General features: G+C 31.6%; 2 protein-coding genes across 2 annotated transcripts; one reads left to right on the top strand and one right to left on the bottom strand.

Moving 5' to 3' along the window:
• The first annotated feature begins 5,106 nt into the window (after nt 1-5,106).
• On the top strand, nt 5,107-16,981 carry LOC125077762. The gene is made up of 7 exons (XM_047689805.1): nt 5,107-5,268; nt 11,767-11,960; nt 12,514-12,670; nt 13,117-13,282; nt 13,424-13,611; nt 14,964-15,152; nt 15,865-16,981. Exons 1-7 carry the CDS (start codon nt 5,107-5,109, stop codon nt 16,039-16,041), a joined length of 1,233 nt encoding a protein of 410 aa, XP_047545761.1. The 3' UTR covers nt 16,042-16,981.
• A 2,803-nt stretch (nt 16,982-19,784) lies between these two features.
• Nucleotides 19,785-65,559, bottom strand: LOC125077593 (nose resistant to fluoxetine protein 6). Its single transcript, XM_047689551.1, has 12 exons — nt 65,211-65,559; nt 53,726-53,934; nt 42,224-42,417; nt 38,766-39,030; nt 36,163-36,323; nt 32,627-32,795; nt 26,261-26,454; nt 23,288-23,417; nt 22,050-22,239; nt 21,630-21,772; nt 21,334-21,430; nt 19,785-19,893 (listed from the first exon to the last, which is right to left on the bottom strand). The coding sequence occupies exons 1-12, from the start codon at nt 65,503-65,505 to the stop codon at nt 19,862-19,864; spliced, it is 2,079 nt and encodes a 692-aa protein (XP_047545507.1). The 5' UTR covers nt 65,506-65,559; the 3' UTR covers nt 19,785-19,861.
• Nucleotides 65,560-65,761: the final 202 nt, after the last annotated feature.

Below are 65,761 nucleotides of genomic sequence, written 5' to 3'. Positions count from 1 at the left end.
TGGCAATATTTGTGTTTGTATGTATATGAGTTATTACATAATTATTTCATATTTTTATTTAATTATCTTATAAATGATACCAGAGTTTTTTATTTAAAAATAATTAAATAATTTTTTTATCTATTAGGATTAACCATCATTAGGTAGTTAAAATATATTAATGCAATATGTTTATTTAGTCCGAGAAAGAGCACGTAGTAGTACGTGTTTCACGTATTTATTGTCTTGGTTTCTTAAAAAGACTGGACGAGTCGATAAGGTTAATTTGATGATGGAGGCGATGAGGTTACACCGGCTAACTTCCGACCCTCTTAGAATCAAAATTTAGTAAAATGATTCCTTTAACCGATTCTATATTAGACTGCCTCTTTGGTTGGCCTCAGGTCGCAAAAAATATATTGAGTTTTTCTGGTATAATTTTCGCGGAGCATAGAAGTTGGAAGTGAGTCCTGTGCCTTAGAATTGACGTTAAGCGTTTGGTCTTTCTGGTTGTACCGTGTTTGCCATCTAATTGGATTATGAGAGTGAAGGAATTATGTATTATAATATATCCTGTCTAGTTGGCTAGGCACCTCATCATCATTTACATTAAAAAACGAAGATTTCCAAATTTAAAGTCTCTATAACTTAAAGTTTAAGCTTGCATTTAAATGAATCAATTATAAAAGTGTCATAAAACAGAAAGGCCCTATAAAACTATATTAGTTTAGTTATAGTAGTTTGTTAGTATTGCTAATAATGATATAAAAATGAATATTATATCATTAATATATATATTGATTTATTATTCGCTTATTTAAAAGTCGTTTCTTTTATGCATTAGAAATGTTGCCATATAAATTGGAAAATATGCTAATAAATACATTAGGCTACTAACCTACATCCGGATGTGAGCGCTTTGCTTGAAAAATATATTCATTGAATTTATTAGGTAATGCTTACATTATGCAATAAATATAAAGACTTTTTTCTATTGTTCATTGACTAGTAAATTAAGAATTTAAAAAAAAAAACGAATTAATTCCGAATTCTATTTTATATATTACAAAGGTGTCCTTGCAAAATCAGTATAGCAAGGCTTGAAGCCGATTTCAAAGAAATAATATTATCGTTCTATTGGTCTATTGGTCAATATGTGAGTCAAAACCAAAGTATTCTCTATTTAAGTCAAGGTTGTATAGACTTGTGAATCGTCATGTTACAAGATGTTTATGAATACATACTAAAAAGAGTTTCAAAGGTTTCAGGTATATTTACAACTCAAAAGTATTATAAACTTAACTCGTAATTGGTTGTATTTAAAACAAATACTATGACGAAATTTTGTTAACAATTAACAAATTACATTACACATTATTACTTAACAATCACATTGCAAGTAAGTTTTATAATGAAAAACTAAAACTTATGTTTCGTGATAAATGTATTTAGATTAATATATCACTATGATTACTAATGAAATTATTTATTGCAACTTAATTGAATAAAAAATGTGTTTAAAAATAATTAGTTACTTGTACGACGAGTTTTTTGTTCGATTAAGAAGTAGAGCAATAACAATTAAAAGTAATTATTGTATTTGCGAGCATATGACCCATATGATTACTACATTTACTTTTACCTAAGTACGACACAAAGGAAGGAAGTATATAAGGGTACGAGTATTTAAATCTATACTAATATTATAACGATGAAGAGTCTGTTTGTTTGGTGGAAAGCGCTTATCTCAGGAACTACGTGGTCCGATTTGAAAAATATTTCAGTGTTACAGGGACAGCCCATTTATCGAGGAAGGTTTAAGGTTTTTTCTAGCCTTTCTGGGCTTTATTATAGGCTATATTATGGAACAATGTTGATGGGGGAAATTTGTTTATTTTAAGAGTGTCCGTTGCCTGCCCTGTGAAAGTGGTTACTGTTTCGCAAAAATCATGTACCTACGATAGAATCTGTAATATGTATTATTCGCTATATTACTTGAATCTAAATTAGAATAAATCAGATAGTGTATCTAAAATCATTTATCTAAATTATATTTAAACAAAAGAATATGAATACACATATTATAAAACGAAATTTCTACATATGACTTACAATAGTTTTATTATCTGTGTTAATTTTTTATCTGTGGCAATATACGTGTGAATTATTCGTGTGTCATTTCCCACCTTTTATAATAAATGCAAACATAAATGTAGGACAATGTTTGATGTTTTCTTAATAATATAAAGATATATTATTAAGAAATACGGCATACGGCAACGGATATTAGCCAACTGCATAGGAGATATTATTATGCTTAATCATTTGCACTCAGTTACATAATCACAGAAACGTAGAACAGAAAAGTTAAAAGCTAGCAGGTTCAAACCCTGAACCTCGATATCAATTGACACAGACCTTTAAATATATATTATAGGGCGTATGCATCAAAAGAACGCATATACTTAATTAAAGTAACCAAGAAAGACCTTACAATGATTGATAATTTATTACTTTTTACATTCATTATTTTTCGAATAAATGAGTACAGGAAAAGAATCGATGTGGTAAAAAAACTAAATATATAAGCTAAGTTTGTTAAATATGAAAAATTATAATACTCGGATTACTTTTTCGAGTTTATTTTTTGTGATCAAATCTATTTTTTGTATTCAGAAGGTCAGAAGGTCATTATGGAGTACAGTTTTCAATGTTTTTTTTATTTTAATGCGGTTCTTTTAAACTGGGCACGAGAATCCGAAGGAGTGCATACTTTACGGTTAGTTAAAACCTTTGATTAAATTTAATAATCGATTTGACACGATGAAAAAATTATTTAAAATTGTGCTTATAATATTTATATGTACAACGCAGTCAAATATAACTAAAATATAAAAAAATGCCTTTCCGTTTCACGTAAGATGCCAGAAATCAGTGAGAAACGCGCTTTTTTCTCAAATGCGAGCAATGAGTATCAAATAATGGCGTGATGTAACCGTGTGGCTTATTGTTATAATTTAATATTTTCACATGAGGCCTACTTTTTAGTTACCTAATTTATGTATAACTGGTGAAAACTAGTATTAACTGGCGAAAAGTGGTTGAGACTCGTAGGATAAAAGGTCATAAACAAAAATTTTATCATTCATGTTTGAGTAGCAATAAATAAGGTTTACGATTAGATACTTTAATTATTTTAAAACGTCAAGAAAGTCAAAAATTAAGTCCAAAATATTGTATGTAAAAGTATTTATTACTAATAATGACATTAATAATAAATACTTTTGTTTCGTTTACGAATTCGAATTAATTGAGTGCGTAAGCTGTAATTATTGAATCTGATGTTTCGGTTTGGAAGTAGATTCTATCAAGTGGAACTGGAACAAAATCGTAGTAGTTTTTTTTCTATTATGAAACAACTATGTATAAGTTAAATATATCAATGTACGAATACGAGCTCAGCTACTTTTTATCATCTATATATTGTCGTATTGTGTGATAAGCGAATAAGCCTTACGAAGGACATAAACAAATGTTCTTTTAGTGTATAGGCAAAGTTAAAAATATCTGGGGAATTTTATTTTGAAAATACATATTAAAAAATTTCAACAAACAATAAGTGACTTTAATTTTTTTTTCGTAAATGACGGAGTTCTTTTCTAACAAACAAAAAATAAATGTTATAGCGTTTAATGCGATATAGAATCATTAAATAGGTATATAAATTTAAGTTTAATCGCAAAATATGAAAGGATTTAGGCTATTTTAATCTAAAACATACATTTGTATATTAATAAAATTGAAAATTATTTTTTTTATTAAAGAAACAGTTGTCTATTTTTTACCGTCATTGTAAATTATAGCAGACCAAGCGGCTCTCGTACGTAATCTTAATAAAAAGTATGATCTGGCTGAACAGTTGAAATCCATTTCGACACAGATCGTGGTAACAGTGGAACGGTAATTACAGCGTAACATTATTGAGGCAATTTGCTTTTGGTCTTTGACTTTGACATTATAAGTAACAAAATATGTATATGTCTGTACGCATAATAAAACAAAATTGTGTCACTTTTTAAAATGTATTCTATTATTTTTCCACGGGCTTAAGTTACTTTCATATTCACTTCCATATTGATATGGCGGATTTTTATTCATATGTATTAAGACCTAGTTTTATTTCACACGTGTAATATGTTTTGGTAGGTTTTGTGCAGGCCGGTCGGGTTGGCGGCTTACTGACGGTGAAGAGATTGTTCAATACTTTTTCCAGAGTCGGTCACTAGTGTATTGGTTATGACCACTTAATACCAGACACATAATTTAGTGTCATTCAAAAAATTATATACTTAAATTCGTATGAGTGTATATGACACTACTTATATATACACATGCGACTTTTTATCTATTAGTATGTGTATTATAAAATGTTTTCAAACATCTTCTGACAGGCAAGCGTTATGAGGAAAACGCTTTATGAATATTAATAGTACATTTTGATATAGTGAGACTATCTGGGTCAACTTTTTATGTTGGAAAATGAAAGGGTTAGCACTTCCCAGGGGATAGTTAACACAATATGTTACATAATCCGTCATCAAAGTAAAAAGTTGTGAACTCTTTGATATTAACAAATATTGTGTTTATTTTAAGTCGGCTTTGGGACTGTTGTTGACAGACAGATGTTAGAATGTTTATTTTTTTTTTGGAAATTGGATTTGTACAATATTCCTTACCATTTTTGAATTTGGGTCTTTGTCAATATTCAATTAACTTATTTGTGAAAATAAAAAAAAGAACCATAGAGAATGGCAAATAAATAATTTCATAAAAACAATGCGATGCGTTAAGTAATCTCAACCTTTCTTTCTTAGCTGATCTGCTGATGTCGATGAAATTATTAGAGTAGATCGAGGAAGCATCTGAGCCGGAACAATTTGTGATCTAAGAGTTATTTGAAAGTGAATCACGGAAATGACGATGTGTAAAATGAAATAAAACCGTTACTTAAAAATTTTAATACTATAAAACTGTGCTTATTTGTCTAGTGAACGGTAACACTTAATAATAACTGGAATTATACAGAAATGTGATTGTGCTTAAAAAAATAAAGTTATATTTACTGAAATGGCTACCTGGGTGTGGTTGGCTGCTTTATTCTGCGGATGTCAGGCCGCAGTGTTGCCACCACCTTGGGCTGATGTGAGGAGGAATCCTTGCGCTGCTCATCCGAGAGGATGGCTGATGCTGTATTGGCCATCGGATGGAAAATGTTATACTATATACAAGGTAATTTTTTAAATTGATTCACTTTATTCTTTAATAAGGTTGTATGAACATTTTTTTGCATATTTTATAATCTGTAGCAGTGGACTGTAAAGGTATTCTGCAAGAACAAAATAGCTATTCAACGAAGAACACGATCGTTAAATGTCAGAAAGCTGTATACGACATTGACGTAAACAATTGTAATATTAAAGGATACACATTTTCAACCCTGACACTGGCAGAATTGTCAACCTATTGACAGAAGCCATAAACATAATAAACAATAATAAAAAGATACACACATTAAAATTGCGTATAACCTCAGGTCAGTTTCGATATTTGAATAGCACTGCAGTATTAATGTTAACCACAGCAAAATATTCTTCGAATAATTTATAACTAGCGACCCGCCCGGCTTCGTATGTGTGCAATAATATTTATTGGCTTACAGTTGCTATTAGAAAGCCCATGTGAACTGCAAATACGGCAAAACGCTGTTAAGTTATCTGATAATTTTCAATTTACCGCGCGTTTTTTAAATTATTCTTTCCGGAAGAACCTTCTACAGAGAATTAGAATACTTAAAAAAAGAAAAGGAATAAAGGAAAAGTCGTTCCAAGTTATGATCAAGGGAAATAAGAACTCCTTGATATTAATATATTAGTTTATTTTAAAAAGCGTTGTAATATTTCAAATAAAGAGTTCTATATTAGAGAATATCTTGGTTTATACTTATGATCGTTGGTAAATATATTAATGTTTAATTGATAAAACATTGCCGATTATGGGATTTAAATTGCTACATCGCATGTGCCTGTAATCATCGTATAACCTTTCACGACGGAATACAATAACAATATATATGTATGAGTGTGTGAGTATGTGTATGGTATGGTAGTGTTGAGAATTTATGACTATTATACACGTTTGAATTTGTGATTTTGTACAATTGGATTTTCTCTCGCCCTATAAGGTTGTTTGCTCACTCGATTTCATATAACTTATAAATATATATAAAGTGTGTCGGTTTCTTTGGTACGCTCTTTAGCTTAAACGGATTTATGTATTTCTAGATAAGAAGTCTAGTAGATTTGGTCATGTAGTGACAGGTATGTGATATTTCAAGAACACTAACATGGAGGCTGTACAGTGTGGATATTATATTTTCAAGGGAACAAAATCAATTTTTTTGTACACAACAAAAAAAATTGATATTGTAAAACTTCTTAAAGTACTTAAATAACTTTTTACGTATATTTTTATATACGTAATAAGTTATTTATTTTATTAATAAGTATCTATACTAATATTATAAATGTGAGAGTAACGTTACGTTTAACGAGCGCCTGCCTGTCAGTCTGTCTGTCTGTTTGTATGTCTATCTTTAACGTTTTCCAGGCCAAACGACTGAACTGAACTTGTTGAAATTTAATATGAAGTGAACTTGAACTCTAAGGAAGGATATAGACTACTTTAGCGCGAGCGAAACCGAGGATGACAACTAGTCGTGTTTAATTTTAGAATATAAAAATCATTTATTATTATAATGCCAATATCATCAACGATTGGGAAAAAACATGTATAAAATGTATGAAGAGACAAACAGGATATAGACAACTTAAACAGGATATAGAGAACCCTTGACAAAATATTAGGTCGAATTTTGTTAAGCGTTTGACATATAATGTCGCAAAAGCGGCTTAAAATAAGTATATTAAAATTTGATAACGGTCCAGTCGGCTTTTTCATGAGTTAAGGACCGTGACCGATCGATTGCTTATACACCGTCTCTCACTGACCCACTGAACTTATTTTGCTCATTTCATAATGTGTCCGATATGCAAACATTTTGGTAAGTGATAAGAGATTCGATGATAGTGTTTGATTACCAAAGCAAAATAATGTTGATAACATATTTTAATAATATCCTTACCTCCATAGAGCTGAAATGGCTTAGTGGTTAGAAGGCGTGTATCTTAACCGATGATTGCGGGTTCAAACTTTGGCAAGCAACACTGAATTTCTATGTGCTATAATTCATGTCATGTTCAGAGGTGAAGAAAAACATCAGGAGAAAACCTGCCTGTGTATTATTTCAATGTAAGTCTTCCATATGCCACCAAACTGCCGCAGCGTGGTATATTAAGCTTTAAACCTTCTCCTCTAACGGAGAGGAGTCCTTAGCCAAGCAGTGGAACACTTAAAGGTTACTTTATAATATCCGATTAATATCGGAATCCGAATAAATATCCAATTGTGAAATTATCTTTTATAATATTCTGGAATTAAAAATAGGTACCGTAAAAATCGTGTATGAATCGTGTTAGAATGTTGACAAGAATTCTAGCAGCATTTACTTTTGATTTACAATTTAGATTCTCTAGGTGAAAAAAATTGTGTTTATAATTCACCTTGTGCTTGGCGGTTAAGGAAAACATCGTGAGGAAACCTGCATGTGTCTAATTTCAACGAAATTCTGCCACATGTGGAAGTCTTTAGAAAAGTTACGTGGGGTTCCTAGCAACTCAAATGGCCGTCTTTGGCGTGGATCGGAGAGGCCGTGGGATCTTGTTGATATAACGCATCCATGGTCCCTTCCGTGCTGTGCTCCGCTTGTGGCTCGGCGAAGCTCTCCTCACGGCCGTCTAAAACAGGACACGCCAGGTCCTTACGCATCCATGGCCCCAGGGTCACGTCCTATCTCGTAAGCGTATTGTGTAGCGTGTACTTTTAGGTATAGATCTGAAAAATATAACTGCATAGATTAAGTTCTAAAGGAAGGTGGAACAAAATAACTTCACCAACCTTCAAAACGTAGTTTATTTGCGAATCCATAGTTAATATCATAGATTATTTAAGATTTCGTCAAATGATATCGCGTTAAATCAATTTTAAAGTTGTTTATTTTGTTGTTTATGTTGTTTATTTTCTTGTGGTTGAAATAGACTATAGTTTAATACTTTACTGACTTTGAGTAGATAAACGCTCGTAACAGACATTTCCATGGAAATATTCAGTAAGTATTTCTGTACACGTATTATGCTTGTTTATAATATAATTAAGAAGAAATATGTAAATATGGTTTACAGTTACGGAGATAGTTCACGTTTACGTAATTTTCGCTTCAACATTACATTTCCGAGGTAATAGGGTTGTTTTTATCTTCCGTTTGATCTTATGCCCTTCGTAATAAGATTTAAAATGTCTTAACGTTTGTTCTTTACACAAGATATTATTTTTACACGCACACGAGACGTTAACGCAAAAAAATACAAGTTTATGTTTTATGTAAATGTGTTTACTATCTAAAACGATGTCTAAAATAAGTTTTAATTTATTTTTATTCGTGGACTTTAGTGTAATAACGAAATAACTTGGATGATATATTATACATTTTTCTATTATAATGTGCAAAAGTTATTTAAGTATTATTTCATACATATATGTATGTATACGGGTTCGTTTTTTTACTTATTCTAAGCGTTCGTACTCTACTCGTTCGTTCGTTCGTACTCTTTGATTTGAAGTTTCTTGGTGATTTTTTAGTAGTTTCGTGAAGATCTCTAGCATGTTATTAGTAAAGTAATATATATAAATGCCCCACTTCTGGGCAAAGACGTTGGAACTTATTACACTTGACTTCTTCAATGCTGATAAGCATACCTGGTCGAAATGATTTATTTATCGTTCATTCATCTAATAGTTTCAAGTTGCCCTTAATTAACGCGAATTATGCACATACAAAGAAAATGTGCTTAATATCTTCTTAACCTCATATTCAATGAGCTATCCTAACCTACACCGTTGGTTGCCTGGAAGAGATCGCTAAGTAGCGATAAGGTAGCCAAAATTGTACGCGTCTTTTATTAAGGCTATATCTATGTTGTATTTATTTATTTTCTCTGTGTGGTGCACTAAAGTATAAACTAACCCACATGTGTTGTAGATTCATTCATTCACCACCATTTGGCATATGATTATAAAAAATAAGTGACGTATTAATCGAGTATGACACTGCAACGTATGCTGAACATTAGCTAGAATATAATTAAATTTACTTTAAATTTAGAATTTTGTTTTTCAAATAAGATTAAAATCATTTTCAATCAAAATAAATACATTTTCATTTCTTTAGAGATATTGTTATGAACGGCCTTCATATATTAAAAGGGTTCGCCTTCGCCTAAAGGTTTAATGGCAAAGAATGCCTTCTGGCATTAAGTCCACCTTTTGTATCAACTACAATGAGGTGGTTAATATATTTTTAAAATAAATAAATGTAAAAAAATATATTTTCTTGTGATGAGGACTTAATTAATTACATAGTTATTTTCCAAACAATAACGACCAAGAATGATAGCAAGACTGCTTGCACCACGCCGCTCTGGCTACTGGGTCACCTGATGGTAAATGGCCACCACCACCAAAAGACTGTACTGTGAGAAATATTAATGATACCTTACATCGCCAATGGGTCACCATCTTTGGAAATTAAGATGTTATGCCTCTTGTGCTTGTATTACTACAATTATTTAGTCTACTATTGGTTTAGTCACCCTTCAAACCGGAAAACAGCAATACTGATTACTGCTGTTTGGCTAAAGAATATCTGATGAGTGGGTGATACCTACCCAACAGGCTTAAAAGCCCTACTACCAAGAAAATAATACAGAACTACTTCGCTTAACTACTTATCGAATCAAATCAAAATATATTTTGTTCTATCTAGACGGACTTTCATAAAGCCCTACCACAAAGTAAAAATTTTATAAAGTACTTTGTTATTGAGGAATTTTATATCGTAATCGTTGCCGTTATCGTGTCGCCGTGTTTGTAAAAGACTTGATTATTCAGGTTCAAGGGTCGCATTATGCAAGTCATACCCGATCGTAGGCAGAGATAAAACTAGACACCCATTTTATATGTTGCTGAGCCTTAGGAACGTTTATTACGAATATTATTTCTCGTAAGTTTAAGATAACATGTAACATTGACGGTGTTTTTGAATATTTTTATTATTCGTTTTCGTACTAGTTTAATTTATTCACTCACTAAGTCGACTCCCTACAAGTTAAATTATTTCTGTCAATTAGTAACACGCGTTTTACAAAATGTTAACAGCGACAATAGAAATTAGATTATATTATTAATATGATTATTTAAAGTGGAGGGGCGCGTCTCCGTGAGTGAATACTATATGGAAAAGTGGAAATAAAATCTACCAATGGGAATATGTGAGTAAGGAGATATGAAACAGATAACGATTACACTGTAAAAGTTTAAAACGTATTGATATTGATGTTCACTTCGATTTCAGCCACAGCAGCAATTCTCAACGAAAACCTCTCCTTGAATGATAGCCATAAAAAAGAACTGGCGGAGTTAATATAGTTCGCAAACATTGGTACGTTTTCATTTCTCTTCATTTCATAATCAGCTTGGACGATAAATCCGACGCGATTGGGAAGAGTTCATGCTCAGGACCAAGGGCTTTAGGTGCTTTCTGAGGCGGAGTATAAACAGAAACTTCCAGAATCAGAACTGCTACAAAGAATTTCGTGATGGAAAGACCGATAAACTTTTTTAAATGGCCCACTGTTTGACTATCCTTATAAGCTACCCATGTTATATTAATGAGATGTTTGTCCAAACTAAAATAAGAGAAGGTGATGCTAAGCCTATTCAGTCTTTTCGAACCAGTCCTACAATACGTATAAACCTACATCGTTCAGTAAATAACATTATTCATAACACTCTTTAGTCTGCATTTTATAGTGGCCGTCTCTGTGTATAAATCTTCCACATTTTTCGGAATCAGTCTAAATATAATTTCAACGACGTTAGGGTTTCGGGTCACGTAGAAACGGTAACCGTATAAAAATTTTTATTCACCACGTGCATCGCTTAATAGCAGATTAAATCAGTTGTCAAAATAATTATTCATACAAATCTTATCTTTATTCAAATGCAGTAGTGGCTACAATTTGTTGAATTTCGTTAGAGCTCTCTCCGTCTTGACTTATATATGATTTCCGCAATATTATACTTGAACGTAGACGTTTGTGTAATTACACAAATATGTAACGAAATAAATTAGTTGCTTATGTTGAAGTTTGGGCAAGCAACACCGAGTTTCCTTGGGTTTAAATTGTGTCTATAACTCATTGTGGGTGGCGTTGAGGGAAAGAATAGTGAGGAAGTCTACATGTGGTGGAAATGGCGCATTTTCAGGCATTGGAACATTGACTGGCTGTTACTTTATTTTATAGATGTATACATCTAAAAATTAATTTCTTAAATGGCATAATATACATGTGTATTATACTGTTATTGTACATCTTATATCTTATTGTACACCTACAATTTGCAGTGCAATTATCTGGGCGTTTAGGAGTCATATTTTAATTTCAAAGTGTACAAAAAAGTTAATTGTATATTGTTTATTGGGTTTAAGAATTAAAAAAAATTCAAAACCTTTTTTTTTTAGAATTAAATAGTGAGTGCAATATTTGATTTCAGAAAGGACATCCGTGTCCAGACACTCAAGAGCTGAGTCCAGGGCGCCTGGGTGGTCGGACGGTGGCAGAGTGCAAATGCCCGCCAGGTACCGCACAGCTCCCACACACCAAAACTTGCCACAAGCTGTTCCAACGTGGTCCTTGCCGGCACGGAGAATACTTCGCTCCTGTAGAAGAGTCTTTTAACATGCGAGGGTAGGTAAGCATCTGGACTCCAAGAATTATCAATAAATATACATTTAATTGGTAATTAGTAGCATCGTATCAGACTATTTTTAATTTTTTTAAATAATGTCTTCATCATAGGAAGTTTATCACAATATCTAAACCTTTTTTACTCTTTTCTTTTATTAATCTCTAAAACAATGTTTTTAAGTCATATAGGTCTAAAGAACTCTTGAAATAATGTAAAGGACTTGAGAGTTTATTTCATCGGTTCTTCTCAGGTCCGAGGTGTTTATTTCCGAATCGGTGGTAGAATTTTGACTACAAATACCCAAGTGTAATGCTTTTATATTGAATATATTATTTTTTAGTTTTGACTTCTGAAATATGCAATAGAATTTTCTTTAACGCTTTTTGTAATCACATTTCAATTAATGAATCTATCTATAGATCTGATAATAAACTGAAGATGTCCATGTAATATCGTTGAGATTTTTCGTGACATCATCAATCGTTTTACCAGAAAAAATAAGGCCAAGAATTACCTGAGGTTATGACTAATCCACTTCGCTTTATATTCCAGTGAACGTCAAGGTATGTGCGTGAGGCCACAGCAGTGCGCTGACAAGACCTTGCTCTATTGGCCGCCCGATGGCCGTTGCTACTATAGACTAACCCAGGGTCCATGTTATCCTGGAACTATATTGGATTTGGGAGATGATGGTCTTGCAAATTGCACCGTAAGTCATTTTGCCTTATATATGTTGTAATCTATTTATAGCTAAGCTTATTACACTTCAGTTTTATTTCTAATAGGAAGTTATTGTCAGGGTCCGATTTAAAACAAGTGATATGCAAATTTTATCTTTAGGCTAAAGGTGTAAAGCCTAAATATAAAATAATATACTATAAGTATATTGGTATAGTTATATAAGTTTGCTGTTCATTTTTAGCATATTTTGAGAAGAAATAAAATATATTAATATGGGACTGCATTTATTCGACTTATAAATCTTACTAGAATATGATTAAGTTCTGATGGACATCGATCGAAGAGTCGAAGCGGCAAAATAGCTAAATTATATATATTGTTTGTGGAAAATAAATCATTATTGTATTTAGCTTAAAATTGCGTCTAAGTTAATAGAGTCTCCTTTAAATATTTAAAAATATACATATTTTCCAGTGCGCACCAGATAGTTCACACTACTGGCGAGCAGATGGCGGATGCTATGCGCACTATTCTAAAGGGCCTTGTGAGCGAGGCCAGCTGTTCCTACCTGGTGCCAGGTGTGGCTGTGAAGCTCACCTACCGCATTATCATAATGCCACTCAAGGATGTTATGAACTTGGTGAGCCAGCTTCCAAATACTTATTGTATGTATTTTTTTGGTTGACAGCGAAAGTATTTTAAGTTCAATGCTGATATTACGAGTATATTATACTTTTGTGTGAATAAAAATGAAAATACATCTTTTATTATTAAATTTCAGATTCGCTTGGTCCTTGTCCTAAAGGCCATGTCTTTGCCATATTCGAAATTACCGGGAATGGGTCACGTGCCGAATGCAAATGTAAAAACTTCCACGCTCGCGCGGATGACGGAGCTTGCTATCGACTTTACACAAGGGGCCCGTGCGGTCAAGACGAAATGATCTCTAGAGGAGGACGTTGTGTTAAGGTAAATATGATGAGTTAAGTTTAAAATTTATTATAAAAAAGTCTATTATCGGGAATACTTAATGCATCTCGACAAGCAGATAATTTAGATCGTTTTGATTAATATATCAAAAGTATGTAAAAGTGAGTTATATTTCGAAAAAAGGGACGTAACTGGAATGTACCTTCTTGTAAAAGAATCTTAATGTACTACGTTCGACTAGAAGTACTACATTCAAATCATATTTGGATTTTTTTGCTACGTAGATTCGTTTGCGTGTTTTGTCTCTCGTTGATGAACATAATATCTCCATACCGACCTTTTTCGCATCAGCGAGGGGAAATTAAATTTTATTTATTTGGTTATTATGAATTATTGAAAATAAGATATTTTGACCAGTTACGATTGTTGCAGCCGTAGATGCCAGTAAAAGGCAATTGACTTAACACATAACATTAACAGCCTGTAAACTTCCCACTGCTGAACTAAGGCCTCCTCTCCCTTTGAGGAGATGGTTTGAAGCATATTCCACCACGTCCAATCCACCTCCAATGCGGGTTGGTGGAATACGCATGTGGCAGAATTTCGTTGAAATTAGACACATGCAGGTATCCTCATGATATTTTCCTTCACCGCCAAGCACGAGATGAATTATAAACACAAATTAAGCACATTAAAATTCAGTGGTGCTTGCTTGGGTTTGAAATCATTGGTTAAGATGCACGCGTTCTAACCACTTGGCCATCTCGCTCCTGGTAACTTACTTATAACATTTTTATTAACTAAAATTACAATTAAAATTACATAACTAAAGATAGGTGATTCCCTACCGAAGTGAAGTAAGAGAATGGTTACCACAATCGGGGCGGGCGCTGCGGTGGTTGCATTCCGTTGACTCCAATATTTCACCCGAAATAATGTTGAAATCTTGCACCTTGTGCGGTACAGAGAAATAAAGCTGGGCACACTTGGGTTTCTAATATTAAAATATACTGAGTTTTTATCTTCGTATAAAGTAAAGTTGGAGGCACACCGATACCATGATGTTAGTTTAGTGTAACAGGCCCTGTCGCACTAACAAATACAAGAAGACATCAGCATTGATACAATAAGTGTATTATACTTTTTTGGGTGAGTGAAGGGACGGAGTGTGCAAGTGAAAAACATATTAGATCTAATGTTTGATATTGTATTGACGGTTTACACTTTTTGAAAAGGATAAGTGCATCCATCTAACCACTTCTTAAATATGTCGCTGTACACTTCTTAATGATTTAAGAAGTGTAAACTGTGCTAAAGACCACTGGATAGAACTGTAATTACTTATTGGCCTAGTTGCTGTAAATAATAAAAAAATTGCATTATATTTCCAGGTGCCATGTGGGCGCGGTCGGCTGTACGTGCCGGAGCGGCGGCGCTGCTACCGAGCGGGCGCCGCGGAGCCTTGTCGCGCGGGCGAACATCTCGCCTTCGACTTCGACGCTCGCCCTGCACTGGACGGTCTGAGCCACAATGGCGTTTGTGTCTGTGGAGCTACTGGCCAGCCTTGTAATCGACGGGAGGTGAGTGAATGCGGCTGAATTTGTAAGACTAATTATGTTATCCAAAAAACAGGTGCCTAAGTGAAGTGAATGTGAAATGTGGGAAATAAACTTTTTTTTGTTGCTATCACTGAGCATTTGTCAAAGAGCCAAGATATCCAAGTGGCTGAAACAAGTGACCTTACGTGACATGAATTTTAACCGAGAATTATGGGTTCAAACCCGGTCAAGCGGCAGTCAGTTTTCGTGTGCTTCATTTGTATGTTATTCACTTCGTACTCACCAGTGCAAGAAAATATCGTGAGGAAACCTGTACGTGAAAGATGAAATTTTCCAGATGTATATTTAACTAGTTTAATTCTAATATATTTTTAAAGATATAACGAAAGTAATAAATACACCGGTACACGGTTTTTTATTTTATTAGTTGCTTAATTTTATAAACCTTATAATGCTGAGGTTCAAATTTAAATCAAAATCAAAATTGACATAAAATTCCCATTTACATCAGTCAGTGACAGTTAGTGACAGACATTTTATTTTTAATTTTACGCGGGAAACAATCATGTATTAATTTCTAAGACATACGAATAACGTTCTGAAATCGATGATACTTATTTTTATTAAATCAGATACAATAAAAAATATGTATTGCTAATAAAAGTTAACAGGGTTATCATTTCTCTTTTGATTTAAATTAAATAAGTATTTAACGATGTTTCTATTTTCTTAGGTTGCAGCTTGTTCTGCTCGCAAAGGCGCAGTCGTGTTCAATGGAGCATGCCATATACAGCACACACAAGGGCCTTGTTCTAAAAACTCGTGGCTCGTTAAAGACAGTAAAGAGCAAGTCACTTGTCAATGTAGACCTGATGTCAGTGACTGTTCCACTAAATTAACAAACAGTTGACAAAAACATGTAAGAAATGGACATTATTGGTTTTAACTTGAGCTTTGTAAGCCATATTTTATGATTAGTGGATAAAATAAATGCTATTATATAATGTGCCTTAAATTGTTCAGAAATAATGTTGGATTTCGGCTTTGATGATAAATTTCGTTTGAAGACTTCTTTGTTCGCATGACAATGGACCTGGCATGAAGCATGTTATTTACAAGCCGAATAAAATACGAAGAAAAAATTGGTACATACGAAACGTTTTAATTATAATATTTAAGGAATGGGTGGAAGGGGGATATATTTATTTATGGTGTTATGTGTTACAACAAATATTTTTGTAGTGCATATATTATATGTAGCATAATATCTGTATACTTCTAGCTGACGTGAAACATAAACATTGTGAAACTTTGGTTTACATTGAGATCTTGAATAAACATACACTACTGTAAAAATCGAAGCTGGAGATCACTAAAATCAAACCAACTACACAACTACAAAGATCACAAAGCAAATTTAAAATTGATAACATTTTTTAGTGTTTTGTGAACTTTAGAATTTCTCGCTTTAATATTCTTTTTTGCTATGAGAAAGAGCCAATGAGACAACGCATGTAGCGTCATATTTATGGCCCGTCCCCTGGAGAGCAGTGTCAGTCCATCAGGTCTTTTTCTATCATCGCGACTATTGAAATTCAATAATAGCAGAAACGTCAAAGTCGGCAAGATCCCTATTTTTTATATAAAACGTATTTTATATAAGTTTTATTATATAAGCCGTGGATTTAAAAAAGTATATAATAACAAACTTCTTTCTTGCAATTTTGTTACAATTGTCAGTTTTATATTATATTTAGTATACTAAAATTGTGGACAAAATTTCAACGAATCCGTTGAATAGTTAAAAAAATATTTTTAAGACTTGTCCTACACATACTAAATAGATAGAATTATCACGAAAAAAGGATTATATAATTAACTTTAGGAACTTTGTACGAATATTACTCGTACGAAGTTAAGACAGGCAGTTCTATCAAATGTCTTTGGAACAGTTAATGTATTTGAATAATGTAAATAACGCTTATTTATAGATTTCAGAGAAATTCAATGTTTGTATAAAGTAATCATCTATTTTGGTACGATCCAATGTTTGAATACCACATTACCGACGTTATTTAAGAAAGTTATTTGTAACTGGAGGTTTTGATCTCGAATAGTTTATTAAGAATACAAATGTATTTATTATATTTTATTTACAAATATAAGTAAAGCTCTATTTCGAATTAATATTTGTTTTTATTTTTTCCATATATTTTACCTAATAGGTATTATTCGGATATTCGGAAGTTACAGAGATTTAAAATAAATAAATAAAATCGAAAGTAAACAATCTATATTATCTATATTATTAATATTATAAATACGAAAGTAACTCTGCCTGTCTGTCTGTCTCGCTTTCACGCCAAAACTACTGGACCGATTTAGATGAAATTTGGTACACAAATAGTCTAGAACCTGAGAAAGGAAATAGGCTACTTTTTTTCTTTGGAAAAAGTGCTGTAAAGGGTTGAAAAGGGGGATGAAAGTTTGTTAGTTGTTGAAAGTATTGTCTTTTTTAGAACTAGAAGCACAAAATTTATATTTTAGGCTGTACATTATTAAACTAACATATCATGACACCCACTAAGGAGGGAAGTTTGGAATTTCTACCCCTAAAGTGGTAAAATAGGGGTTGAACGTTTGTATGGAAGTCTGTAATTTTTTAAATTAAAAACATGAAACTTTTTTTTTGGGATACTGGGAACCGGATTTAAGCTTTTCTGGATATTTTACGCCTAAGGGTAGAAAAAGGGATTGACATTTTATATACAGGTTAGTCTGAAAGTCCGTCATTTTTAAAGTTAGAAGCGTAGTTTTATTTTTGGGCGATCGATTAAAAATGAGTAGATACGAATTTATACGTTTCTGTATATTTTAGGATTAAGGAGGGAAATTGGTTTAACATTCCGTATACAGATTAGTCTGGAATCTGACATTTTTGAAGTTAAAAGCTAGAATTTGTATTTTTGGGATACCGATTAAAAATTAGTAGATAAGTATTTAAGCGTTTCTTGATATTCTACCTATAAGGGATGAAAGTATTTAAGGAAGTACATCATTTTTTAAATTGAAAACATGAAACTTTTTTTTTGGATATTTTACACTTAAGGAGGGAAATAGGGGTGACATTTCGTATATATGATATTCTGGAAGATCGTCATTTTTGAAGTTAGAAGCAGGAAACTTTATTTTTGGGCTACTGACTTAAAATGAGTAGATATTTATTTAAGCGTATCTCTTGATATTCTATCTCGGAGGGGGTGAAATACACACCAATGTGGTATACAAAGAGGTCTTACATAAATGTAATATTTTAAGTTCATTTGTAAATATATTTATATTCTACGATGACGACCTCCGTGGTCGGGTAATGTGTACACCGGTTTTCATGGGTACGCCACTCTGAGGTCTCGGGTTCGATTCCCGGCAGATTCAATGTAGAAAAAGTGCATTAGTTTTCTATGTTGTCTTGGGTCTGCGTGTATGTGGTACCGTAGTTACTTCTGATTTTCCATAACACAAGTGCCTTAGCTACTTACATTGGGATCAGAGTAATGTATGTGATGTTGTCCAATATTTGTTATTTATTTATTCTACGCGAGCGAAGCCGCGGGTAACAGCTAGTTGATTGAATATTTTATAATTAATATAAAATATTCAATCAACAGTGTTTGATGTAAATTGGTATTATATGATATTAAATATTTTTACTACAATTTTGTTTCATTTAATAGTTCTTATTTTAATCGAACTTGTTGATTTATTTCATTCCTCATCTTGTTATCGATGGTATTAAATTTTAATACTGCTTAAAGGCATAAAGCAATCGAAAATAAGCTTATGCAAGGTAAGATGTGTTTAATTTATCATTTTATTTATATCAAATAATGATTTTTTATTAATAATTGCATATGTGCTAAGGGTACTCATTTACCCTACGTAATGGACAAGTGGCCCTGATGGTAAGTGGTCACCACCTCCTATAAACAATGGCGCTTTAAGAAATATTACCCATTCCTCGTCAATGCGCCATCTAACTTGAGAAACAAGATGTTATGTACCTTGTGCCTGCAATACTGAGTACTGCTGTTTGGTGGTAGAATATCTGATGAGTGGTTGGTACCTACCCAGACAGGCTTAAAAGCCCTACCACCAAGAAAATAATACAGAACTACTTCGCTTAACTACTTATCGAATCAAATCAAAATATATTTTACTCAATTAGGCTTTTAGTAGCAATTTTGAATCATCTTTTACCGAAATTTAAAGGTTATTCGGAATGTAGATACTTCTGTGAATGATCAGGAATAATTCAGTATTACTCTTAACTAAGAAATAGAGTTATGTCAAACAAATACAAATATATTGATAAAATATATCGTGACTTAAAGTGAACAATTACTAGCCCCATGATTTTTATTTCCTATATAATCTTGTGTTGAATAGTAAGAATTATTTATTAATAATGTATTTTTAACAAACGACATGACTCCCAAAGTTATATATTTATATAATAATTTAAAACTAAGATATAGCACCAGCAGTCGTAAACATTTTTGAAGGATTTTAGGATAAGGAAACAATATATTTATTTATCCTTTAATTATCTTATAAGTATTCTTATCTTATAACAATTATATTACAGTACAAAAATAGACAAAAAATACAAACTAATTACGTGATGTTTGGCTTAATGTAGCTTTTATAATACAGTCATGGTTTTCTCGTCCTTATTTGTCCTTTAATTTTGTCTGTGATTTTCCTGGAAAAGAAGTAATATATTTTAAAATGTCATCATCGTCGTTTTTGAATCATTTTATAGAATTTAGTTATGTAAATGCAGATATTTTATTAAATCTTCCTTATTGTTCGGCTTAAAAAATGTTGTTGTCCCCTGATGATTAACATGTGTTCATTATATTGTTCGAAAGTTTCTACGTGATGTACAGAATAAAAAACCAAACCAATAGATAAAACTTTAATAATATATGCAAAATGTTAATAATATAAGGGGAAACAAATGTCTATACATTGCATAATAATTAATTGGCGAAAATAAATTTAATTGGGACATGACAAAACAGAGTTTAAAAAGCTGCTACAATGTACAATTATTTTTTTATAATTATTGTTTTTATTTTCATTGACTCGTTAGTCTAGTAGCTTGATATAAGAGCACAGATCCCGAGGTTCTGGGTTCCAGGTCAGGCCGTTAATAAATAATTATGTTTTTTTGTCGAAAAATTCTTTAGGACATTAGAAGTGTATACACTCCCATGCCTCGGAAAGTACGTAAAACCATTGGTCTTGAGGAACTCTTTTTGGTCGTGTTGGATTTGCCATCAATTCATCAATCAATCGATTCAATAGATAAATTGCATTTGGCTTAAAAATGATTACAATATTGAATCCATACGTAGTATACGCAAAGTAATGAAACGTGTATTATGACATATTGACTGTATTCAAATGATAATTTAATAAGGAAATTTCGTCAAAATATTACGAAGATTGACTTAAAGCACTCTATCCACAGGATTGCGCAGTGACTTATTTTTGATTGGATACTATGTTGACTCATAAATTCGTTACACAGTGATATTGGTTTCAGTTTGCAAGGCAACAACAAACGGAACGACTTTGTTGATTATTTTATAGCTAAATCATGTTCGTTTTAACTTTTGATATTCTCTATATAATGTTTGTAATCAATATCGATTTTAAGATAGATAGACAGATCTACTAATGGTCGACTTACAGAATAACAAAGAGAAAATAAAGACCAAAAAAGACTAAATTTTCAGACTAAATTTAAAATTTCCTACTTCTTTATTTGATGGTAAAGTACTCAAGTAATTTTAATGTAAGAGTGTGCTGTACACGCACGCAAACACACATACTTGAAATTTCTTGTATTGTTGTGGCTTTAGCTCGGACTGCATAGAATTACTTTGACTTTTGTTTGAGTGAAACCGCATTGTTACATAGCACAAGAGAAAATTCCATAATAATCGAACTTAATGAGGTATCTTAAATAAAAGTATTTAATTTGTTTGTACTTTCAAGTTTCAATATTAATAGTAATTTTACGCTTTTTATGAATCGCTTGTTTTCGTATTTAATGTTACTTTTTTTTATAAATATATATTATGTCGTTTCGAGCTCTTTCCTTAGAAATGAACACAGTAGCTTATATACTTACCGAAATATATCCTATACACTTGGTTAAAAGGCATCTCAATTGCCACCGTCGTCAAAATTGATACCACCAATATGACCATCATTTCCGGTATTTGGATCTGAGAAAATTATATTAAAAGAGAACGTTAACAAAATGTTTATTTTAAATTATGACAGACAAGCTAATTGACAGAAACACTTGCATATATTTAGTAAAACAGATGCGTTGAAAAATCCGACAAAAATTCAGCTTGCAAATATAACAACAAGTTTTCCGATAAAACGAGAATATGTAAGGTTATTATCAAATTTACTTACAAGAAGCATTGGTGTGTAGTATTCAGAATGTCTTTGGATTCCGACATTGTAGAAGAATATCGGGAACTGGGTCAAGTAAACAGCGTATGCTATTTTGTTGAAGAACTTGAATATTCGCGCCTCAACGAACGCTTTTCCTGAACCTGAAAAGTAGTAATATTATAATTTTTAAATTGCATAGGTTTGTAATATTATAAAAAAAAACACTTTGCTAAATTATACAAATATTATTGTAAAACTTGAACAATAAAACTTGCAATCCATGGAGCTGCAAGTTCCATGAATACTAATGTCTAGTGAAAACAAAATATAAAATTGGAATAAAATTGTATTCAGCAGTGTTGAGTATAATAATAACCAAAAATATAGTATTCTATTCTATTATGTAATATGAACATAGAAATATACCATGTAACTTACCAGTATAATCGTTACAAATGCACCAGTGAGCGACGCACATGAACAAGCCCCAAAGGATTGGCGTGAGTGTTGCGAACATCGCAGCGGGGTAATGTTCATATTTGTAACCTTCCAGCCCCATTTGGTAGGGGCTTGCTATTGTATACGCGGCCAGCGCGAAACAAAAAGCCCAAACAAATCTCGCCTGATTCTAAAAAAGAAGACAATAACTTAACATTGGTTTAATATTTTAGACTGCATTGCTGGTCTACTGGTTAGCTTAGAAGCCTGCAGATATTGGGTTCAAACCCGGGTCGGGCCTGTAAACGGCTTTGTAGCATCAGGTATGCAAAGTTCCAGGGGTCAGCCGTAATAGTCATCCAAAAACGTTTGGATACCATCGAAGTCGATGTTACCGCAGATGATTAAGAATTCGGAGATGGTAGGTATGTTATGGACTTCCGAACGAGAACGCGGCTGCCTGTTATCGTTCGCGTGAGGCGCGATGGCGGCGGCGGAGTGGGCTTTGCGGTCTGCGGGTCATGGGTAAGGGTTTTTCTCAAGTCCCTTTATTAGTGGCCTGAGAGTTCCATATAAGTCGTAGCCATATGTCTGAGATTGAGACAAAGACGCACGCCGTGGGGAAGTTCACTCGAATCTCACACGCACGATTTTCGACCGAGCAGACAACAGTATTTGTGTGAACACCTCCACGGAATAGCACCGCTACCTGTTTTGACCTGATGGGCGTCCGTTGCTTCGGGAACTCCTACTGTCGCCTGACATCTGCCCTATTGCAAGCATCGATGGAAGCGACGTTTAGGATGGTAGCGATAACTACTGCCAGACTTGACTGATCATCTCGGTAAAACGACCAATACGAAGAAGACTACCAATGGGCCATTCGGGGTTTGATCATACAGGTGAAAATAATTGAAATGGTAGCCGAAGTTACCGTTGAGGAATTGCACGGGTAAGGAGGGTAACCACCCGTACCCAACCAGATCTAGACCGTGGCTCTCGCTTCGGTATTGCCCGTGTTTACTATTATGCCTTTGAGCGTTTACAATTTACATAATGTATTCTCTACTGTTTAACAATATAAACTTTACACCATTAATTTTAATTAGCTTTATATTAATTTTGATATATTAACCTTTCAATATTTCCATTATCCTTTTTTCAGTAAATAAATTTACAACGAGCCACGAGTGAAATTGAAATGAAAAGTAGGTATATTGGAAAGCAGTTATACTTACATCACTGAGTTTTATATGCGATTTCTTGGATTTTATGAAATAGGCCATACTAACGCCGATGAGGTAAATCGTTGCGCGGTGGGTAGGCAAAATGTATGAATACCTTGCTGCGTCGAGAAGTTTTTGAACGCTGAAAATGAAGATGTGTTTTATTTAAGTCTCAATCACACTTATAAGATATTTTTATAATTATTTATTTTCTTTTCATCTTTGTATATATTATGTCTAATAATTTTAATATAAATATCAATCTTTGTCCATAAAATAAGTTGTACACAAGGCAAGTTAATGTCGTTATTATAAAATTATACTAATATATTTTTTCTTATTAAAAACAAAATACGACACATCGCTTATAACAACATAATTTGAATTATATAATACATAGGTATTTATTTAATGCTAATTATATTAGTAACAATATCAATTTTGCAAATATTTAACAATATTAAATTTCGTTTCCTTATACAAATATAAATAAAAGTAAAATAATTTACATATATAGACGGTAATTAAAGATTTATTTTATCAAATGGTACGTGTTACTGAGTTCGGTTACGAATTAGTCATAGATATTAAAAGGGAAAACATAATATATGATAACACAGAACATAAGCTTTTGGCAATCCAAGTTTTATTATTATTAAATTGTTTCCGACATTAAAAAAACAACTCTTGTAATGTTTCTATCGTTAAAAACGTTTAATATGTTCATTTATTCTAGTAACTAGATCATTTATCTGGATAACCTCATGTGCTGGATTATCTCAGTGGTCTGAGCCTAGGAAGTGAGTTTCGTAAGGACGTTAGTGCTCCACTTGATCTCTTTCAGGTAATATAGAATTGCCTTTTACTTGTGCAAGCCCGTCTGGGTACCACCCATTAATCAGATATTCTACCACTGAACAGCAGTACTTAGTATTGTTGTATTTCGGTTTGAAGGCTGATTGAGCCAGTGTTACTACAGGCACAAGGGACATAACACCTTAGTTCCCAAGGTCGGTGGCACATTGGTGATGGAAGGAACAGTTAATATTTCTTATAGCGCCCTTATCTATGGGCGGCGGTGACCACTTACAATCAGTTGGTCAATTTGATCGTCCGCCAATCTATACCATAAAGAAAAAAAATATAAGAATGCCGTAACATCGTTCTATAAGAGTGAAGTGCTAAAAGTACACCTATGATTGCACACACACACACACACACACATGTGCTCTACTATGCCACTTGTATAAGTTGGCAGTATTCTCCGGTGAGACTAGCCTTGACCGAATTGTCAAGAAGACACCCTTATCATTTTTATTGAATATATACTAATGGTGTCGTATGACGTTTTTTCTTCAGTCAACTTTTGGTCTCGATAAACATAGTCATAAAAATATCGTTACGTAATCGTTGCATGATAGGAACAGGATATTATAGAAACATAATTACAATTAGCATATCGCAAATAGCGAAATAATTTTATTACTGTGCGAAATATTTCCAAATTACATATGTCATCTAATTATGAACAGTCAAATATAGTCAGTGTTGGTTTATAAAAAAATGTATAGGTAGATTATTAAATATTAAAAGGTGAAGAAAATAAATTAGAATAGGATCATGTATGGTTAAGGATAAAACGGCCGTGTTAAGTTCGTTTTGTAGACGTTATTTATGATCGTACAAATTTTAATGTCAAAACGTCATGATAACAATTTTAGATATTGCATATAATTTATGAACGTGACCTTCCAGAAAGATTTAAGAATGTTAAAATATATACTTAGTATTTTTTTTGGGTAAATTCTGTAATGTTAAGTAATTGGAATATATTTACTTCAAAGAGTAACAATGCCGCGACAACAAGGAATTGCACTTTAAAGATTCTTGTACATTAACAAAACATACAAATAAGTATTTGGTCTTGTATAATGGCGGCAACGGCATTGTATAGTACAGCCATTATGGTCTGATTCATCTCATCTTATTTCAGTAATAATACAAGTTTTTTTTATTTTTTATAGGTTGACTGGTTAACGGGCCACCTGATGGTAAGTTCTCACCACGGCTTATAGACACTGGCACAGTAAGAAATAGATAAACCCTTTTGTCATCAATCGCGTGTTACCAAGCTTGGAAACTTATATTATATCCCTTGTGCTTGAAGTTACCCTCGTTTAACACAACACAACAATATATAAACAGAACACAACAATAATAAGTATTGTTGTTTTGCGGTACAATGTGTGAACAGTGGTGGTAGCCTAGACGAGCTCGCCCTAGCACCAAGTATAAAGTACATCTTACTTTTTTTTTTTTAGTACAGCTTAAAGTAGCATGTCAATATTTTATGTAAAATTAATTTTATATTAGAACGACTATGTACCGTCGTATATCATCGTTTCATCCGTTTGAATTATTTCGCAGACATCAATTTGTCAAAAAAAAACTATAATAAATATTTGAATTAGATCACCATATAACCATAAACAAATTATCAATGGTGGGGTTCCCTTCCTATAGACTTTACAAGGTTACATCGGCAATTGTATTTCTAATATTAAGGCTAACGCGTGAGAATAAAACCTGTAATTATGTATAATACTATGTACCGTCATCAAAGTATTATGCGTTTGAACCCGCGTTACATGATTTTATATAATTTATTTTCAGTATAACGCGTTAAAGAATGTACATTGGTAAAAATACATCGGTAAAGAAGGCATATTATTCAATACAAGATTAAATAGATCATAAAAAAGCGTGGAGCTAATATTTGTTGACTTCCAGGCAGAATGTATTGTATACATAGGTATATAATTGTATTTAACTAACACGACTTTGTATTTTTAAATGTTGAAAAAGAGTAACTACTGAGTTTCTCGTCGGTTCTTCTCGGTGGTGAAGTGAAGCTCACTTAATATAGTTTATCAAATGTCGATTCAAATTTTCTTGATGTTTTAATTAAAAAAATGTAATACTCACGATATCCCATAATACACGAACATGCTGATGTCATACCAATAGATAGCTAGATATCTTAACACGGTTGAAGCAGCTGCAATACCGACGATGAGCGCTAGGCCCGTTCTCCTAAACTTCCAGAGTACAAACATCAGAGGTAGTGTCGCTACGTATAACTGCATGTCCATTCCTATTTGGTGGGTATGAGTTAGGCACTGAAAATATAAAATATTATTATGTTCTAATATGATTATTAATTCAGTACGCCAACGCTCTACATATTCATTTTCATGATTAATCACATGACAGCACAATAGATGATGTAAATGTATAATACAGAGGCACATGTCGGCAGTATTTTTTTTTCGAATAAAGTATACATTTATATACTTAAGGCTTACAACCTTAAAAAAACGTGATTGCAAGTTCAAAATCATGTAACTACAAACACTGGATTTTAGAGTAACGGAAAACATTTTTAAAACATGACACGTAATCATTTTACGTCATTTTTCGATCAGAAAATCGGAATTACGATTCAACGGGGAAATTATTCTAGTATTCTTGTCACCATTTTTCGCGCTCATAATTTGTACAATTCAAACAAAGAATTGAAAAATAAAAGACGAAACTATCGTCCGGTTATTTAAAAAAATGTTTTTATGATTTTTAATATAAGGTCCGACGACCAATTTTACAAGTACAACAATAATAATTATACCTTTATTTTGACAGTTGAATATCGAAGAACGTATTCTAACTAGCGTTTCGATTACGGCTTGGATAAACCTTAATTATTAAGCCACGATTTCATTAGTGTAAGTTATACCATTCTATTGTTTCTCTACAAATAGACATTTGTGGATGTAGTATCCAGTATCCATGGTGTCAGTATACAAGATCATGTTAAAATGTAACCATTATAAGGCTTCTCTCATAAAACTGGTAGAGTTAAGTTGATAGGAAAGGTAATATCTATCAATATTTCAAACAAAAACATAAATACTGATAATACTGTGTCTTATGTCAAATTACTTTTTTGTCCCATTTGCTGTCGAAACACTTGGCCCTTGGAGTAGTGGTGCAAAAAGCTTCATCAAAAGCACCTCGCCTTATTGTCTCCACTGGTTCGTTTTTACACCAGATGATCGGAATTGCGATTCAACGGGGAAATGCTGCTAGCATTCTTGCCACCATTCCACGCGGTCAATATTTATACAGTAACTATTTTTAATTCATATTTGTATATATATTTAAGCACTTAATGTTATCAATTCTTATGTCAATAAATATATGCACAAATTTAAAAAAAAAAACTCAACTTCCTCCAATTTTTCTGCAGTCTGGCGTATTTCTTTATGAAGCGGTGATAGATTGCCAATTAATTTAGCAAGTATATTGATTCCATTTAAAACTTTTCCTTTTGTGTGTGTTGTGTATGTATTATATACCTACAATATTTAGTACTACTTTCTCATATATTTTAGTGTCAATGATAGTCATTGTAAAGAGACACGTGAGCTTAGTAAAGGTTCTATTAACCGAAAACCACAACCTTCATGGAGTTATATGTTCCATTATGTTTAAGAGACAGCAGTACGATTCTGTAAGAATTCACTTCGTATCTAACTTGTGAAATATTGACAACCGACTAACGGTGATACGTGTGTCCTATACATTTTATAATCATCATAATAAATGTCGCAAGTCACATTCCGTTAATTTACTTTCTTCTTCTTCATTTTATTTTATTACTTCATTATTCTGTGGTGAGTTTCGAGTTACTTCTTAAAGAATACCTCTACGGTAACAAATGCAAAACGAACCTTGAGTTAATAGAAAAAATTAGCAGTCTGTTTTAGTGGTTGGCTAATTTAGTAACCTGCAAATTTGATATTCAACAGAGAAGAACTTGTATCCTTGTTACCTCTTCGTGCAGTCATGACTTGAAAAGTAATTATTTTTATTTGATTTGCATAGTAGGTATATAATGAATACTTTTGCACTTAACGAAGGTTGGTAGATTGGTAAATTGTCACCATCGCTTTTTTTATTCACAATGTGTCAACGTCAAACGATGTATGTTTTCTATTTAAATAACATATTGTGTTAAATGATTAATATGAACCGAAAGATTTCCTCACGCCTTTATTAAATTTAGGACTTTTCCCATAGACGATAAATAATCTGAAATAATATGAAATGAAATATTTAGGGTCAGGGAGTAGGCTTGACCCTGTGAAATATTCGCAATGGTTTGCCCCTTTTTTGTAGATACTCCCTGTCAGTGGTGGGATTAAGTATAATATTGTAATATTTCTTTATATATATTTGTTGTCGATTATATGTTTGTAGAAATAGCATAGAGTTTGAGGCTTAGTCATTCCTTGTTTTTTCTCAAAAATTATAAGGAATTACATTTTTTGATCAATATGTTCCACAGAAGGCAATCTGTTCGCTTATGTAGTGGAGTCGTTTATGTTGTTTTTTATTTTGTGTATTCCTTTAAAACGGCTTGTTGATTTAAACTTTATTATACACTAGCGACTTGCCCAGGCTTCGCAAGGGTACCTAAATTTTATTAATAAAGAAAATTACCTAACATAATTTTTCTAAGGCAGTTTCTTAGTGTCCTTGTTAAAACATCGTACGCGTCGGTCGTATGGTCATTGAAAAAAATGTTCACATACAAACAAAGAGAAAACCTTATTTAAGAAGTAAACCTTGGGCCACAGTTTTAAAAATGACTTATAAATTATCGAACATTAAAACAAAACATATTAAATAAATTTAATTTTACGTATTAGCAAATGTAAAAACTCGTATTGACACACATCTGTTGTTTTTGGGTTAAGGTAAATACGGTGAAAAATCAATATTTTACTGCTGTGTAGACCTTTTGACGGTCACACTGGGCTAAGTATAAAAAACCGTATGTAGTAACTGTTCATTTGTTTGTACAGACTTTATAAGTATGTTTACAATACATGAAAGCTACATACCCGAACTCTTGCAAATAAATAACCTAGGAGAATAATAAGCTGAAAGAGGACGTATTTCGTTAGACATAAAAATTTTACGTGGTTATCATTTGTTGTGAACTATGTATGAAATATAATGGACATATGTATAATACTTAGTGAAATGTCAATGGTTTGTGGTGACAACTTATTATCTACTCTACAAAGAAGTGACTTTCTGAAGTTTTTTTTTATTATTATTTTTAAAGAGAAGGAAGCAAACACAAAGTGTAAGGATAAGAATAAATATTTATCATCCGGATTTGCGACAACGACGATTTATTGAGAAAAAAAAAAGAAAAAAATCAATGCGGTAGCAAATTTACTGGGAAGGGTCATAAAATATTCTAAGCATTTGAAAGACCTGAGCCTATTTTACAGTAATTTATGATTCAAACTACATAAAATCTTGCATCAGAGCAAAAATGAACAAGTAAATATGAGCCATGATAGAGCTATTGTCAAATAAGCTCCAAATTCTCTCTTAAGGCGAAAAAGAAAGCCCAAATACCCACTAAGTCAATCAACCCGCAGTGTAACAGTATAATAATATATGCTTCTCTCTGCGTCGTTGGTATAGTGGCTGGATATAAGGCTGCGGATCCAGAGGTCCTGAGTGCAAACCTCAGGTAGAGTAGATAACAAGTTATGAGTTTTTCTATAGAATTTCTTAGTTACAGCCTAGATTCGGGACTTGGAAGTGCGTACACTCCCGTGTCTCGGAAATTATTTAAAGCTTTTGTCCTGCACACGAACTCTTTGGATCAGATTTGCCTGTGTTTGCTATACGCACACTTACGTACGCTCTATAATATATCCTGCTTAGTTGGGTGGTCTCCCTTGTGATTGGTCGTTGCCGAAATCGGTCAAGAGAACATAATCATAAGCCTTAATATTTATATAAAGATACATATTTATAGTTTATGAATTTAAAAAAATACATTAATATTAATAAGTACATATTAGTTTACATCTACAGAAATAGCTCTGTTGCTAATTAATTAGAATATAATTTATCCTCATTTATATTTGAACAGTGAGGATATTTTAATTTTTAATCTGTTTGTATTTAATTAAGTCTATTTTCGTATGTAAATACGAGCTACGTTTATTAAACAAGAGCTTAAATATAATTTCATTTGTAATATAATGTCCACTTTTAACGTCCTTGAAAGAATGATAAATTTATTTTTCATTTAAATATCTCTCAACAGGTTCATGTACGAGTAAATATTACAAACCGTACATTTGCACATAAAGTTAAAAGTCAAAAATCTTAATACAATTTAGAAGCGCTACCCTTATCAAATGACTGTTAAGGAATGAAATCTGCCACTGGTTCGGAAAGATGCATACATACTAGCTAAATTAGTTTTCGTTTTTTTATGTTGTAAAACCTGAGTCTTTGAGTCATTATCATTATTTAAAGTATTCATCACATAATTTGTAAGTCTTTTCATTTCAACGATATAGTTAACCTTTTTTAATATAATAAAAATAAATGATTGTATATTTGTCCTCTATGTATTCCTAAACCATTTTTTATCGTGATGGAGCGCGGGTCATTGTTCTGCATATACCTGCGAAGACCATAAAATAAAACGTCTCCAAAAATATTGTTGACCTTTATTTTCTCCTTGCGAAACAGTACGGGTAGCTTGTATAAAATATACTATTAATTGTTTATTTTCTGGAATGATTTATGTTATATTAATGAGTATATTGAAGTTATACGTTTTATTACTGAGCTATTTGATATCCGCGACTACGTCCGCTTCTTGTTGACGCAGGCTACCTTAATATAAAATTTTAGTACGTTCGATTCAGAGGTTTCATCGTAATGAGTTATTTTCGAGTTCATAATATTAATCTGATGTTTATCTGTATATGTAGGTCATAGGTCTTTACCTATTTATAGTGATATTAATTTGTTTTTAATTGATACGTAGTTATGACCTACTCAATTCGTTTCGTTTTCTTACTCGTTTCGTTATTCAATACGTCATCATCGTCATTTAAAATTTATACGAAATTATAAAAGAATTTTTAACTATATTAAGAAAAACATTTTTAATTATATAAAAGTAGCAGGACCGGAAAGTTTTGTGATTGTGAATCAATTTATAATTTGGTTTTATATATATTTAATTACAAGAGCCGAGATGGCCCAGTAGTTAGAACGCGTGCATCTTAAGTTCAAACCACTGAAGCCAAGTACCACTGAATTTTCTTGTGCTTAATTTGTGTTTATAATTCATCTCATGTTCGGCGGTGAAGGAAAACATCGTGAGGAAACCTGCATGTGTCTAATTTCAATGAAATTCTGCTACATGTATGTATGTATGTATTCCAACAACTCGCATTGGAGCAGCGTGGTGGAATATGCTCCAAACCTTCTCCTCAAAGGGAGAGGAGGCTTTAGCCCAGCAGTGGGAAATTTACAGGCTATTAATGTAAATGTAAATATATATATATGTGTAATTACATAATTGGTCAAATTTTTTTACAACAATATTATTTCATATTTTTTTATTGACATAAGAAGATTTTCTCGCATTTTTATTCAATCCTGAGCTATACACAAACTCTCAAGTCGCTAACTCAAGGTAATAAAATAAACTTTGCATCTTAAATACTCATCGTTGCTTTATAGTATTCGAACCGATACCGTATTAAATATTCAATGCACTGCGCTATATCGGTGTTAAGTAAGTTCATATTCATCTCACACTCATAATTGGGTCGCGTTGACACTCACACAATGCTTTCCAAAAACTCAGCGTTCAGCAAAAAGTGCTCGCTTCGCAACACATATTTATTAAGTGGGTGACACAGTGTCGGTTATATAACGCTCATGGGAACAGAATTATTAATTGTTTGAAGCTATTGTTCAATATGTTCGATCAGAGATTCATTTTCAATTATTATCTACCGAAAGATTTATACGTTTTGACTACTGTAAGCAGAAATAGCGCAGTGGTTAGAACTCGTCAATCTTAACCAAATATAACGGGTTTAAATTTCGGTGGTAAACTTTCAAGTCGGATGAATCTGTGCCACATGTGTTCAATACACTCCATCCCAAATTGGATCAGCGTGGTGGAATAAGCTAAAATGGAATAAGCTTATTCACTTGAGGAGAGGCCTTGGCCCGGGAGTATGCCTTATGCCTACATTTCAACCAGAACATAGCAATACAAATGGGCCGGATAATAAAGAATGAGATGGTTACTTATTCAAATGCGCGTACAGAAAAATTAGCCCCTATGTAAAATGTTTATACGACAAAGCCGTACGATTGTAAGGCATTAAAATTAACCCACAACATATTTATTATAAAGTTATAATATAAAAACTAAGAACATACCATATCCTCGAAGCCGAAGTAATTATGTATGAATAGAAAACTTCTCCACATATTTTTTTCGCAAACTCGACTGTGTTCCTCAACCACGAGATTCCACTGGGGCCCGTTATTTATGTCAGGCAGAATGTATGTGCAGAATAACATTAAACTCAGGAACATTGGGAATAGCCTGTGAAAAACAATAGAGTGATATTATTATTATTACTATTATTAATATTGGACAACATCACATACATTACTCTGATCGCAATGTATGTAGCTAAAGCACTTGTTTTATGGAAATCAGAAGTAACGACGACAATATAGAAAATTTATGAAATTTTTCTACATCAGCTCGGCCTGGATTCGAACCTCAGAGTGGCGTACCCATGAAAACCGGTGCACACTACTCGACCACGGAGTTCGTCATAATGATTGGAGTGAAGTAATAGTCGTTTTATATTGTGTTAGTAGAAATTAAATTGTAGAAATTAATATTAGTCTGGTATGTAATAAAAATTTAACGAACAAAAACGGGTAACTACACTAACTTTAATGAAATTGTAATGTAAATAATTGAAATGGATCACTAATGGCCCATCTGACGGTAACTGGTGACTACTGCTAGTGCTACATCGACAATGTAAGAATATGTATATATATGGCCCTTATATGGTCAATGTGCCACCAACTCTGGGAACTAAGATGTCACGTCCCTTGTGCCTGTAGTTACACTGGCTCACTCATCCTTCGATACGGAATACGTACAATGTTAAGTATTGTGCTGTTTGGTGGTAAAATATTATGTGGGCATTGGCTTGTATCCAAACGTCAAAAACTAAAGCTCTACCAACAATTGATTTTATTAGTTTTGTTACTAACATTACAATACACAAAAAAAAAAACATTTAAAATTAATAGGATAACATGATTTATTCATGATTTAAAGATCAAATAGTAAAAAATATATATTTTATATATTTATAAAGAATAAAAAATTAAGGTGCATCAATCTTAAGTCTATAGTAGTTAATTCAAAGAGTAACGTTAGTTTACCGTCGTATTTAAATGTTTATTTATTGTAACGAATTAACGTAATATATTAAAAGTTTTGAGTAGAACGGTAAACACTTAATTTATGTTATTGATGAATTTATTAGTTAACGTTAAAAAAAACGGTAAAAAAAACTGGTTGCTTTTAATATATTATCTGTGACGCTTAATGCGTAGTTTGTTGATTTAGTTAATAAATAAGATCATTTATAATTTATTTTATTACTGTACCCTAAGATTTATATTATATCGTTTTGTTATTTATAACGTATACGGAATTGTTTAACTATATATATGACTAGTTAACGCCCGCGGCTTTGTTGGGGGATGATCGCAGGTTTTAGGTATAAGTAAAAAGTAGCCTATGTGATTCCTTGGGGCTTGCTTGCTTGCTTGCGCGCAAACGTAACGGACAGAGTATCTTTCGCATTTATTATATAAATTTAAAGCGGGTGCAATTGCAAGTAACGGCTAACCTAACGGCAAGCAGTCCGTCCCGACTTCGTCCTTGATATAAAATTAGAATATATTTGCCTTCTATGAGCAAAATATTATCGAAATCAACCTTTTAGTAGGGTTAAAGTTACATACACACGTATAAAATATTTATATGTGGAAAGATATTGTAATTTTTTATTTTATAATTTCTCCACAGTCGTTCTGTCCGTTTTTCTAGAAAATTTTGCGAACCCTTGTACTGACAATTTAATAAATATAATTAAGCGTTATAATGATAAGGGTTTTATTTGGCGATAATAGTTTTAAATTTCTTACGGTGCAAATACCCGAGTAGTAGCTACCACTAACCATCAGGCCCATTTGCCAGTCTGTCGACTTCTGACATGAAAAAAAACATTACGGTTTTTAATTAAAAAACAATAAACACGTGCTTACTAATGCCTGATGAGTGATGATTCAGACGAACTTAACGTTTTATTAATTAAAAATGTATTAGGTGGGTTTTTTCTTAATCATAATTGAAGGGGTCAAATAATATAACACTTTATGATTGACATGAATTTAACAATTAATTTAAAAATATATTTAGCGACATGTTTCCGTAATCTGAACTAAAATTATCAATACGAAATTAGCTGTGTCTGTTAGTCTGGCGTGAATCAAGGACGGACATAGACTACTCTTTTATACCTCACACCTGACAAACACACTCCCTTCCCCACTAAAACACGAACGAAGCTAAATGCAACACCTAGTGTAAAATAGATGTATAATTTAATTTAATAAAGGATGGAAGATTATAGTGGACTTGTAAAATAGTAGAGTAGACATATAAGAATTTGAAATCTTTGTTATTCATAAATTAATTAAGTAATTTAGTTCTAGAAATATTTTGTTAAAAGTTGAGAGGAATTTGTTTACACGTCAATCGTCTACACTAAGAGTTTACAGCAAAACAAAAAGTGATTATTTTAAATATTTATATAACTGCTCAATAAATATTTTTTATTCTTTTGTTTCTTTGGGGATTTATATATTTTAACTTACCTTTCAATGTCTAGTTCTATTCAAAAAACCGATTCGTTTTACTCATGCGTGTACAGTAATAAATAAAAAACTATTAAGAACTCTACGATATACACGTGACGACACGTATTTGACATATTATTTATTATGAACGACTTTATCAGTTAGTTACTCGTATCCTAAAAGCGTTTGTTTCATATGGAGACATTCTATAAATTCATATTTACATACGACGTTTAGCACTAGCGGAAGCGTATTGCGACTAGGTATTGTGCACACTGAGTTTTCTCGGTATACGAGAAGTTTGGCTGTAGTTTTATTGTTTAGATTTTCATAACTTAATAAATTTTATTTCTTCGTTGTATTAAATTATTTCTTTGGTCAATTAATAAATCGTTTTAAGGTCAATTGATTGAGGTAATTGTTTTTGTGGGAAGACGCGAAGCAATTATTCGAAGGCCTATCTCAGAAGGCTATTTTCCAGGTACGAAAATGAATGTTTGTACCGAATTATTAAATGCAAAATTAAATTTTCCATATCATAGCAACCTCAGTTATAAATATTGACGAAACAATATATACCATGAATAATTTGATGTATTCTGAATTTAAATTGAAGTTCGATGTTATTTATGTTTTTTTAATTGGTTTCGATGTATCGCTTCCGCAATCAACTAATAATAAATGACAGCCAAGATCGCTCAGTGGCTGTTACTTTTACTTTAAAAGAAGATCGATTGCTAATTTTTGATTTGATTTTGTGTGGTTAAATCTAGTTCATAATTGAAAATTATGAATAATTGCAATATTATTTCAAGGGCATAGAATTATCAAAAATGTAAAATAATAAAAAACACGAAATGTCATCTATCTTTTATATTTATTTTTATTTTTACTCTGCTTTAAGAGAAAACTTGACAACTGTATTTGTAAAAATTTGTGATTTTTAGATTTTCAAATTCCCTTCCATTTTATTAATATATCGATAAAAACCTCTGTATTATGAAAAAATGACATACCTGAACCACCTAGCCAGCATTCTATCCTTGAAGTTTATAGTTCCTTTCTTTTCCAAGTCTTGAAGAAGATTGTGTGCATTTAGAAATCCACTGAGATACAAGAAACTATCTGTATAGATGATCGCCGAACGTCCGATCACAGCCCAAGGCATTCCAAAGACCTGAGTGAAAAAAAAACTTTTATGCCATACGAATTATGATAACAGGTAACTTACTAAATTTGGCACAATTGCCTTATTTGTCTAATGGTTGGGACATAAGGCTTCATCTCCCAAGAACTTGGGTTTAAACTCTGAGTTAGTAAAATAAAAGTTGTTAGCATCTCTATCAAGGAATACTGAGTTAATGGATTTGTCGTTTCCTGAACTCACACCGTTAGTGTTGGTTTCTGTCTCATTGAATTATGAGAATAAGGGAATAAAATTCTTTTGTTTTGAAAATATAGGTCTTGTGAACTATAATATCTCTTCGTGACCGAAATAGGTCATTAGGTCGTAATTAAATTTAAATGGAAGAAACAGAGCATTATGAAAGCGAAGCCCTTGATTTATGCGGATGATCTTTGTGGAAATCTTTCCGAACTACATATTAAATTGGACTGCGTACCAGAAACCTTCGTTGTCTAGCAGATCGTTCTGTACATATTAAACAATATTTAACATAACTCTTATAGTATCTTTAAAATTGAAAAATAGTATGTGGCTTACACGAGATGCCATGCAGACGTTAGTCATCGAAATTAATACTCATTATTTATATTTAAAGAAACCCAATAAGTCAGTATGGTGTAAAATAAATAAAAACATACTCTCTTCATTCAATTATCGATTTTTTATTATTATTATAACAAATATCAACGAAATAGAATAGTATTCATATCACGCTCCCTTAAGGGAGTAGAGAACTGCGGCGGATAGGGAGCATGACGGCATAAGAGAGCATCATGTAGTTTCCCGTTACGGCACACGAGTCGGTTTTACCCCCAAGGCGCGCCAATAGATATTTTACATCAATGTTAACGTTAAATAATTACTATTATAACCTAACATAATTTTACGATGCGTATTCCAATGTTTGTGTGAAGGTTGATTTGTATAAAGATAATGACCCTCAATACGATTAGAGGTTAACTATTAAAAATCAAATCGCAATAGCCTTAAAATTATCTATACGGAAGTGTTAATTGTAAAGAAATATTCCCGTCATTACTTAATTTGTAGCATATAAGTGGATGAGTAACCGAATCATCAAAAGATCTCTTAAAAAACTTAAGTCCGGTTAAGAATGTAGTTTTTACTGAAGCGATTTTTTTTTCTTTTATTATTGATCATTTTTATTAAAGGACAGATACAACGAACGTCAATTTTCAAACGCAATAATATAATCCTATTTGATAAAATAAAAAAACAAATCTTAAGTATATGTAAATACAATTATTATGCGGAGTGAAAAAAACCCTTAAATTATGATTCACAACTATGTTGTGAAAATTCTATGTAAGTAAACATATTAGTAAAATTTACCAGAGTAGCCAATACAAAATAAACTTTAATACTAAAAATATAGGTATTTCAAATTTATTTTTATTTAGTTTATTTCAAAAGATAGTTACGATTTCCTTTTTTATTTTTTTTTCCTTTTTATATTTAGTACGACAAGAATCCGTGGATCATTCCGCAGATTAATATCTGTGAGAGGAAGATTGCCACAGCTTACAACAGCATTGTAAGAGGATTAAGCAAATTTATGAATTATTCCTGTGGTTGCAGGGTTCTCCAAAGGCATAACTCCTAAGCAGAACTAGAACTAAGATGTTAAGTCTCTGGTGCCTGTAATAAGGTCACTCGTCCTTCAAACTATAAAATAACAACACTCAGTATAGTTCTATACATATATTCTATTTTTATTATAAAAATCGTATGATAATAATATTTAATTGTTATACATAGGTTTGTTTGAGGTTTTAGTAACACTTTTATTATAGCCACGATGCAAGCTGAGTTTTTTTTATAAATCACAATATATTATAAATAATTACTTCCGAAATTACATCTGTTTTTTTAAATGATTGTCTAATTAATGCATGTGTGTGATATGCGGAAACTGCGCCTACATGTGTGATTCGTAGTCACCATTAACCTTCGGTGTATTTCCTTTAAACTGTCACGAATCTAAATTTTGTGACCGTCTAGCGCAGCAACAACGAACCTGTTTTAATGTCGATGGTCAGGAATTTCATTTCCGCTAACATTCATTCTTGTTACTAATACTCAGATTTGTTTTGGTCTCGGTGATGTCTTTGGGGATCACCTTAAAGTGACTCGGAAAGATTATATCCATTTTTATATAGGAATTCGGTAGTGACTAAAGTTATGTATTAGTAATAAATAAATGATATATATATGTCAGATCAGCAATCAAGAAGAAATCAACTTCCGAATATCAGGCTATTTTTAAATACGTTTATTGAAATAAATAAAATTTCGCTTACTAGATTATATTGTACAGCAATAACAGTGTGTTAAATCATTATTAGAGTTAAATAAACCCCTGTTATAAGGGAAGGTATGTTATTTACGGTAAAGAATATTTATAACACAAACCTCAGAATAGCTCGTCTTATTAACATAAGGGCTGTGAGCCATCGCCATAGACTTGTGACCCAGAAGCAACGCAAATGCATTTATTCCTCTGAATGCATCTACTCCTTTGACTCTAGTTGGTGAATCCGACAAGTCAAAAACTTTCCTTAAATTACGTTTCAGAGAAAACGCATTAAGTAACTTCTCAAAGTTCGTTTCGCCTTCCTTTCCATTGTCGAGCAATGTTCCCAAACTTAACAAAAGGATTATGGACAGGAAAAATGTTCTGAAACAAAATGTTAACAATGTAGTTATAAATATTTAAGTATTCATTAAATGGTTGCTTGCGTCGTATATTTAATATACTGAAATTAATTTTAATCATGGTACAATTTAATGTTTGGGTTTTATTGGTACCATATGATTACGAGGCATAATAACCTAATTATGTTGTTTATGAGTAAATTATTTTGTATAACAATTTTTTTTATCATTTTTTTTTTCCGCTGTGTCAGAGGGTCTAAATAAAGTCTTAATGTTATTTTATGTTTGTATGCCGCGAGTATGGAAAGGGCATTCAGTCGCATAAAAGGTCCTAACCAAAACTAACAATAATGTTAAAAACGAGTTTATTTAGGGCACAGGTTAGATTATTCAAACGATTATATATAAAAAAAAATCTATTTGCAACAAAACAAACAGCAGAAACAAGAAGAAAATCTCCGAAAAAATAAGAAGATTAACTAAAGATCACGAAATATTATACTGCAATGATGGATTCTTTGACTGGGTGTGCTGTGTTCCAAATATTACACACAGTTGCTTCTGCTGCCGAAGTGATTATGGAAAATTAATACAGATTTTCAAGAAGTTACTAATGACGATATGACGGAACGTGACGAAGTCATGATATTATTGCGTATAAATTAATAATAAAAGGTTAATAATAGAGTATAAATCAAGATATAAAGTAGGCGATTTATTTTTGTGTAGAATGGTGAGGTCACCCAATGTGTAATTGGGTGACCTCAAATCTATTGTGGCTGAATTTACGCATAATTTAAAATAATTAAACATTATCCTTATCGTTGTAAACAATATGGTTACGGTTTTTTTTTTGTGTAACATTATTTACATAGATGGAATCTTCCTAGTTATATATATATTGATCAAAACAGATTTATCGCCAAAGTAAAGGAAGAGATTTCGAATAAAAATATGCACATATATAACCCATAAATATTAAAAGGAAGTCATTCCGTTATTAATTAAATACGTTATTCACGCGTATTGAGCTTTATTTTTATAGATATTTTTATTAAATATATTTTGTATAGTTTATATTTACTGTAATATCTTTTAGAGCGCGATGTAAGCTTACATTAGAGATTTTGTAGTTAAATTCTGGTGAATAAAATTCATTATTTATTCATTTTATATTTTAATGTTATTCAACAAATTCTGGAATTTTTTAATCATCTTGCTTCCATAATAATTAATAATAGTATACCCATATTGCTGTTACTATTAAAACAGGTGCTATTTATAATTTATTGACTTATAATCACATCTATACTAAAATTAAAAAGAACAAGATTGTTTTGTTGTTAATATTTTAAGAAATAGAAATTTACTATGAAGATGGGTTGAACCGTATGGAGAAGATAGTTTCTGAAATGTTTTTAATGAATTAAACACCACAATCAGTCATGAGAGCCGAGATTGCCCAGTGGTAGAACGCGTACATCTTAACCGATGATTGCGGGTTCAAAACAAGGCGAGGACCACTGAATTTTTTATGTGCTTAATTTGTGTTTATCATACATCTCGTTCTCGGCACCGTAAGGAAATCTGCATGTGTTAATTTCAACGAAGTTCTGCCACATGTGAATCCACAAACTCCCATTCCGCATTTTAGGAGCGTGGTGAAATATGCTCCTAAATATCTCCTTAAAGGAAGAGGAGGCCAAGCATTGGGAAATTTACAGGCTGTTACTATTACATTATCAGTCATCAGCCCTCTGTTTACACTTAATTTTTGTACTCAAATTAACTAATATTTGATTTGATCTCATTGAAATAGGTTTAAATATTTTATTGAGGTTCGAAACAGGGTCTGGTTAAAATAGTATAATTATTATGACAGAGGTCTTTATTATGACGATAATAAGATGTTAATCTCAATGTATGTGTTTTGCTCAGTGTTATTTTGTACGTAAGCAGGCACAGCTCATAAATTTTGATACGATTATTCAAATTACACTTATCACATGGATTTGAATAACCATTTTCGTTTCCTTTATTCAAATAGTATTGTATAAAAAGTTGTAAACAGATACAGTTACATTCTTTATCTGATACTGTGTTTTTTAATATTATTTCCGAAATAGTTTATATAACAGTATATATAATAAATAGTCGAAGAAAAACAGCTCAGTTCCTTTTTCTGCTCTGTTTGTCAACCGATATTTTCTTTTTGTCAGCTATTGAAAATACTTAGTGTTATCAATTAAAACAAAGACTTTTCAGTAATGATTATGTAATATTGACCACTGTGCGAACACTATTATACCTACCTAAAGATATTGTCCTGCATTATATTATTCGAAGAAACAAGATGTTTTCTTCCGAATGCAAGATTTTTTTGTCGCGTTATGATTAATTATGAAATCAGATTAACCGATTAGTGCCTGTGACTCATACTGATTTACCAAAATAAAATGGGATAACACGAGTTAAATCTTTTCTCATCTAAAATTATAATAATTCCCCTTCATAAACAGAGACACTGTGGTGTTCGCGGAGCAGACCATAATTAGTGATGCAACTTTAATACGTTTTTCTTAGTATCGTTAGCTTACGGTATTACGTAGATGCAAATGAATACAATAATAACCAAAGAGCAAAGTTTATAAAATTATGGATGAAAAGTCAATGGACAAGGTATTAATATAAACAATAATAAGAGTATGTGCACGTAAGTGGGACAAGATGCTCCAACTCATCATACTTTCGACAATCAGTAAGATCGTACCGAGCGACTTTCCGGCGAATTCGATAACTTTTTACATGATGTTCCCCAGTCAATAGAAGCAGTTTTATTAGCCTGTATTGCCTGGAAAACAAAATTAATAAAAACGTGCTCTAATTTATCGGAAATGATATCCTTAATCTTTTTTTAGTTTATAGCGCTGTTACTTGAGAATAATATGGTTTTTAGAAAACCATAAGTAGTAATGTTTTGCTTCTTTATACTGGTATCCTCGGATATACAATTCAGTTGACTTTTAAGATATTAAAGGGAGTCGGGGTAGGTCGAACCTGGCATGACTACACGAGATATATGCTTATCCAAAATAAATTTAACCTTGATAGATAATTGGTGTTCTTTATTCAAAAGTATGATTTAAAAATATCATGAAATTGTCAGAACGTTCCTTAAATTGATTTAACTGTTTTTTGTTTTTACAAATACTTACATTGATAAAGTTTTTCCAAATGAATAGGGACGCTTGAAATTCTTCACAGTACACAGTGTGTTATGCACCTTCACAGATATACCGAGGTCCGAAAGCTTGTGGGACAGTTCGTCTTCTAAGTCGAAGCTGCTACATGAACTTGGAATGCAAACACCCCACAGTATACTGGAATATCTTGGAAGTCGATGACCCATCTGGAAAAATATTAAACTGTGTAATAGGAAATCGACAGTTATACAAAATATATATATATATATATATATATATATATATATATATCAATATTAGTATACATTATATGATAGTAATTGTCATTTAGCAAGTGAAGAGTACCACGACCATTCTTCTCTTTCTGGCATCACGAATTTGACATTTGAAGGAAGAGGACAAAGACTAAGAAAACATCCGCTTTACAACGTTTATTAGTTATAGGGAAATTTGTATAATAATATTTACTATTAATAACTTTACTTTTGAGTTTTGAATTAAAAATACGCCAAACTATATCTAACGATGTAGACAATGGTCTCTTAAAAATAGAACATTGGTTTAATGTCAATAATTTACAGATACTCGGTGGTAGGGCTTTGTGCAAGTCCATCTGGGTAGGTACCACTCACTCATCGGATATTCTACCGCCAAATAACAGTACACTGTATTGTTGTGTTCCGGATAGAAGGATGTGTGAGCCAGTGTATTCACAGGCACAAGGGACATAACATCTTAGTTCCCAAGGTTGGTGGCGCATAGGTGATGTAAGGAATGGTTAATATTTCTTACAGCGCCTTTGTCTATAGTCGCTGGTGACCAATGCCATAAAAAAAAGTTAAAAAGCAAAAAGACTAAATTTATCAAATTTAATTCAAATTTATTAATCCAAATGTTAAATGTATAAAAACTGATGTACGATATGAATTGCGTCGTAGTAGTGTTGGTACTTGTTTACACTAAAATAACAACTTGGAATCACTGAAGATTCTAATAAAAAAAGGGGTATTCATTTGTAGATTAGGCTCTGCAGTATTCACGGTTAAGAAAATTAGATCGTTGACTGATATGGATACGGCTCTCTATGTTATCTATGTTAACGGCAATGCAGCCGATATCAATGCGATCTTTATGCTGCAAAAGAGGGCTATTCGCGAAATATACAACATAGACCCGAAAGTTTACTTAAGAAATAAATTAAAAGAAATTATAATATTGACTGTTGCTTGGATATACTTGATAATATGATGTATGTTCGTAAAAATATAAAAGAGTTTTGTAGTAATTGTGACGTACATACTACTAGTGCTACGAATAAAAACAGCATTATAATATTTAATATTACCCAACTATACAGGGTTAATAATTCTTTTCTTGAACAATGCATACGCTTTTACAAGAGGATCCCAGATACATTACATAAACGTAAAAAAAGGGATATTATAAAACTAATGACTTTTTGGATGATAACACACACTGGGAATAAAACGATCTGCTCCAGGGCGATTCAAATAGAAAAATTAAAAATTATAATGTGAATATAATTTATAACAAAATATGTAAAAGAAAAAATCTCGCTAAGGTTCTTTCGCGCGGTCTTCTTAAATCCGAGGCATTTCTTTCCGAATCAGTGGTAGATTTTACTTGACAAGCAATAAGTAAGTGTAATGATCTATATTGGTAAAGATTTTAGACTTTGAATATATTAGGTTATCTCAAAAATAATCGCTACTATGCGGTAAGGCATAAAGAATGTCATATTGTACATATGTGTATATTATGTTATGTAATAATAATAATAATAAGCCATTTATTTCTTGCTTTTATATATTAAATATTACAAGTTTAAATGCATTGTGAAAATATCTATATCTATATAAGAAAAAGTATAATGTATGTATTTGGTTAATAATTTTAATTGTAGTAAGTACTTGAAAGTTAGGTTTGTTAGTCATGAATTTAACTTTTTTACAAAAAGAAAACATGTTATTCTTATAGTAAATAGATTTAGTCAGAAAGAACCCGTTTTGGGTAAAGGCCTCGTCCAAAGAGTTATGTTATGTACCTTTGTGTTTTTCTTATGTTTGTGATATACAACAAAATACTATACTTACCATAAATATATCTATATTTTTTTGGACAAATATTTAAAGTGACATCGACAAACGTCAAGTATTACGCGTTTCAACGGTTGGCGTTAGCTAATTCATTTCCTGGGTATTCATTTGATTGATAATATTTTTTATAAAGAAATAATGGACAAAAAACGTATCACCGAATGACTCATTGGGTTTTTATTTTTCTTAAATAATACAAAATTGTTTGAGCGTTGTGCCAACCTCAAGAAATATGTAAATAGATTAAATCATCCATATTGGTCGTTTCTGAGAAATCAGTGAACACGCATAGAAAAACAACCCCTCGTCATACGCTGATTTAGAAGTGTTTATCGATTACGTAAAAAAGTCGTTAAAAATAAGCTGAATTTTCCCCTACTATTATATTTCTTAATATTACAATTTCAATTTAAACAACTGAGGTAGATAGCTCCTGTAAAATGACAGAAAAAAAAGGAATCAATGCAATTCAAATAAAGCCATTACACGAATTACACGTCTCAAAGCAAAAAATCTAATTAAAACCAAAAGTGAGATGTTCAATATATAATTACGTGCCAGAAGAATTCTATATCAAATCGCGTTTGCAAGATATACGAGGCGAAAGAAATATTCACATTTTATAGCGTAAGATAATTAAGGGTTGTGTATATTAAAATTAAGACACACGTCTAAATTTTAATATCCAAGAACGTTACTCCATTTATTAATCTATTAATTTATTTTTTATTCAACGTGTTAATATAACGAAAATATTGTATATTATGAAGCTACATAAATCAGATAAAATGTATTTTATTCAAGGAAACTTTACAATAAACTATTTTTGAATCGTTAATATTTAAACTCCACCACCGTTTTGAAAAGAAGCCTCTAGCGAGAAGAAAGGACAAGAATTAGAAGTTATAGTTAAATATAAAGTTGCTCTTTTCAAATAAACAGATTGACAATTCCTAATTATTTAATTTTTAATCAGTCCTAGGTTGAAAAAAAAGTATTCTTTTAATGAATGATAAGATTTATACCAGGTCATAGTAGCTTTTCATTGAATTTATATTATGATTTAAAGGAACATGTTTATTTGGGCCTATGCTAAGATATTTTGTTCTATTATGTCGAGTAATATGTCAAACTTCCAAAATATTGTTATTTAAACATTGAAGCTTAATAACTGGCAATACATATATTTTTTTTTATCAATAAAGATAGAATAGAATATAAAGAAGAATTATATAATACAAATATTCAAGTGAAACTTTTTTGGGAATTATGAAAATGGTTTTTTTTATAATATGGAATTTTATCGTGTAACGAATTTAAAATAAAACGTTGCTGATGCTAACGGATCATTTTTGTCATATCGAAGTCACTCTTTTTTGCAGCATTATTTAAAAAAATACAATGCAAGAATGGTTTACGTTTTCGGAAAATTGTGGTGCCATATCAGGGATTGCAGTAGCATTGTTTCTGGACTGCTTTAGGAGTATTTCAGAAAATATTATCAGACTGCGTAAACCATCTTGGGGCTATTGTGTTACACAATAAGAATTGTGATTCAAAATAAAGCTAGAGACCAAATAAGTTGACAATGTGGACGGCTGTCGAGCTCCTCACGGAATATTAACTAAGGAGTTAGACCTTGGAATTTGCGTGATCACGATACAGGCGATATAGGTTCGTTTGTATTATTATTCGACATCGTTATACGAATATTCATTTATAAGTTGTTTTTCCTCAACATTTCTCAAAAGCTTGTAAATGCCTCTCTTGTTATTTAACTTTTAATAAAAAATATATTACAAAAAAAATATTTAGTAAAGTTTTAAGTTACATCATTTGTTCTAAATTTGTATCCGACGATAAATTGTCCAATAAACCCATACACTCTCATGTTTTAGTGTCTACGTTCAATGAGCAAAAACGGTAAGCCACTTATTACACAGACAACGCTCCGGCATCCATATATTATAAGACATATTCCTAGAGTCTGTGAATATACTGACTAAATCGCCTTACAAACCGAAACAGTGATACAACCAACTGATATTTGGCGTATATGTAACGAAAAGCGCTGGACAAAGGATTAAATGTTTGTATACAAAAGATATATTCTTATTCCTCGATTCTTGTGATCGCATCATCCCATCGCTTCACGTATCGTGCGCGTACAACTAAATGAATTAATTAGCATACAACGCACGATGTTTTGTAAATGACAAATGATATTAAATTAAATGCGTTTAGCCATTTGCATATTACTATTTAATTATATATCAAAACGTCGAGTGTATGTATCAATCATGTATTGTTTTTGTTGGTTGTAATGGTGTATCAGTTTTCCTAGTGTAAATAAAATACTCCTTTTAACGTATTTTCTTAAAAGCACCAGTGCTTATAAGAGAATACGTTACGGAATGTAGATGATACCTAGAAGAACCGGCAAGCCATTTGGTAATTACCTTTTTTCTTTTATTTTTTAATAATATAATATTGGACAACATCACATACATTACTCTGATCCCAATGTAAGTAGCTAAAGCACTTGTGTGTTGGAAAATCAGAAGTAAAGACGGTACCACTTACACTCAGACCCAAGATAACATAGAAAACTAATGAACTTTTTCTACGTCCTTGTCGGCCGGGAATCGAACTCGGGACCTCGGAGTGGCGTACCCATGAAAACCGGTGTACACACTGCTCGATCTCGGAGGTGTACTGTACATAGTGTATACTGATATTATAAATACTAAAGTATCTATGTCGGTCTATTTCTTTGTTGCTCTTCTACGGTCCAACTAATGAACATAATTTGATGAAATTTGGTATTAAGTAAGTTCGAACAAGCGAAGCTGCGGACGACAACTAGTGTCATGTGTTCATATTTGACCGATTAACTTATACTAATTCCACGTTTTTTTTTTCAGATTATAAAATAAATGTTATAGGACTATTCGACGAATAGAAATAAATACAGAAACATTCATTTTTATATATTAAGAAGATGAAATTCAATAATTTAAAATAAGAAATGCATTTTACTTATCCTTAAGGTTAATCCTTAACCTATTGCAATACAGTTAATTATGAACTTCAATATTTAGGACATTTTATTGGACAGCAACCGCGTGGTAGTGAAGGGCCGTACCTTGACCAGTTGCGTTCTGTGTCTAACAAAAAACTATCACGGTAGGTTTTCTGATACACGTAAAATTATTTTGTTATTAATATTGGTTATACTTTAGTTGAATGCCTTTAGGTATTTTTCATACAATCAACGAACCATTTTGAAAAAGTTACTAAGCCCTATTTATAACATACAAGACAACACACTTCTAGAACAGAAAAGCCCTTTTGGAGGGTACTTAATAACATACAATAGAAATAGTTATAAAACTACTAATTTTCCAAAAATTTAAAATTTACTCCCAGATGAAATCTTAGTCGGTTATCTTTGAATATGGATGAGATATTTGTCAGCGTCCTCGAGTCGTATTCTGGGCTATCCAATACTTTCTCGACCTTGAGGTTTTCCTTTTAGGTCTCAAATCAGATCACGTAAGTTAACGTAACATTAACCGTCAAATGTTATGTTAGCCGGACATCCGAGGTCGCTTAGCTAATTCGCAAAACGCAGTCGATGAATTTTGTTATTCTCTAGGGAAAATCTTTAAATTTTTATTCATGATCAGTTTTTTTCTATCATTTTCTGCTTTTTATCTCTATTTTCAAGTGAAGCAGTAACATTTAGTCGACTCCAACCGGTCATGAGTTACCAACCGGCAGATAGTTTTATTATTTAGTTGCTTCCTTAAGGCCGTTACGTAAATAATTATTATGTAAATAAATGTTTATTTAAAGTGATATTATAACGATAATCATCGTTTCAATTAGTCCTAAATTGTAAAGTGCCTTTGTTATTAGTTAAATCTGAGTATTTATTTTTTTGGTCAAAAGGTGATGTGTCTGATTATAATTCGTAAACTCTGACACATTAGACTATATCAGATAATGACGCGCAGTTTTCCAGTACGAGCATATGGCTGTGCAATATAAATTTTGTTGATTTTTAAGTAAAAAAAAGGAGCCTGTTGCCTTCGAAATTACCGCTCGGTATGGCTGGAAATGTGCTTACTTATAATGAATATACCAAAACATAAATAAAATCGATCAGGGAGAATAATTGTCATTGATAATGATTGCATTAGAATTGTTTTTAAATATATTTATATGCACTTGTTTCAAATTGACATATATGTTATCTATGTGTTGGTCTTTTCAACTAAATTAAACGCATGTGTGTGTTTTCAGGTTATGCTCATTAAATGTGTATGTTGTATTCACTAATGTTATTGATTTTACAAGACCGAACAAGACAGTAATAAGTTCTTTGACACCATACACAGGTCGCGTACTATGAGAATTGATGAAAACATAGGTATTCAAAATCATCAAAAAGCCAATTAGGCTCAAGACTCATGTTCCATATATGTAAAGAACATATACGGAACTTGTATATATTACGCATGCTTTGTGTCTATTTTGTGTGCGTCCTGAGTGAGAGCGCATCGCGCTCGCGGAATCCGCTGACAGATACTTGAAATGTTTCAAGCTGTTCAGGCCCTCACACGAACAATTGCATTGCGGATCCGCGAGCTTGGTTCGCCGTCACTCGGGCCGTACACCTAATTGCGAACAACAAAATTGGATACGATCGCGCTTTGAATCTTAATATGGATACGTATTGACGACTTTTGGTAACAAATAGCATGTTTTAGTAGATAAATGATTTTACTAAAATTTAAGTCAGCAATACATACATTTTATTAAATTAGACTTAAGTCTCATGTTAAACAAATATTGAGTTAATTTAATTATCCTTGATTAACGTACTTATGTAATTTAATTAGTGGCAATGTGTAAGTATCATTATTCTCGGTTAAATCTACATTCTGAACTGGTGGCAACTTCATATTTAATTAAATAAAATTACGATGTTTGTAAGATAGTATTTATAAGATCCTATATGAATGAAGTATCATATCACTTGATCGCAGGACTTCGTGCAAGCGTGTTTCAGGTTGGTGAACACTTACCATCAGCTGTTAGTTAGTTTTGTTTTTTTTTTACTTGGGGGTAGGGCTTTGTGCAAGCCCGTCTGGGTAGGAACCACCCACTCATCAGATATTCTACCGCCAAACAACAGTAATTAGTATTGTTGTGTTCCGGTTTGAAATGTGAGTGAGCCAGTGTAACTACAGGCACAAAAGACTTAACATCTTAGTTCCTAAGGTTGGTGGCGTATTGGCGATGTAAGGAATGGTTAATATTTCTTACAGCGCATTGTCTATGACCATGGTGACCATTTACCATCAGGTGGCCCATATGTTCGTCCGCCAAGCTATGATATAAAAAAAGATTAAGAAGTGCAGTGTTTTGCCTAGCAGCGGGACATTTTTCACAGCCCTCATAAATATGAAATATCATGTCTTATATACGTATACATATATTTAAATATAAGTAAGCTTAATTAAAAAATAAATGACTCGATAATATAATGTGTGATAAACTCGTGGATAACAGCTGTAAAGAAACATGTGTTTTGATAATTTCGAGAGATGAAAGTGTCGTATAATTTCGACGTAACGTCTGAATACAGTCTTATTTGACGTTCGTAATGTGGCTTTAATAATGATTTAAGCCCCGATTACCTCGAATATTTTATAATTATAAACACAATTACATTAAATGTTATAATTGAGTGTCTATTTTCATTAACGTAGTTATATTATTAAATTGTTTGCCTTTGTAAGTTTATAACTTTGTAATTTAATTGGTAACTACTAAGTTTATTGCTGGTTCTTCTGGATTGAACAAAACTTCTATATTCAGAACTAGTGGAAAATTAACGTTTTATTTATTATTCAGGATTATTGTACAAGGTTCTAAATTGATTTGAATACTATTTGTTATAAATGAATATATACTTAATATATACTTAATTTAATGAAGCCTTTTGCACTACTACTCCAAGGTGCTAAAGGATATTACAACACTAATGACTTTTTAGTTGACTGCACACCTCGGGAATGAAATGATCGCCTCCAGGCTGTTTCAAATAACTAAAATATAATTATTATTGTACATGCAAAATGGTAAAAAAAAAATTATCACGCTGAGTTTCTTTCGCCGGTTCTTCTCAGGTCCGAGGTATTAAATTCCGGACCGGTGGTAGATTTTTGGCTATCAATAAGCAAGTGTAAACACTTCTATATTGAATAAAGATTTTTGACTTTGACTTTGACTTTGACTTTTGGTCCAAGTGTTTTAACAGCAAATGGAACAAAAAAATTATAAGTATAGCACCTCGTCTTATTGCCTCCACTGGTGACAGGAGGGCTGGTTCGTTTTTTACCCAGGGGATCGGAATTGCGATTCAACTGGGAAATGCTGCTAGTATTATTACCACCATTCCACGCGGTCAAGATTTATACAGTAATTATTTTTTATTAATATTTGTATATATTTAAGGACATTATGTTAATCATTTGAAAAAATAATGATATAAATAATTTAATAGAATACCTCGAATTAAAGAGAGAAGAGAGAGAGAGAGGGAAGACAGGGTAGGTTCTTAATCATTATTGGGACACTTTTTTCTATCGATCTTTTCTCTGAGAATCTACCGCTTCACTACAATATAGGATCATTTTTCGTTTTGTACTGCTCTTCTATCATTGAATAGATGTTTGAATAGAGCATTGAATTGAACTATTTTTGATGAAATGTTGTTATGTATTTTTGTCTATTTCAATAAAGTATAATAATCATTACATACAATTAACATTATATATCCTGTATAATAATCAACGAATTCTACTTCCGTTTCTTTATCACATGTCTAATCTTGCACTAATTAATATCTATTAATGATTTAAATTTACTAAATACAAATTGAATAGTAATTAAATGTAATAATTGTCAAAGCTAAAAGTTATTGCGACATTTTATTAGATAGACGAATACCGTGACCCGGAAGCTTATTGACTTTGCGGAGTCGGAAACTTGTAACAATTTTGTGTTTACTTCTTGTGTTTATAGAATCTTTGTCAAGGTTTTTAATAAAATATAATCTACATTATAATTTGCTTTTAAAACATCTTAAAGACGTCAAAAATACTATGTACTAATGAGATTGTGATAAAATTAATTATTTCAATGGAATTCTATCCGTGATTATTTTCTAATTGTAAGGTAAAAGGAAATAAATATTCCAACAGTTATTATATTAAGGTACAAAATTACAACGACGAAATTTGAATACATCTTCCAGTAAATGTTGTGTATACCTAATTAATTACATGTTAAAATAGATTTATGACTTATAGTTTGAACATAAAGTAATTACTTATGAATTTATCGTTGGTATAGTAAACACCATTTTACTTTTTAACCGACTTCAAAATAAGAGGATATGTGTCTGGCTGTCGTTTGTTTTTAACAATATATTTGGGATATTATTTCTTCTAGATATTCAATATAAAAAAAATGAATTAAAATAATTATTGAAATCAACACATTTCAAACCAATGAACCGAATTTGATGAAATTCGGTATGAATCTTTGACGATTGAGCCTACTTGACTATAACGGGGGTGAAACCGCGGGCGACATCTAGTACCCCATAAACCATGGAGATCAAGTCATAAAATTAGCCAATCGTTATTAAATACGTCAATAGTTCTAATAAATTTGATATATGACGTCATAGATAAAACAATTATGACAAAGCGACTATTATTGTTGGACGTAAATAAGCCGTATGAGCTATTGGAGTGCGCTGCACATTTGAATTGCTTGTTTAATGTATGTACCGTCCAAATATGTACGCTTCGGGTTGCCAAGAGCGTTACAAAGAATTGTAGTCATAACTCGACTACACCGAAAACAGGAAGGGTTATGTGTTTGAAATATTTAATTCGTGTAATTCATTACAGTCGAGATGTCTCAGTGGTAAGATTACCTTAATCATATCCGGAGATTGCGGGTTCAAGTCCGGGCAAGTATCACTGAATTTTAAAATAGAAAATCTTTACATTAAAGCTTGAAGCTTCTCTTAATCTTATCTATAAAAAAAATATTGAGTCTTGTATAGTATAATTTAGTAGTATAATGAATATTTAGTTAAATTGTTCAAACTATAAATTGATAATAATTATGTTCGCGACAAGTACTTTTTTCATAGTAGTCACTCATGAATTAAATATTATTCAAACTATGTACGTATGTTATTTAATTTTGAAATACAACATAATTATTGCATAGCCGAAAATTTTAGTCTATAATGTATGCGGCTTTAGATAATATGGATGCTTAGCATATTTATAAACTTTGGAATCATTTCATTTATATATATAAGTACTATACAATATAGTTTACAATGTGCACGGTTGCTATACAATTGCAATATCATTCATAATGATTCAAGACACATACGCTATAATAACGCACTTGTGAAATACGTTTCGAAGCAATCAGTGTTTCAGTTGAATTAAGATGGAAATTGTATGCACTTTGATCGTAGTTAAGCTAACTTTTGCTCCATCAGAGCCAATAAGACCGTTTGAGTTTATTTACTAACAACCGATTTAAATTTAGAATAGATATATCTGTATAAAAATGGATGTTGATAAATTAATTTGAGCACAATTGACTTCGATACCGTTTCACATTTTAATTTGCCCTTCTATGTAATTTAGATAATTTGAATGTAAAAGGTCCGATTATTACCACGTGATGGAGCGTTACAAATAAACAAATCAACTTCGCGTTTATAATATCAGTAACGATTAGTACAAATATATCTTTAATAATAATTAATATTGGACAACATCACATACATAACTCTGATCCCAAAGTAAGTAGCTAATGCACTTGTACAAACACCCAGACCCAAGACAACATAGAAAACTAATGAACTTTTTCTACATCGACTCGGCCGGGAATCGAATCCGGAACCTCGGAGTGGCGTACCCATGAAAACCGGTGTACACACTACTCGACCACAGAGGTTGTCTTTGTTTGTGTCGCATCCGAAATCCGATCAATTAGAAAATTTAAACTGTTGTTGTTGAAAGGTAAAGGTTAAGGTTGTACATCGTAAACGATGCACCCGAGTCGTATTAGATAATTATTATTAACAAAAAAAAAATGAGCACCTATTAGGAGTTTGTAAAGATTTTGTAACTTTTTATTTCAATACCGTCTATTAAATTTATACCTATTTAAACGCTTCGTATGCCGTTCTTCTATTGTAGCTATGGAATATATACATGCTTTTTATTTCAGTTACTTACTTTTTTATTAGTTTGAATATTATTTTAGTTAAAAATTAACTTACATCTGTGACGTTGCTTCTTAAATAATGCCCGCTATGTACTAAGTAGTCCAACTGTTGCCCCTTTTCACCCCCAATGCTGACTTGTAAGGACGCCAGACAATATTTGCCTCGGACCGCGCCGTCGATACCCAAACATTCGTCGAAGTCGCCATATTGGTTCCCATTTCCACTCAGTATACCGGACGGTGGTTTCGCCGTCGCATCGAACACTGGAACAAACATTGGTAATGTGATTATCGAAACTACGACAAAGTTGTCTATTTTAATCCAAACTTGCTTTGTTGTCTCGTTACGAGATGACTCGACAAAAGCGCTCTCAGAAGATTACAAGTCAATCTTGTCTCTGAACTACATACGGCAAACTTTCGGACGTGATTCTGGTGAGAAAAATCCGATTGAAATACGATTATTGTGGCACTCTATTTACATACAAACGTACTTAGCAGTGTTTGTATATTTCATTATTTTAACATTATTAAAACTGACATATATAAATAAAAACAATTTTTAAATGCCTTCTTGTTTCAGTTAGCTGTTTAATGGGTACAAATCTGTCATACATTGTGGTGCGGGTGTGGTGTGGTAAAGTTTTTCCGGAGTACTTCTGATAAGGCTTACGGATCGTTCCCGGTAATTCTCTGCTTACAAGAGTGGACCGTGAAACTCTAAGGCACAAGCTTCCTACGTAGGCTACGATGATAGTATTGAAGTTTGTTTGATCACTTTTTTATTTAATAGTAAGTTTATTATTATTTTGTTAATAAATTATAATAATTGTGTGTATAAAATGTGCTAATAAAGTTATTAGTATAAATGAGGTGTTAAAATTAACATACGGTATTTACATAGAAATTATTTAATGAAATATATATAAAGGACAAACATCTAATATATCCCAAAATAAATTAATCGAAAAAGTAAAAATCCTGGAAGGATTTTTATACTGTTTATTATTGGTTAAAATATTAATTTTCCTTATAGAAATGTTTATGTAGAGTTTAATAAGGTATTTGTAAGTTTCCTCACGATCAAAATCAAAATATACTTTATTAAAGTTTTATAAGCACTTTTGAATAGACGTTTTACAGAATGTATTAAACAAAAAGCTACGGCGGAACTCGTTCGGAATGCTTATTCAGTAGTTAACCTTATCCGACATTTGAAATACAATGTTATGTCCAGTCAAATATAATTTAATTGATACAGTACAATATCCTGCCAAAACCCAACAAGCATTCTATATAATTTTAAAATAATACATATATTCCCAAATTGAAATCGTTTGTGTGTTTATATTTTTAACTTTGACCATTGGCAACATTAAAAATATTTGCGGAATTTTATTCTAAAATCAAATACTTTCCCTCAGAACGGAGTCGGAAACTTGGCGTTATAAGCTTATCCCTACTTCTTGTGATACAATGATTATCACTGATTCCATGAAAATGATCACTGTCATTGTGAATATACGTATAAACATAATTAAATTTATTGAAACTAGAATATAAACTAGACGAATATCAGGAACCTATGGTTACATGCATGTGACCGCAGAACTCCTCCAAAATCTATATGAAGGTTACGGTCAGACGGCCCATAACGATCGCTACTTTTTAATGTCACCCGATAACATTGAAACTCGTTATGTCAAATCGTTGCAGAAATGGCGGCGACCGGTGAATGCTTAATGTACGATCCGACTGACATTGCCTTGATTTGAGTCCGTCTGCTGTGCGTCGAATAAAATTTTAGATGCACATTGCACACGTTCGACTTTAATAGAAATTACATAACGATTTTTTTGTTTATATATACGAACTGTATCCCGCGGTTTTACTCGAGTAAATAATAATGAGTATCGCTTTGATAACTTGCATATAGCCATTACAATTATAAAAAAAAAAAAACAATTATTTTGTTTAATTAAATAGATATCAATTTTGGTACAGTTAAATTAATCATATTGCACAAAAAGCTCTACGAATTGTAGTAGTAATAAAGTGGGAACTGCTGGAAAATGTTATTTAATCTTGGAGCGTATTCAACTATGGTCAGATCTTTGCATCACGGGTTAAAATTTCATTGAACATTTTCCCCGGTGGTTTCCTTCACTATTAAGGATGAGAATATCATAAAAAAAACAAATAATCACACGCAAATTTTATAGCATTTAGCCCGATTTGTTGAGATTGACTATTAAACCTACTGGGCCATCATTACGAATCTTCTTACTCGAAATTCATTTAAAATAAATAACGAGAAATTAAGTTGACATTCACGATTATTATTGATGTTTAATAATACTTTTATATAATTATACGTGATGATTTTTTTTAGACTGCCCACAAAAATCTATCATCACAATGTATATAATAAACTAGTGAATTCTTGTAACTACAGCAACAATAAAAATGATTATCTATTAATATCGTTATGTTAATAAATAAATGTTTTATTTTTTATCATTACGTTTATTATAAAAATTTAGATGTATCCTTTTTTATTTCATCGCCGAATTATTTATATATAAGAAAAAAAATACTCAATAAAAATATTGACGCTGTACTTGCAATCAGTTTGTTGAAAACAATCATAGTATTATTCACGAGGACCATGAATAATTGAAGACAATGTACCGATTAAATAATATAAATTCAACGCGATTTCATTGTTTGACAGATACTTTGTCGTGAATATAAATGATGCCGTAGTAATTAACACAGATAATAACAAGTGTATATTAATTATTATTATATTTATGTCAATATTTTAAATTTTAGTTGTTAAGCTTTTATTTAAATCTTTGTAAGAAACTAAATGCCCCTCAATGATTTGATACTTTAGCATTTTTTAACTGATTTTGTCTTGCAAATTTCTCAAAATAAATAATAATCGATTTATTTTTTAAATGTTAATATTAATTATATGATCCTTATAGTGCCTGCAACTGCCCCACTGCTTGGCTACGGCCTCGTCTCCATTTTTAAGGTGAAAGTTTGGAGCCACTTCACACTGCTCCAATTCAGATTCCCACACATGTGGTAGAATTTCATTGAAATTCGAACACACACACACACAAATTAAGCACTTGACAATTTAGTGGTGCTTTCTTGGGTTTGAACCCGCGATCATCGGTTAATAATTAATATGCACGCGTTCTAACCACTGGGACTCCTCATCTCACTATGACCTTTAACAATTATATAATACGGTCAAGTCGGCATTCAAACTCAAATTTGTTGCAAAAAATCATGTAATTTTTAACTATTAATTTACGAAGACGAGCATCCACATAAAATTAATTAAATTTTAATAAAATAAACATAACAAACAAAATTTAATTTGTATTTTTCCTGTAAGTCGTTTCTAGAGATTACTTGATAAATTTATGGCGTTTTTCGATAAATGTCAAATCGGAACATTAAATAAAAAAAATAAAACAATTTAAGTTACTTCCTTATTCATTAAATTATTCATCTTACAAATTTGACGTAGGTTATGATTCACAAATTATAGCATCAAAACTATTTATAGCAATAAATATTTAAAATCACATAATTTGTTATTATTAAAAATGTTTTTATCAATATAATTAAAATATTATAATTATTTTTAAATTTTTCCGTCCTTATTTTAAGAATCCGTGAATCGTTATCATGAAATGTTAACTAATTTTTTTTATAAAAAAAAAAAAAAAACTAGTTCGACTCGATTTTTTAGTCAACAACTACTGAATCACAATCACAAATATTGTTTGTTATTGATTTTTTACTTTAGGGGGGAAATACGCGTCATAAAAATTACAATTAACACCCTATATGGTATAAGTATGTAAAAATATATTAATAGATATAGAAATAATAATGATTATTTCTCGTCGTATTGCTTTTCCAATTAGATTTCTTTATGTGATGCTTTTGGCATCCCTTGAGGGTGAGAGCTTGTATGACGTGACAGTAAACGGCATGTCGCTGTCTTATACCGTCACGTCTCCACTTCGTCGTCGATCGCTACGACCTTGTATGCACGTACAGACATAAAAATATATTCCTTTTATTACCGAAAATATGTTTTAATTTATTTTAATCGATATTTATTTATGTCTTTAATTTTTAAATACGTTTTTGATACTTTTCTAACAAGACATTTTTTTGTTTAAGTAAACACTTTTATTAGTGAAATCCCTGACTCCGGTGTTACAGAGGCCAGAATTTTTATGTCATCTTTTAAAACGATGTTATTTTTAGGTATTTTATATTTTGCGTAACTTGCAAACGAAACCGCGAAATCATCAAGTATGCGAAGGTGATTTGTCATCGGGAGGCGCGGCTGCCGGTGTCGATGACCCTAACACTAGACATTATATTTCTGTTATATTTAATATTTTTCCTTAGTCAGTCACACTTTACGTAAACATAAATTGAAATGACTGCAATGTATATAAATGACAAAAATGTGTCTCGTTGGTCTAACGGCTGTGGCTGCAGATTAGGCAGGTTCTGGGTTGGAATCGTCGGGTCGATAAAAAGTTATGGGGATTTTCGGTCATGGAACGCTTAATACTGTTGAATGTTGTGAGAATGCATCTTTTGCCTTCGAATTGACTATGAGTTGAGGGAATAGAGAGTGCATCTGTGTTTGTGCACTCACACATATATATTTTCTTATTTTTGTATCAGAAATGTTACTCTCAACATTAAATTTATCTCTAACAGCTGACTCGTATGAAATTTCTGCAGTCAAATTCGGTATTTTACTCGACCAAATGTTACCTCAAATACTATTACATATGTTATTATATAGTCTATATTTTATACATACTATATGTTACAAATTTTGCAAGCGAATTTTAAACCAGCTTGCATTGAACTGGAATTTAGGATGAACATGAATTTTGATATTTGTCACATTATAATCTCGCCAAATAGAGGCGTGTTTTAATTTGATTTTCGTAGTTAATTTTTCAACTACCAAATAAAGGGCAAGAGAAAACAGAAATTAAATCTGCACTCAGATTTTTTATTACTATGTGAAAGATATCAATTTGATTTATGATTATGACAATTTTTTTTAGTAAATAAAACCTTGGTATATAAGGAAGTATATAAGAAACAATTTCTGATTAGTTTGTCGACGTTGCTCATAGAAAAATGAACTTTGTTATGTTTTGAACAATTTTTCAAAATTAGAAATATTACAGAATCAAAATAACACTAATAAGATAAATTGAATTCTCATGTGTTTTTTATTAATATATATCATACCAGAAGCGGATTCAAATGCCACCAATCCCAAATTTTTGTATAATCATATCGTCGTTTATTTTTGTCTCGAATTAACTTCCGGATCATCAATCCAAGGTGAAAACGCCATTGAGTATGAATAGGAAATAAATTATTGTTAAAAATAGCGTTCAATTATATTTTATATTGTAAGCTGTTGATAATTTTTTTTTTATGTAAACGAATAAATTTGTGTAAAGTGACTGTCTGTTTGTCTGTTGCTTTTTCCCGGCCAAGCCACTGAACCGAATTTGATGAAATTTAATATCAAGCAAGCTTGAACTTTAAGGTATATATTATATATACGAATATATGTGAAATTTTATATATATTATTGGTTTTTCGAGTCTGTTATAGCGTCTAGATAACTTCTGAACGACTTGACAATTAAATATGGCCTCATATTCACTTAATATATTTTTTGTGTCGAGACAACAAATACTGTTTAGGTTAGAAGGTGCGGGTGTCAAATTACTGACAAATATACTTATGGACCGAACTAGTTATGCTAGTTGCTTAGTAATAAAGGTAATCACATAATTTATGATCGGTCTAAATAGTTTCGAGTTATTAATATTTTTTTATATAAAATTGAAGTAACAGCTTGTAAATGTCCCGATGCTGTGCTAAAGCCTCTTCTCTCTTTGAGTAGATTTTGAGGTAACTCCACCACGCTACTCCACTGCAGCGTGGTGAATTTCAGTGTCAACTTTATCACGCCCTTTTAATTCTTATATCTTCAAAAAATTAAGGTATGCTTTTATATCTATTTGATATAATTAAGAAACAATTTATCTTTATTACATTATGATGTTATTGACTCATTTAATTTAACATCTTCGAATTAATAAACAGCTTTCCAAGAAAAAAAACCTTATTCTCGAGTGTTTCTGTTTGTTCAGCGTAATTTCGGCAAATGATATGTTTTTATCCACTTTCGATTATGAGACAGAAAACGAGAACTGATGTTTAATTGAATAACTTTGAAGGTTAAAAACTTAATGGCTATACTATATAATGACTGTCGAATTCAACGCGAACTGTAATGTGTGTATTAATATTAAATTTCTGCAGCAATTTTTATTATAAATCGGCGAGCGAATTGTGCAATAATTGGCTTGACAATCTTATAATGGTAAATTCATACTTTCCATTTGGTCAAGCTCGAAAACATTTTAAAACACAAGACATATTACAAATTGTAATACTATAACGCTGAAAAGTTTCTTTGTTTCAATGAGAAAGATTATATATCTGTATGCTGTAAATATATCAAGTAATAAATTGGCTTTATATAAAAGTACACGGGACGGAGCAGCGTTTAACTAAAAAACCGCGCGTATGGTAGATCCGATCGAAAAGTTCGTTAATTAGAAAATATATTATAACCCTAATTAATGAAGCAGACCGATAAACGAAACCTTACATGACATACATTACATACATACATTCGCAGCCTGTAAATTTCCCACTGCTGGTCTAAGGCCTCCCCTCCCTTTGAGGAGAAGGTTTGGAGCATATTCCACCTCGTTGCTCCAATGCGGGTTGGCGGAATACACATGTGGCAGAATTTCGTTGAAATTAGACGCATGTAGGTTTCCTCACGATGTTTACCTTCACCGCCGAGCACAAAATGAATTATAAACACAAATTAAGTACATAAAAATTCAGTGGTTCGCCTGGGTTTGAACCCGAAATCATCGGTAAATATGCACGCGTTCTAACCACTGGGCCATCTCGGCTCTTATGACATACTATATTAAACAGATATGACAAGCATGTCCATTTGGTTCATCTTCATTGAAAATGTATGAAACGTGCACTCAGGTATGTAATAAAAAGCTTGAAGGATGAGATAGATAAGAAATAAAATTAATTACGAAAGGAGAGGAGATAATTAATATAATATGCTCTAATTAAAATATATGAAAATAATATGAAAACTTAAGTGTGCTGAGTTTTATGCCAGTGGCAGTCGATATTTCAATTATAATTTTATCTTCATTCAATAAAAGATTTCCATTGTTTAAAAATGCATGATTATTTATTTTATTATAAATATAAATAACAATAATAGTAAAGTATTATTTTTCAAATTAACATGGCACAAGCCTCATTAAATGATATCACGTAACATACAGAACAAGCCGCAATCGTGATAACTTGTAAATCTTTATTTGAATGAAGATTTTAATTTAAATGAAAAGGATGATAGATTATTTTACAAACATAATACGCAGTACAGTTGACGTATTCGACGATAAATACTCTGCTATCAATTAGTTACTTTATTATTGTAAAATATAATAAAATATTTGAATCGAAGTATTAAATATTTATGATTCGAAATGCGACAAAAATTGTAAAGGACGCTCTGATGGGTCGGATCATGAGTCGTGCAATAGTTGAGTATTATTATTATTATATAAATAAAATGCCTAAAATATTAAAAAAAATAATAATTATGATATCAATTCAAATATGGTAACAAAGTAGCTTTCAAACTTCTCCGTTTTTATGTTACAGTTAAACTAAATCCGAAATACACTGAATAAATTCTGAGCTGATTAAGGCTCGTAAGACAGACACAATTCAAGTGTACGTGATTTAATAGTCGTTTTTAAGACCTGAATTTTGTAAATGACTATGTGCGTTTGTCCTCGAATTCTTAAACATGTAATGGTACATTTATTTTCTTATACACTGTATTTAAACTAAATAGCCAGTCAAAGTGATCATGACATCAAATTTTGTAGTATGTTTTAGTATAGTTTCCGCCCGCGTGGAGGGGGCCATGACAAATAATCTCTGTTATTTGTAATATCAGTTAGGATACATATGTATTTGAAATTTAATTTAATGTTTTAAAAACTAAAGTCGATTTGGCAGATAATAAATTTTTGTATAAAATTTGATATTTGTGAATTTGTTTTAAATAAACAGATTTCTACACTGTTTGACCGATCACCATGAATGTTGGAACATATATATATTTACTCAAACCCCTTATTCACCTTAATTATTCTTTTAATAAAGCTAATCTAATTAAACACATGCATTTTTTTCCAGAAGTGAAGTTTGGAGTTTGAAGCTCGGAATTTGTTTTATAGGTCGACTAGACAAAGTAATTAAAACTATCCTGCAAGCAAAATATTTTTATACCAAGATTCTATTAATTCATAGTGTTAGATTCAATCTCGATACAGTGAAATATAAATGTAATGCATGTATAAAATGTAAATTTTATACATGCATGATAAATTAATTAAATATTTAATAAATATATTTTTAATTTTAACAGTTATATTAAAAACATAATTTTTTCTAACGTGTTTTACTAAAACATATGAGCTTGCTTAGAGTCTAGCTAAACTAGTTTCTGCAATGGTCGACTCCGATGTCCGGTCGATATACATAAAGTCGTTTGTCACTTATTTGTTAACCTGTTTTTGTTATGGCTTATCGTCCTGGCAAGGGTCTGATTTTTTATTAAATACCGTATTATATATACCGTATTATATTATATATGTCTTTTATAAAGGTAAAGCTGAAGAACTTCTTAGGATGGATATTAAGGGATAAATTAATCGTGCAGAATATTATTAAAATGAGGGATCTATGTTAGACATATAAACATTATAAATGTAGTTTTAAGAATTAATTTTAATTAGTACTCACGTAACTCTTTTAAAAGAATCTTTTGCAAGCCATTTTCATTTATATATTTGCAACATTCGACAGGTCAGTTAGTCAGTGTAAAAGATCAAAACCATATATAATAATCAATAGAGCTACTCTATTAAAACAGACTCGACACTCACCGCTAAACACGATTGTGAGATGTTACATTATTTTATTAAAACTAGGTTATTTAATTAAAATAATCTTTTACAGACACTTTTGATTCATTATAGAGCTATGTTCGAAATATAAAAACTTAATAAGGACTGGTAAAATGGTAGATATTTCGTTTTATGATAATCAAAAACAATTTAATTATTAAATTTGCATGATGAATGCATGTATCTTAACCGATGATTTCGGGTTCAAAAACAGGCAAGTACCACTGAATTTTCGTGTGCTTAATTTGCATTTATAATTCATTTCGTGCTCGGCGGTGAAGGAAAACATCGTGAGGAAACCTGCATGTGTCTAATTTCAACGAAATTTTGCCATATGTGTAATCCACCAATCCGCATCGGAGCAGCGTGGTGGATTATGCTCCAAATCTTCTCCTCAAAGGGAGAGGAGGCTATAGCCTAGCAGTGGGAAACTAACAGACTGTTAATGTAAAATGTAAAAAAAAAACAAATACCTGTACCACGTATTTTTATCATCTAGATTATAATCTTTGTATTAAGTTATATGAAACATTTATTAATATTTTTAAAATATCTGCGTAATTTTAAATAAGTTTTAATAATAATAATATCACAATAATACTTGCGACAAAATAGTGTAGCCATAAGACGTTTTAAAACATTACACAAGTGAGATCTGAAATGAGTTCTTCAAATTGTGTTACACAATGTATTAATAATAAACGATCTAGAATTATTTAGAATAGGACCATATTTTATTTCTTTATGGCCATTACAAGATACAAGACTTTGTGTTGATAACCGGCTGGTGATGGACTAGTTTTACAACGGGATAGGAACATTAAGGATGGTATTGAGGAGGTGAAAAATGTAATGTTTTACTGGTTCTTTGAAATTCACATAAATTATCATAATTAAATTCAACAGGTGTCTATAATAAGTCGAACTGATGTGGATAGAAGACGCGGATCGCGGATTCAAATCTACAACGAACTGTACTGAATTTTTAGACTCTTAGTTTGTGGTATTTGATGAAAGATAAAATTGTGAGGAAACGCATGTGTAGCATGATTTTTTTTTGTATGATTTGTATTTATCAAACCGTATCGGAGTGGAGTAGAGGAATTTGATTATTAATTTAATTATATTCTTTGATCGTTGACTTGGTGGTAGGGCTTTGAGGAAGCTCATCTGAGTAGGTAGCATCCACTCATCTTTATAATAGTCCAAGAAGCATTACTTTTTATAGTATGTTTCGGCTTAGACGTTGAGTGAGCGAAGTTTGGTGCCAATCCAGTCAAGGCGATTGAAGGATTTACCATCAGTTGGCCCATTTGTCGGTCCACCTAAAGATTACATTAAAAAAAATCTTCTCATTAAGATAAGAGCAGGCTCATTAATATGATATGAACAGGCTGCGAACTTTTTAAATATAATTAGTTTTAGGTCTTCAACGATTCGACAGCCGAGACAATGCTTTCAATGAGATATATAGAAATTAGACAAAGTTATATGTTGTTAATTTTTTTTAAAGTTTACTAATAAATGAGAATGTAACTCAGTCTGTCTATATATCTGTCTGCCTTCTGTTACTCTATCACGATCAAACCATTGAACCGATATACATAAATATTATTTTTAATTTTTTTTTTTGTTTCTGCCTAGAACCTGATGACCAACCCTCAAAATACGATAGAAGCTACGTGTGAAACTAATAATCTATCCTTTTTCTTTTCTATTCGACAATGGCTTTTGTAGCTGATAAGCTTATTTTATTAAAAAAATTGCAAATAATTATATGCTATAAAATTGATTACTATACGGTAAAGTTAAAAGAGAGAGTTTGACTTTAAAGAAAATAATAATAAAATTATTGTACCACTGTTTGAGGATATGTAGAAAAAAACCATAAAAGATTTACTTTTTAAATCGTACGACTATAATATACTTTTGGGTTACTTATGTATGAATTTTGATTGAATTCATATTATATATAATTATATAAGTTTCTGGTATTACGTTAATTTTAATTAATTAAATATATTTTGTTACTTTATAATATTTATTAAGTTGCGGTAATTTAATTGAAAATAAATTAATTTGAATTATCAAAATTAATTTATTTATAGTAATACTTTTTAATTAGTCAAATTAAATTATATTATTCATAAACAATGCAATACAAATTAATCGAAGGTCGATCAGTCAGTCACAGTTAATTAAAAAAACATTATTGATTTTTTAAGAAAAAAATAATTATAAAAAAAAATCTTATCCTCCAATTACTACGTATATTGTTAATATTTAAATATTATTAATTTTTAATTACATATTTTAATTATGTTTAATTAATTATCGAAAAAAAATATTAAAAATAGTTACTTTTCAATGCCCAGAGTTCCAGTCGATCTAAACTGTCCAGGAACAGCCTGCTATCCCGTCGGCACTGGTCGCTCGTTCCATTAACAGGCACCATGATCCTCGGAAACTTATCCCACAAGTCCAGCAAATTAACCCTCGAACTCTCAAACGATTCATTATTAGCGGCAACTTTTAAAATCGTATTATTAAAAATACTTTGCGAGAATATATTATTATCACCGATCGTTAGTTCGATACACTCGCGGGCTGCGCATACGCAGATCAAGCAGAGCAGCACGCAAGTGCGCGCCGCCATGTTTCTGACAGCAATGATGCCGCGGAACCGGCGTCTAAAGTAAGTATAAAGATCACAAGCGCACTTGAACAATAACCCTATGACACTGACGTCTATCCGTAAAACACAATAGGGTTGGGTAATATTTTTTTTTACTACCTACTAATTTTGAATTTAGTGAAAAGTTTAATTATTTTTGCTGCGATTTTTTACTAAACGTCAAATAGTGTAATTCCGCCTTCCTTCATCATTGTAAGACATACGGACATGAGGACGA

Source organism: Vanessa atalanta, chromosome 4 (genome assembly GCF_905147765.1).
Source record: "Vanessa atalanta chromosome 4, ilVanAtal1.2, whole genome shotgun sequence".
NCBI lineage: Eukaryota > Metazoa > Arthropoda > Insecta > Lepidoptera > Nymphalidae > Vanessa > Vanessa atalanta.
Note: the sequence above shows the minus strand (reverse complement) of the source record. Positions and strands in the feature narration are given on the sequence as shown.

Bases quoted from the DNA above. Each gene is read 5' to 3' on its own strand.
- LOC125077593 (XM_047689551.1), bottom strand. From the start codon at position 65,505: ATGGCGGCGCGCACTTGCGTGCTGCTCTGCTTGATCTGCGTATGCGCA. The intron at 53,935-65,210 runs GTAACTATTTTT...TGTTTGTTCCAG, and splicing joins GGAACTCTGGGCATTGAAAA to TGTTCGATGCGACGGCGAAA. The intron at 23,418-26,260 runs GTGAGTATTACA...CTTCATTTTCAG, and splicing joins TTCGTGTATTATGGGATATC to CGTTCAAAAACTTCTCGACG.
- LOC125077762 (XM_047689805.1), top strand. From the start codon at position 5,107: ATGGCTACCTGGGTGTGGTTGGCTGCTTTATTCTGCGGATGTCAGGCC. The intron at 13,612-14,963 runs GTAAATATGATG...TTATATTTCCAG, and splicing joins GAGGAGGACGTTGTGTTAAG to GTGCCATGTGGGCGCGGTCG. The intron at 15,153-15,864 runs GTGAGTGAATGC...CTATTTTCTTAG, and splicing joins AGCCTTGTAATCGACGGGAG to GTTGCAGCTTGTTCTGCTCG.